The following is a 72,089-nucleotide window of genomic DNA, read 5'->3' on the forward strand; positions in this document are numbered from 1 at the left end:
TTAAGTCTTGAATAAAAAATGGTACTCGCAAACGCATCATGCTCATCTCGCAAACATCAAGAGAATCAACTTAATTACAGCATTTGGAATAGGGATGAATTTAGGAAAATAAAATTCTCGCAAACATATCAGTTAGCAACCTGGACAACCGATTCTTTAGAAATGCTTAGTCGCGCTGAAAGTCGATCGATACATGTTAAAATCAGCATAATTCAGAGATACACCTTTTTGCTATGAAATTAATTTTCTCGGTCAAATATAAAGCAATATTTTTTTTTTTCTTCAGTAATGTCAGTTAAAAACTTGGTGCTTGGATATACATTTTTTTACAAATCCTGGTGTTAAAATTAAGCATCAAATTGTGTCTTTTAGTGTGATTTTATAGGCCTTCAGTTCGCCCGCGAGCTTTTTACGGAATTCATTTTTAGCGTCTCAAACTAATATAGTTTGCTAAAGAAAGATATTTCCCACCTCTGTAAAGCACATCGTGTGGGTCTATATATTATAGTTTTGTTAGAATTTCCGTTTTTATTTTACCCTTTTTCCCTTTATGCTCCGAAAATGTCTAACTCAGTACTTTTATCTCGAGAGCAACCAGCAGAAATAGTCGATATTTCCTTTGTTGTTTATCCAGGTCAATTTTCCATTGAAAGCAAATTGCCCGACCAGCGATTTGGTAGCCCAAATCCCCAATTGAGTGTTCTGGTTAAACATGATCAGTAGGAGCGCTATAGGCCTGGGAATTTCTTTGCTATATTGAAGTTCTAGCAACACTGTAGCCATGCCGGTATTCCTATTAAACCCAGGGATATCGATCCACAATGCTAGTATTAGCCTTAGATTTCACTCGTTGATTTTGAAAAATGGTCAGCCGGCAGTAAAAATGGTGAAATGAAAACGCAAATTCTGACAAAACTATGATATATCGCTCACGGTGATGTGCGTTAGAAAGTTGGGAAAAATCCTTCATTAGCGAACTATCTTACTTTGAAAAGCTAAAAGGTTGATCCAAAAAAAAGGCTCGCGGGCAGAGTTTAAGCCTATCAAAATCGAAAATCTTACACTAAATGACTAAATTTCACGCCTAAGTTTAACACTAGAATTAGAAAAAAAAATAGAGTATCAAGCACTACAATTTTTCCTGACATTTACTGAAAAAATGAAAATGATTGCTTTTCATTTGGCCGAGAAAATTAATTTTACATCGAAAAGGTGTAACTAAAAATTTAGCTCATTTCAACACCAAATTCGATCGTTTGAGCCTTGCCAAACAAAAGAATCGGTTGTCCAGGATGCTAACTGATATAGCTTTAGAAGAGTCGATTCTCTGTCTCAAAATCGATTCTCGTAACGACTCTTGTAAAATTATTCCGACTGTGCATGCCGTGTGTCATTGTTGAGATTGCCAAGAGTTCAGCTTATTGCATTTGGTTTACATGCATTAATAAAGGTATTTTCTTTTAATTTATTTTATGGTGATAATATAAAACTCGTGAAGGGAATTTGTGTGTATTTTAAGCGGTTTCATTTTACCTTGAATTCATTGTATCAGTGCATAATTCAATTATATCCACTAATCATGCGTTCAATATCTGATGCCTGTATTTTGCATAAAACATGCATTAGTATAGAGCCTAAGTATAAAGCAAATAAAATAGCGTTGTTCATAAATTATGCCCAGTAAATATTAACAATTTGTAATGATACGAAAAGTTCAGTTATGTCATAGAGCGTAAATGTGTGAGACATGACGAATTAGAGTTTTGGCATAACATGTGTACGTGCAGAATAACGGAAGATATTTCCGTCTCTTTAATTTAGAATAATATGTATAATAATAGCTGCATTGTAAGCTGCTTTTTAAAGTTAACAAGCCACGTAAGTGTATACCTATTTTACGTCCACCGGATATTCTTAGAAAGGTGATTGTTAAGAACTTGCAACAACAATTTGAAACAGACTTTTCTAATTTTGAGATATGAAACTTTGAAATTGGGTAAAGTTGTTTTGGGACCATACTGTATATAAAACTGCTCCCAGGAATTGCTCTTTCAAACTTTTTCGAATAAGCGACTCGGATAGCTACCGTCAACGACATGGGTGTAGAAATGTCTACACATGGGTGTAGAAATTCTGTGTGAGTCATACTTGGCCAAGCACGATCGTGCTTCGCTGATGTAATTTTGTAATGCCGTATTTCAATACAGATGTTGGAACATTTTATTACCATTATTTTATTTCTGTATTCAGTAATGATAATAATTTACTGCCAATTTAAAGTACAATGTCTGGATCCACAGTCATTCAATTTAATTACTCAATAAAGGAATTATTAAGTGATTCATAATCTCATGAATATACGCAATGCGTGCGATCAAATCATATTGTATTTTTTGTAAAAATCTCACAATTGACAATATTTTATATTATTATTTATATCAGGCTTTTGAGCGATACAATAAAACTGTATATTGTACACTATTTTCAAAATACCCGGATGCAATATAATATTTCTTGAATATTGTACGCGTATCGCGTACGCGTCGCGCGTTACCATGGTGACGGCACCAACACGCGTCATGATACAACACACAACAATACACTACAGACATCGTAACGGCTCACAGGAGATTTCGTACTGTATAAACAAGTAAAATCACAAACTTAATTCGCGGCAATTCTGGATGATGATAACCTTAGGAAATATAATCCACATCTACAAATAAACATATATATAATTATTCCGAAATTGTCTTTGGAGAGTAAAGAGCAGAAAACAAGAAGGTCAAAAGGTAAGCTTACATTACAATACACATTAGTTAAACTCGGTGGCTAGGTAAGCTTAAATTTTCATTTTACCGCATAGCAAAAGCCTGATATAAATAATAATAATAATATTGAATGGCTTATTTTCGTGTGATACAAGAATATATTGCACTCGATAGAAAAATATTCTTGTATCACACTCAAAGCCATTCAATATTATATAATACTTCTCATCATTACATTTAGAGATAAAAACAAACACAATATCTAAATTACTGACTCTAGGAAGGTATAAAGACGATCACACCTGTTATATCATGTATATGTCTACACAAAGTTAATGGGCTTACGAAAAGAAAAACGTTTCACTGAAAGTAATGATCAAAATTAATAATGTATTTCAATTTCACATGAAACGACAATTTGAAAAACACATTCACATTTCATAACAACATCACCTGGTATGTTGCGACGCAATGTTATTGGGGTTTACAAAAAGAAAGTTCGTCAACAAGTAAAATTCGCTGAAAGTAATAATCATGATCTTGTATATTTTCAATTTCACATGAAACGATAATATAAAAAACACATTTACAAATCATAACAATAATCACCTGGTATGTTGCGATACAAAAGTTACGGGGTTTACAAAAAGAAAGTTCGTGCAATTTCCGACCGATAGTTGAGCTGTTATGTGGGGGAATTATTTATTTCTTCGTGTTGCAAGCTGAAAACAAAGTATTTTACCATTGGGTCCTTACCTGTAAATGTTATTGATAATTGGGCTACAGGCCCTGTAAATAGTATATATAGACCTATTATATTACCAAGATTTATAAGTAATTTACCTTTGGACTCCTGATAGCGACTAAAGTGTACGCACTGCGCAGATACCACAGGAAAAATGCTCAAATAGCTATAGCATTTATAATATCAGAACATGTCAATGTCTTGTTTCATTCATTTTGGTGGGGCCCAAAGACCAAGTTAGCATGGGCCCTGTCAGCAAAAGCTGACTACCTGTCAGCTTAAATCCGCCACTGACGGATATGTACCATGTACCTCGTTTTTCAAACCGGTTTGTATCCAACGACCTCTTTCATTTTTTGTGTTACTGGTCTACCTATTACCAAATGACCCCTTGTCAACATGTTCAGGTACTCACTCACTCACTGGCCCCCTTTCTCCTATTTCCTGCTACCCAATAACCCCTTTTCTTATTCCACTTTTTCCTTGCCTTTTGCAGGTGGTATTTTGTGCTCTTCTCGAGATTTAATTTAATTCTCAAATCCCCGATAAAATCAACCATCCAGTTGGTTTCAATTTGCAACAGCATCATATAACTTGTGTTTTTGGGAATTTGTTTTTCTTTTAATTTTCATTTTGGCACTTATCTACGTATTTTTTACATTAATTACTCAATGAAGACGTAATATGTAGTATGAATACATACTTTTAACATGGCAGATGTACATTGCTGCCACTTCAGACACGGGAATGTCCTCTGCTGATCTGACGTTATTTATGATTTGCCCGGTGATGATGAATGTACTTGTTGAAAAACTTACGATAGTAATATAAAACAGTTCAGGCGAAATTATGTATCCCTGTGTCTTACCTACTGCATTCGGCACAAGGGGTATGTTTATATTATGGTACCATTTTTACTCGAACAGAGCTTCGAGAGATTGTGGACATATAGTATCCAATTTCACACAGCGCTGAAGATCATGTTGCCGAAGTCATGGTGCTTGTCAGATACATAAAATGTAAATAATAATGTTACACTTAAAAAACGGTTGGTTATAGTGACTATGTCAAGGCTTTAAAGTATTGTATGATGGTCTGGCTGGTGCTTTGCGCACCAGGGACACGTTAGCGAGTGATACCTTTCTAGATGCCTGGCCCTGGCCCTTTAGGTTTGGTCACACTCTGGTAAGATCATAATAGGCTGTACCAGTTGAAATTCATGCACATAAGACAAATGGTGACATCCATTTCAGTAGTTCCACTTGAACTATTCACTCCCTGGGTGGAAGATCAATGTCATGTCTTCCATAGATGGTGTTTGGAGTTCAATAACATAATACATAACCTATAGCTGAGATTGTTGGAACCAAGATTTTATACTGATATTGGACTTCTTAGTTACCAAAATATACTCAGACTCTGATCGCATAATAAAAACTAACCACGAAAGTACAGTGACCCCATCCCCGAAAAAAGGACTTTCGCAACTGGTCTTTCTTGCGCCATGTGAGATAGTGATAAAAGTCTTAGCTGAGTATTCTGTTAACTAACGAAAAAAAAAGATGTCTGGCTATACTAAATTTCATGTAATTTTGCTTCAATAGGTTGTATTACACTGTATAACATAACACGGGGTTTAGTACCTTTTATAGAACTGAATAAGTTGCATGTAGGTGTATGTAGGGTCATCATGATCACATGTTTGGTCACCCAAAGACACCTTATTTTTCCTTTCGATATGTCACCCAAAGACCCTTAGTTTTCCATTTGAACATCAACGAGTCATCTATCGGTAACTGTGTTACTTCTTTTCAAATAAAAAACCCATTTGACACCATTTAGAACTAGAAATTCATCTTGGGCTTCTTTTGGCTCTCACCAAGATCTCATCTAAAAAAGGTCCTATTCTCACCCAAAGCCACCCTAATTTAGATCCAAACGATCCGTTTCACCCAATATTTTGAACATTTTCCGAATGCCAAAAATCTCACCCAATGACCACATTGTTTTTGATACATTTGCTCTAACCGAATGTGAAAGTGCCAGCCCTACATATATCCATTTCATATTGAAGTGCCCTCCCCACCATAAACATTGGGTTTAACCGGTTGAGAGGAAAATCGAGGTTTGACCCGATGTCAAAACGCTTGTTACATAGTTATTTACTTAATACGTCATGAAGTTGACCTAGCAAAATGTATGTATTATACAGAAATGTTGAAAAACGCTGGCAGACTTGTTGCAACCAAGGAACATTATGATAATGTATATGTTATTAGTATGTGCATGCAATTGTACAATGGATGATGAATTACCGATATTGTCATGATTGTGCGTGCGATTCTGGCAACGAACTGAAAGTTAGTATCTATTAACATGCATAAAGTTACAAACATACTATTATATGCATAAAGTTGCAAACATACTGAGATTAATTGGCCAGAGTTTAATGGAGCATCCGCAAAAGAAGCAGAATTATAAAGGGTTACTTATTGATAACCCGGCAGGGTAAGGACTGGACCCAAACCCATAGTGCAATTACTAAAATGCCAGTAATTTTTAATAAAAGTAGAATTCACATTATCTTGTTCCAATCATGACGATAACTGCAAACAATTCACGCATGTGCTGTGCAATTATATGCAACCATTTATCCATTTCTATTTGCAAATCTCATCATTTTTAGTGTATACGCTGAAGGTGCAATTTTTAACTGCTAGTCACCCAATAAAAGTTGAAATTTGAATATATGCAAGGAAATAACACAATTATAAAGGGGAAAACACAATAATCCATATATTGCAAAAGTAGGGATTTAATGTTACATTGTAACATCCGGGAAGTTCAGACTATTACATGACACTATGTCAATATTTTGTATTGGATTCACACAATGAATTTCTGTGATTCACCAAGTTTATTAAAAATTAGCACATTATTATTAAATGTCTGAACTAAACTTGTATTGGAAATATATTAATTCATTAAACACATTGAACAGTCCCACGTCAGCTAACTTAATTGAATTATGTGTGTAACATTATGTCTTAAATAATATGATATTAAGTGGTGTAATATTAATATCCGTTGCTGACATTCATGACAATGTACTGTGTTGTGGACTGCAATAGTGGGAGTTGAGAGATTGCATTGGTATTGAAATGCATGTATTATTATTTGCTCTTTTTGGGTCACAACAGCAAGATGTGTATTTTATCAAAACAACACATTCCCACAAAAATAAAGATGAATGAATTAATCATCATCATCATCAGTCGGCTGCGGAGCAAGCTTTCTCCAACTAATGCGATATTGGGCAAGCGAAACAATTTTGTTTGGCTGCAGCATCCCTTCAGTATCTCCCAGGAGGTGCTGGACATACTGTAAGTACAGTGTGCGCGGCCGTCCCGGTTTCCTCGACCCATGTGGTGGAATATAAAGCGCATATTCTTTCACAGGCTCGTCATCTTCAAGACGCAGTATATGGCCGAGAAATTTGAGTTGATGAATCTTTACTCTGGCAACCAGTGGAGTGGTGTTGGTCAGGTTGTAGATGGTTTCATTTGGAATCCGATCCACACGTTTGATGTTTAACATGACTCTGTAGCAAGATGTTTCAAATGCATTGATCTTGTTTTTCATGTCCTTGGTAATTACCCATGACTCGCACCCGTACAGAAAGACAGTAACACACGTTGTCTGAAACAGCTTGATTTTTGTTTCGATTGGCAGGGACGGGCTTCTCCACAGGCGTTCCAGTTTCCAGAAAGCTGCCCAGGCTAGTGGTTTTCTTCTTTTTTGGTCTCCAACACTAGAGCCCATCTTGGAAACCAAATACTTGAAGTCTGTGACATGGTTGATGGTACTACCATAGACTTAAAGTGCTGGTTGGTCGTTACAGTTTGCAGTCATATATTCTGTCTTAGGTGCGCTGATGACAAGGCCTAGATCTGCTGCTGCAGTTGCAGTCCTAGTAAGCTGTGACTGGGCCCGGGCTATGGAAGATTCCAGCAGGGCAATATCATCAGCAAAATCCAGGTCATTCAGCATCTTGGCAGGATACCTGATTGACCGACGTGGGTAGGTAACAATTCCAGCGTCAATTCCAGAAGTTGATTTCATCAGAAGGTAGTCTACCAGGATAATGAACAGGAATGGTGCCAACACATCACCCTGAAGCACTCCAGTTGTTACTTGGAAAGGCTCTGAGATACTGCCATCTACCATAACGGCAATATTGGAGTCGTTGTAGAGCACCTGGATGGCATTGACCACAACCTTTGGTATTCTATAATGCTGCAGCACTGAAAACATGACAGACCTGTTGATGGAGTCAAAGGCTTTTTTGAAGTCCACAAAAGTGACTGTTAAGGGAAGTTAGTACTCCTTGAAGCCTTCCATGATCCTCCTCAAAATGTGTATTTGCTGACCACAGCTGCGACCCGATCTAAAGCCAGCCTGGTTGCTTCGCAGTAAAGGATCAATGTGAGGTCGGATCCTGTTCAGAAGGATCTTGTTGTACACTTTTGCGGCAATGGACATAAGCGAAATACCACGGTAGTTTGTCATGAGAGAGAGAGGTCACCTTTCTTTGGTAGAGGAATGATTACATTCGTAACCCATTGACGTGGCGGTGTCAGCGTTGAGAATACTTCCATACAGAATTCGAGAATCATATCAATCATGCTATCCCCTCCTCCCTGAAGTGCTTCTGCGGTTATAGCACAGTCCAATCCTGCTGCCCTGTTGGTCTTCATGGCTGCTATTGCTTCGACTACTTCTTCACAAGTTAGGGGCTCAGTGATAATAGGAAGATCTTCAACAGCTGGTGCAGGAAGTTCTGAAGCTGCTGTGCCACTGTCGTTGTTAAGGAGGGAGCTAAAATTTTCCTTCCATTCCTCAAGCAGTTCATGGTCACTAGTTGGAGCTGATCCATCTCTCTTTTTGACTTTCACCCCTTTCCTTGAGTTCGTCCCAGAAAGCGAGTGTATAATTTTCCAGGTGGTGGTATAATTCCCCATCTCGTCGGCCAGCTTCAAGTCTTCCATCTGCTTATTGAGGGTAGCAAGCTCATCATATTTATAAGAGTTGTTAAAGCGGGTGTTCAAGTTCCTCCATCTTTCTCTAGATTGACGAGACTTTGAAATGGAGTACCGCTTTTTGGCCTCATCCCTTTCAAGTTTAAGTCTGATGGTTGCATCTGATACCCAACTTGGTAGTCCGCATGGCTCCTGCTTTCCAATAACTTTCTCAGCAACTTCACGAACCGCTGTTTCGAAGGTCTCATACCTCAGATATGGGTGTGGTGTCATCCATGCTCAAGACCTGGAATCTGTTTGATAGCTCCAGCTGAAATTCCTCCTTTGTATCAGGATCTTGCAACTTCTTCCAGTTGAATTTTGGTATCTTGCAAGGTTTTCCTTTGCTAGTTCGCAGACTGGCAGCTAGACGGATGCTCACAATACGGAGTCCATTTCTACTGAGTTGTATGCTCGACAGTTGCGGAGAGAATTTACCCACTTGCTGTTTATTAGAATTTGATCTAACTGTGCATGGGTTCATCCAGCTGGATGGGTCCAAGTCCAGAGACGGTTCCTGGGTTGCGAGAATCTCATCTGCATGGGTTCATCCAGCTGGATGGGTCCAAGTCCAGAGACGGTTCCTGGGTTGCGAGAATCTCATCTGGGCCGGTATGAGATTGTACTCCTGGCAGGTGTTGACCAGACGCTCACCATTGTCATTGGTTGAATCAACCAATCAATTGAATTAATTCATCAATTTAAAAAGGGCATTTCGTGATCCACAGTATTATCCACCCACTTTTCTCAACAAAAGTTGAGTTTTTTATACCATTGCAACCTCTGGGTACATAATTTTTATGTAAAAAAAAATCTTGCAGATTAAGTCGTTTAGCAAACATATCGCAGTCTAATACACATAATCAAGCATAACTCGCAAGCACAAATTCAGAACCAACTGGAATTTTGGGAATAAGCTTTTTGTGTAGATATCTACTGTAAAATGTAATAATAAGAGGATGAGTTAGGATCATGAAATACACAATTAATTAATGAATTAATAATTCTTAAATTGTAAATTAGTAAATACATTCTGTATTACATGTACCTACAGCCATATTGTAACGTTTGCTGAGGACGCCATCAATGGGCTATTACAGAAATTAACGGCACCTACCCTAAAGAAGACATGGGAATCCCAAAAAAAGTGCCGTTAATTTCTGTAATAGTGATTATGATATTAGGTGTTGTATACTTGGCGATAGAGGCTATAGGTTCTGCCATGATCTAGTTTTGCTGTGTATGCATATTCCATAATACATGTAGGTATTGTACCATGCTTGTATTTAAACTTGTAAAATGCAAATATATTGACAATGTAACTCAATATTTAATATAACCATAATTATAGGTTTATGAATTATTATATGGTAATTAAGGTGGCCCCTACATGAGAAAGGTTGGTAAAGACAAAACTATTGATCTTCATAAATATGCAAATACAATGACACTAAACTATTCAGCGCATCAGGCCACCATATATCCTATCACCGTACCAAGTTAGAAGTTGATCGGTGACTTCGTTTAATGGTAATGTAGGCCAAATATGCCAATGAGCTCATAAATATTCATAAATATGCAAATAACATGACACAAAAGTATATACAGCATATGAGGCTACCATATACTATCACCGTACAAAGTTTGAAGTTAATCGGTGCATAGTGGAATAATGACAATGTAGGCCGATATGCTAAGAAGGTCATTAATATTCATATAATATATAACAAATAACATGGCACAAAAGCATACAACACATGAGGCCACCATATGTTATCACCGTACCAAGTTTGATATAAAATTGGACGGATTGAGTGTGATACCTGAATTTATCGGTCAAGCTTGAGTTTTCAGATATCACGCGAGACGAAGTCGAGCGTGATATTTGAAAACGCTAGCGAGATCGATAAATTCAGGTATCATGCGAAAGTATCCGTGCAATTTTATCATTATTATGCCTTCAGAATCTGTTTTTGTGTCCATATGGGTGTTATGGGCACGGTAGATGCCGTATGCTGTATTACAGCATACGTATGGAGATGCTGTATTACAGCATACGTATGGAGATGCTGTATTACAGCATACGTATGGGCACGGTGTACCCCGTTGTCAGAATACGTAGTACGTATTTTAAATTTGTAACAAAATTAATTAATAACCCTAACCCTAAAACTAACCCTAACCCTAACCCTTAACCCTAACCCTAATCCCTAACCCTAACTCTACGTTTTTTCTTTTCTTTTTACCCCATAGCGACGGGTTGTATTACACTGTATAACATATCACGGGGACTAGTACCTTCAATAGAACTGAATACGTTGCATAAAGGGCCGTTAAGACACCCCTTTTCAACATCGCCGTCATCCAAAGACCCCATTATTCTGTTATGAGAACATGTTCGGTCACCCAAAAACACCTAATTTTTTCGTTTCGACATGTAACCAAAAGTCCCTTATTTTTCCATTTACACATCAACGAGTCCTCTATCAGTGAATGTGTTACTTCTTTTTAAATAACAAAGCCATTTGACACCATTTAGAACTAGAAATTCATCTTGGGCTTCTTTTGGCACTCACCAAGATCTCATTTAAAAAAGGTCATATTCTTATCCAAAGCCACCCCAATTTAGATCCAAACGATCCGTTTCACCCAATATTTTGTACATTTTCCGAATGCCAAAAATCATGCTCTCTTATGAATCGTTACTTATTAATAACCCAGTAGGGTAAGGACTGGAACCATACCCATACTGCTTCTATATTAGCCAATGATATTCCTGCAGCGATGGAAACACGTCAGTGTGGTATACAGGCTAGAAAATCATCGGTCGACTATGTCACCGCATTACAGAGTGTTCTAGAATATTCCCACAAATTATATGTTTAATAAGAAAGAGCTACGTACGGGTCTGCATGTGCTGCGTTTATGACTAAATTTACAGATACCACCGACTACAAAATGATATTAATTGTTGTACATGTTATTGATACGTGGCGTAAACAAGACCAGAGGACCCGCCCATACGCCTGAATGGATCGCTAAACCATGGAACCAGAGCACATCAACTTTACAAAATAAAAGCGAGACGCACAAGTGTAGTTTTCACAATTGGGACGTTTCTTTCTCTCAAATTCTGAAATCACAACTTTAAATTTGAAGTTTGTTCTACAAACCCATCATGCGTGTGTTTGGATGTTTGCTGTTAGTTTGGCTTGCCATTGGGACCTATGGAGATGCATTGGGAAGATTAATATTACTCAATGTCTCGTTTATTTTTATTTGCTTCGTTTGATTTTATCACATTATAGATTTAGATATCCTATTCCGTCATTCCTCCTTTTTTCTATCTCCGACTAGTTATTTCATTGCTACATAAGCTTCCTGATTCTTATTTCAAAATGTAGTAAATCAAATCGGGGTATTTTCCGTTTACTAAACACTTATTGTTTTGTTGATAATAGTATTACATTTTCCATTTATATGGCAATAGCCAAAAATAACGTCTGCTTGTATGGCTTTTATTTTAACATTAAAATGCTGCGAATCTATATATTCAACTTCACTCTAAATCTCTCTGATTTTTTTGCAGCCAGAAAAGAACTGTTCAATATACATGATATAGTCTACTTCGTTACAAATACATTCATTACTTTTTTTCTTTAACTATTTTTATTAAGAAAGATATTTGTTGCATAAATGTTACAATTTAATGTTATTTAATACTTGAACATTTTTCCAAATTTGGCTGCAATTTAATTCCATGTTTTAAAGGTTTTGACATATTGGTTTACTCGATATCTTTGATATAGCTTTATTTCACTGATGCTACTTATTTCCGTACAATATACATCCATGTTAGTTGTTTGTTTATATTTACATGTCCACTAGACCATAATTATTTAGGGGTAATTTGTAATTATGTCCTCATTTTAAGCAATGGATGCATCTTGACGTAGAAATAAGATGAATAATTTGTTAGTAACCTTGTATATACTGAAAAAAAATGTGCATACAACTTATGGCCCAATTAATACGAATTGAACCAATAAGTGTTCACCTGATCGAAGTCAACAACCTATGGAAAAGGGTCAGTATGAGGGCTATTCTGAACATGTATCGGTGTTGTTGTGCAAAAGATACGATACGCAGTAAAACTGCACTTTCTGCAATAACAAGTCATTGAACACAAGTAACAATGCGGCCTCTGTGCTGTGTACATCTATAAGAACTTTTCATTTTACCATTAAAATTGTTCTGAAGAAGGTAACTTTGAATCTGTGAAGAAGTACATGCACGTTTAATCGTCTTTGAAAGAAACTTTAAATTTGCAACAGGCCGGTAGTTATTTAGTGTCTCCGGATCTAAATCAGGTTTCTTGATCAGAGGAACAATTTGGCATGTTTTAAATCATCTGGAAATTTTCTATTGTCAAGTGATAAATTCATACATTGATATAAGACATAATGTTGTGATTGCCGAACACTTCCTTAAAGTTTCTTATAATTTAACAAGTGTTTATCAATGTGATGGCAACTATCTTCAGTGAAAGCATGCATTGCTTTTTATGCACGTGGTATTTTACTGTAGAGCTAACAAAGCTCTGATCACATTTATATCAGTTGTATTGATTTTGTTTAAGTGTGTTATATGACCACTTAGTTAATTGAGCTGAGGACTCTGTTTTTTAGATGTTTATGATCATGTCATAGAGATCCCGATGATCACCTCCCGAAGATTTGCACAAAGTCCAGTGATGTAGCCAGGCCTTTCTCATAGGTTGGGGTGGTTTTGGGTTTGGGTGAGGAGGAATATTCAAGATAACTTTCAAGTAACTAGGAAATAGTATCGAAAATGTTCAAAAATGTGTTAAACAGTACACAAACAGCATAGGTTATGAAATATCATTGTGGCCAGCATCACACAGAAGAAGGGGACAAAACTGAGTGGGGTGTGCGGCCCTGATTTGGTAAAATGATCTAACTTGAAAATCGATGTATCGAGAAAAAGAGCTTTTAAGTTTGAATACTTGAAATGAAGCACGGTGGTGATTTGAGGATATCGCCAATGGAAAGAGCGCCCTCACATTACCCAAGATATTGATTTATCTCAAAATGTCAACATTTCAAGTTAGATCGTTTTACCAAATCAGGGCCGTGTGGTGTAGCTGCGCTCTTTGCACCATGGCATTACCACTGACATCCTCTCAGCTGTGTTTACTGCGCCATGTGGACCTTAGCATAAAAAGGGGACAAACCCCCACCAACATGGACAACGCTTCATAATAATGCTATCTCATAATTATTGTAAATTTCCAGTCTAAAGAACTATCTTTAAATTTCTAGCTTAACTTGAAAAGCATGCGGAAGTATTAAAATTGAGTGAACCTAGCTAAAGCACGATTGAAGTGAATCATTGCGCAGAAACCGGTTGTATGGGTGGTGGTGGGGAGTGGAACCGTCGTGTGGATGACATAGGAAAAAGAAAAACACTACTATTCAAAAACGCAATTGATGCAGTGCTTTCTCTCTGTCCTTCTTTTATGTTTTAGGATTTGTGATTTACTGTCTATAAGGTTTTGTCATGTTTAGTATTACCATGCCACCCTACTTATATTTTGATCAGTTTGGTGTTAGGGGTGGGCGCGTTTTGATGGCATCATAAATTTTCAGAGCTATCTTAATGTGGCTGATTATAAAAAAATATTAAGCTCAACAATTATTATTGAGATCATGTGAACAAAACATTATTTATTACAGCTGGTAGAGACTGAGCATGAACAGCTGGAAGAGACTGAGCGTGAATTGTTGTTAACACTTCTGGAGAACATGAAGATGGAGGAACGTCAAATACCACCACCACAACGTAAGTTTATATAGACATTTTGTGACCAAAACCGGATATGGTAGCACAACAACTAGATTACCATAACTACAAGAGGAAAAGCAAGTTATTGGGATGCGGACACTAGATCTATGCAACAACTACTTCATACAAAGTACACATTTAATCTATCATACATAAATGTATCAGATTAATTTCATCTTTTGAGTCAAATTCCAATACAAGTAATTCAAATACAAAAATATAATAAGTACCATTTCAATAACCCCAGTTATCCCAGTTGGGTTATATTTTAGTATGTGATAAGCTTATTTCCAAACCGTGTTAAGTCCACAACCCCATGTGTCTCATTTACTTGTGTGATACAATCACAATTACTTTGACAAGTTTAACATTAGCAACAAAGAGTTGTCAACAAGCTATTATTTACCATAACAGTGTGGCATAACAATATGCAGACTATTGTTCTCATCTGGGACACACAGCCCACCAGTATTGATACTGTGCGTTTGCTTTGTAATATTGCAGCCAACTAAAATTATAATACCCATTGCAATGTCGCACAGGAAAATCATATACATGGGTTTGTGGACTTAACATGGTTTGGAAATAAGCTCTTCTTATATATTTATGCCACAATAATATTCTACTTAAATTGAATTCAAAAAGCATCCACACAGATTCAGATTCGAATAAAACCATCAATACATTTCAGTAAACTCCCATTAAGTCCAAGTGTATGGTAAATCAAAAAGATTCCAAAAAATGTAATAATATGGCTTTAACTGCAAACACGTTTTCACAATGAAACTATGCTGTATAGGCTAATGTGGGCTATAATGTCGTTCTTTACACGTTATTAATTTCCCCTAGTTTGTGGCTATATAGACAACAACAAAGTAATGATTCCATTCCCACCGAGGAACCCTCCATCGACACTGCTTCCAGAAGGTAAGTATTATTACATGTAGAAATATGTGATGTATCGAACCCCGTAAGAGGTACATGCATTAAAATGTTGAGTATTTATATTGCATTACACGCATTTATATAGCGCATCTACATCAAGAACGATGCGCTTGGAAACACAAGGAAGAACAGGAACAGTGGGATAAAAAGACAATTAAATAACTGAGTCTTGAGCGTCTTCTTCAAATGGATATGGAATCACAGTTTCTGACAGACTTTGGGAGAGCATTCCATGTTTTTGGAGCAGTATATGAGAAAGTGCGATTTGAAGCAGTGTGGAGATGGCGTCTGGTATTTGGTACACCTAGTCGAATGGTATCTGATGCAGAACGAAGACATGATCGTGCAATTTGGTACAAATGCAGACAAGATAAGCAATAACCAGACACGAGTCCGTATAAACACTTAAAGATGTAAACCATAATCTTTCAGATCTTTAAGGTGGTGCGTTCACGAATCGGTAGCCAGTGAATTTCTTGAAGGTAAGGTGTGTCATGATCTCGCTTCTGTGCACGGTGGATAAGCTTGGCCGCCCAGTTCTGTTTGTGCTGGATACGTTGTAAATCTGAGCTGGTGGATCCAAATAAGAGTGCATTGCCGTAATCCAAGTGCACGAGCAGATCGCATGTTGTTGTGATGCGAGTAATGTTGCGCAGTTGCAGATTGAGACCAGTGCATAGAGAAATAATATGAGGTTTCAAACAACAACGACAACAACAACAACAACAAGCAGCTTTATATATACCGCCGTAACATGAGCAAACACGACCTCGGCGCTTTACAAAAATATCTTAAACTACATATCTTACATTACTGATTAACAAATAAACAAAGCAGCATGAAACATGGGAAAAGAATTAGTCCGGGAATAAATGAGTTTTTGTTTGGCTCTTGAAAGAAGCTACTGTGATAGAGTTTCTGATGACATTTGGTAAAGTGTTTCATAACATTGGGGCAGCATTTGTGAAAGCGCGATCCCTTTGAGCAGTGAAAGTTCTGTTGACAAAAAGGCGAGGTTGGTCGTGTCCGGAACGCATGTTGACAGACGGAATGAAAATGTGAAGGAGTTCAGTGAGGTAAATGGGGGCTTGATTGTGCAGGCACTTGTAAACAAGCAGGGCGGTCTTAAAGATGATTCGCTGTTTGACCGGCAACCAGTGCAACTCTTGAATCAGCGAAGTGTTCTCAAGTCTGCTTGCCCGGAAAATGAGATGTGCAGAGCGGTTCTGGGTCTTTTGAAGCTTTGTATGTCTTTGGCTGTGATGTTAATAAGCAGAGCAGAGCTTTTGTATGTCTTTGGCTGTGATGTTAATAAGCACATAGCTGAATCAAAAACAACACGAGCCTTGTCTGCATGAGGGATAAACCTATCACCAACACGAAGCCTTACTGGTGGCAAATGACATTGGAGATGCTCTGCATTGTCCTCATTGAACTTGAGAAAGTTTGTTGTCATCCAGACATCCAGAACCTAATTTCAGTGCGTGAGAGAGCAGATGTGACGGAAGGTTGGTCTCGTGGGTCGAACGCCGACAGCGTAAAAATGAGACAATATGCCATATGCTATGTTCTCAAGATCTTACCAATTGGTGTTCTGTAGAGGAGGAACTGCCATTATGGAACATCGTGATAGGCCGTATCTAAGTTCAAACTTGTCAGAACAGAATACGTCAACATAAACGCTGGAAATGCCTACACGTGCGCTCGGCAGTCTTAACAGGTGCGTGCTCATCAAGAATCCTGGTGATTGTGTGTTGGTACAAATCAACAAGCTGATCGGCAGCAGCACAACAGTGGTGTAGGTTTGTAATAATATTTGTACATAATTTCTGTCTTCCAAAATTATGTGAATAGAACATGTTCCACACTAAAGAGACTGCAGGCAACTACTATAATTATGCCATATCGAGAACTTCGTACTGCACAAGTTTCAGACTTCATTTGAGCAAAATGTTGCGCTTTAACATGATATTTTTAGGTGATGTACAATATTTATGTACCGGTTGTAAAACTCGGCAAGGGGCTATTTTTTGGCAGGTCAAAATGAGGCGGTGGGGTGATTTCTGGCACAAATTGTTAAATAAATCTCTCGCAGTACACTGACCACTGGGCACACAAATAATTTGGTATGTGCAGGGGGTGCAACGGTTTTTGGCAGTTCGAGGGATGCAAGCAATTTTTGACAGGACAATAGGGAGGGGCAAACAATGTTTGGCACACCGTTGAAAATTGTATTACCCCCTCGTAATTATTGCACATCCATTTATTTATAACAATTGACTATAATGATAGACAAAGATAAAAAGACTAGTTTGCGTCTGACGTCATCTGTCAATCAAACTCCGAGCACGGTTTGTTTACAAGTGTCGTGATGATATGAGTTGCTGAACACGGCGGTAAAACCGGGCGCCTTATTGTTAATTTGGCACCTTTTAACATACAAACCATCTCAAAAGTGAGGTCTTAATAGTAGGAAACTTTTTTTGGCGAAGGCACCATGTCCACAATGCCTAGAAAAGTTGCTTTTTGCCTTGTAAGAGTACGTATTTTTCGCCATTCACTGCTATTCCTTTTCTCCGATCGGCACCAGCCAGATGAATCGACCTTCCTTATACGCGCTATTAGCCAATCAAGGATCGTAGAGAATTTGATTGACGGTGACGTCAGACGCAAAATAGTCTTCTTATCTTTGTCTTTCATTAAACTGTAGACTACGTGTAAATAGCAGATGAAGATGAAACAGTAAAACGTGTTGAGGTTTTCGTCTAATTGCTGCTTTTAATTTGTTGCTTTATGATCAACAGGTTTTGTTCCTGAGGATCCAAGGGCAGTGCTTCAAGAAGTACTTAGTGAGTACACTACTACTTTTCCTATATTCAATTATTGGACATCCCCAGTGCATTAATTAAAATTAAGAATGCGTTCCGCAAGCGTATGACGTAAACTACAAACCTCTTGAAATTATTAAACCAGTAGTCAATTTACTCAGTGTTGTTGCTAAGCAACCAGTAACTAAGATCCAAGCTTCTGTAAATTACGAACACGTTTAAACACATGTCTCTTTACCCCAACACGCCCATGTACTACAACATACTACTTGATATGCGTTGTTCGTGCGTGCATCCCACGTGGTGTGATGACGTAATCGCCGTAAGTGATATATAGGGACGGTTTCGATGGCCAGCGAACCCGTGTCGCCGACCTAGTGCTTGGCATGATATTGGTCTCGGGTTCGAAGACCACCCAGAGCAAACAAATTCGGTCTTTCCACTAGGAACAGCCAATGTCCAGAAATAGGTAGTTTTTGTCCAGGTCTGTCCAGGGTTGTCAAGGGTGGGGATTATCTGAGGAGGTTTTGTGTCCAGGAATGTACAGACAGCCAAAATCAAAGCAAATGTGTACAGGTTTGAGCAGGTTCGTCCAGGCTTGTCCAGAACATAGATCAAGGATAGTAACCTTGAGATACCATTTTCGTAACATGCATTACAGCCTATTGTCATAGGTGACTAACAAATGAATGGCATAGATTTAAGCATGTAATTGGAATTATTTACAGCCAACTGGTTACATACTACTTTAAACAGTCTCCATCTGAATTTCAATCTGTGGTTGCTGGGTAAACAACACTACTGTCTGTTCAATTCTAAATAATTATATTATCCAAATTAAATTGAGCAAATTTGTATGCATGTCTAAATGCTGATTAAGAACAACAAATATATACTGCGCCAATAAAGTATCCTTACACTTGGAAAAATAATCACAATTTCACAACTGAACAATATCGGGGTAAATTTGTTTTTTTAATAGATGCATTATCTAATCCTGCACATTATGACACCACATTGAATCCAATGTGACCTCAAGAAGTAAAGTTACAAGCAATTTAATAGACGAAAGTCCAGTTTTAACTGGACTTTTAAATAGACCATTCACACTAGGATACAGACCACAAATTTGTTCAAGCTCTAGTTAAAACTTCTGTAGGGAGTATTTGGAGGTATAGCATCCAGTCGAGGAAATAGGCATTAGTGTTTGACAATACATATGACAAACTCTGAGACAGGCCACCCCATGATAAGCACTTTGCTGGGCAAATCATCATAAGATCTGCATATTCAGATACAAAAACCTTAATAATCAGCATAGACAGTTTCTTTCACGTTCAGAGGGAACGTAATTACGTACATCACATTAATATGGGGAAACACCTTTCATTTACTTCACTTATACTAGGCCTAAGCATTTTTTTCACAATCTTTTCAGGTGATTATCGCCATGATTAGAGGTATGCCTGAGATTGAAACACGTCTTTTAAGAACTTTAAGTTTAAAAACTTGAAATTTTATGCAAAAACTCAATGTCAAGTTCAATCAATAGTACTCGTTGAGTAAGTTGAATGCTAAACAACAATTATAATAGCAGTAAAGCAGATATGGAACCTTTAAAATATGTTTAAATTTACTAACTTAGAAGTAAAAAAACACTATGTGTTTAATTTGGTCTCATTTACGTTATTTTATGGCAACACTCCGTTTTACTGATACCATCCCGAAGAATGTGTTTGTCACTTTTGGATTGGCATGGTCTGCTTTGTTAACAACGTTAATTGCACAATTCTGGGAGTCATGGCCAGTACTTTTTTGGCACCTCAAAGTTCAAAATTTGCACTTATTTTTTCAAAATGGTAAAACTTCCAGTGTTGCCAGGTCCTAAAAAGATATAAGAAAACATCACATGTAAAATTCAATTTTTGTACCTTATTGGGTAAATTTCAGAATTTTCAGCTTGAAATTAGCCAACATTGCCTAAAACACATTACAGGCCGTTACCATGGCAACGGATATCACAATGGGCGAGCAAAATGGATTTTTACAATCCAAACCCAAAGCCCTTCTAACCTATGAGATAATTTTTTTTGGTCTTTGCCAACAATATATGATTTTTAGATGGGGTGACTCTTTCTGTATTTTGCTCTGTTCATCATGTTTCCCTTTGTGGTCATATTCCTGTTGTTGCGCAGTGAGCGGCTCTGTCGGTTACTTGCGCGGTATAAATTTCCATATTATTATTATTATTATTAAAATGCTTTTTTTCATACAGATTATACGGTACAGAGATGCGGCAGAAACATATGCATTGACATTATCTGGTGTCCTCACAGATTTTGAAATCAAGATCATAGGGGACAAACAGGGTTGATTACTGTAAATCATTTTAAAATTCAATATTTGCGTAAAGTACTGTGATCATCAGATTAATAACAAACGTGATCTAGCATTTTAAGATTGTAATCAGACGGGCTTAACAAGAAGGAAAGGTCTCTTTTGGGTTCAAAAGGGGTACAATACTAAATTGTGTCCAATTTAAACGAAACTTAGTATGATGTGATCTTGATATTATTCCAAATATATTGGGGTCATTTCAAGGTCACCGGCCGCCGACCTAAGGGGTAAGGGAAGAGGGGTACATTCTAAAGTTTGTTCAATTTGAATAAGAATTAGGATATGTGATGTTGATATGATGCAAAACATAACGAAGTTCATTTGAAGGTCATCGGAGGTCAGCCAAATGTCAACTGTTTGTATAGCCGGGTCCTATGGGGTTCCTCGCAGATTTGGGGTCAAATGTCATTAATGGGGTATTTCCGGCACGCATGAATAATCTTGGCTAAAAATGTGATTTATACCCGAAATGCTTCTTCTCCTACAGATTACGTGGTACAGTAATGTTATTTGTACATCGACTTTGGCTATAACCGGGCCTATGAGGTCCTCACAGATTTGAGGTCAAAGGTCATTAAGGGTGGTTTTCTGGCACACAACTAAATATCTTCAAAATGCTTCTTTTCCTACATATTACACGGTACAGAGATGCGACTGACACATATGTATTGACATTAGCTTGTGTCTATGTGGTCCTCAAATATTTTGAACTCAAGGTTATACAGGGGACAAACAGGGTTAATTGACTACTGAGAATCACTTTAAAAATTAATTCAAAATGTTCTGCATATTAAGTGTTGTGATTATCATAATAATGCCAAAAGGGCTCTAAGCATAATGTTCATATATACGGATGTGAGACCGCAGCATATCTAGTTTTTTGTTTGTTAGTATGTATGTTTAAACATTTAAATCGGAATGATGAACACCAAATTTCGCTGTTTAATATGTCAAAAGTTACAACTATTGATTAGATTTCTTAAACCGTGAAGAAAGTTACAAATTTCAGCAAATAAACGGGTTACCGCGAAATGTAGTGGACAAGTTGCTTACGGCTGCATAAACTTGTTTAAGGATGTTGTATACGGGAAAATAAGAGTGAGGTCACCGAACATACAGGGTGTCTCAATAAAAATAGGCCCTGTGGATCGGGAGACATAACTTAAAATATCAGCAGTAAAATTAAAATTTTCTTGCATATTCAAAATCCATGAAGTGTCTTCTATAGATTGGTGCATAAATCATCAAGATCCGGTCACTTGTCACTGAGATAATTGAAAAACTACAAATATACTCATTTTTGGACCTTTCCAATGGGACAATACACATTAACAATGATGCGCTGCATTGTAGTTTAAAATTGAAGACATTAATGAAGTTAAGGGTTGACTAAGTATTGTTGGTCGAAACAGCCAAAAGATCGATTTTCATTATCTAAATCAATATATTATTCAAAAATAACACTGACATTGATATGTTTTGCAAAACTTCATACTTTGAAAACTTGCTTGATTTATTGTTGTTAATGAGTTATGTAAGTTTTACAAAAGTGATGTTGTTTCATCCCTCTTTACAACATAATTCGAGAACCACAGAATCTACAAAAGTATATCTGTAATATCAATGCAATTTTTGCCAAAGCTCACTACCATTCGCAATATGATATGAACTACCAAATCGCAATAAAAAAAAGCGCAGTGATTTATAGTGCGCTACGCACAGGCACAACGCCTAGACGTTGATCCACAAGCCTCAGCACACTTTACAGGTTGTCGCTGACCACTACGGCCCACATCATTCCATAAACCATTAAACAACAATTCAGGAACTTTGCTGCTTCAAGAGCGCACACCCTAGACATTCAACAAATAACCATCGCAACCAGGATCAGCTCCCCGAGTTTCGTACGGGTTACAACGAGACAAATTAGCAGTAAGTTCCTTGTGCAGGGGAATTTCAAGCTAACTCAATTTTTCCACGAGAGCGTACTAGGCACCACCAGGGTTCGAACCCGCAACCTTTCGCACCACAGTCGAACGCCTTATCGATTGAGCTAACTTGACAATAGTTTGGAGTGGTGTCAAACCTTAACTCCCAGTGTTGCTAGGTAGGAGATAACTTGCCTGATCAGCAACTATGCCTTTTTTCTGCCTTTCATCAATATTTGTGTTTATTTCACCATCAATACTATCACCTGTACATTTCATTTTAAGGGAAACAATGTCTTTTGAATCAATTTTCAGCCACTTCAATATAAAGTTCAGCCCTACTGTTTGTTGACAAATGTATGAGCAGCAACATTTTCACGTATTTTTTGTGGGGACCTGAGAGCACATCAGACATCGAACTGCATTTCAAAAACGATGAATGTCCTTCTGATATCAAATAATTGTTTTTTAAATTCGCGATATAATGCAATTTTATGGAAAATGATTACAAATTGATATTTTTGAAATTTAACAGTCCTCGAAGTAAATTGTATAAATTTAAAGATATGTACGTACTTAAAGTGCATGTAACTGAGACAAAAAGCCGTCTATCATATGATGAAAATTTTGACATTAAGATTTTCCCCCCACAAAACACAAGAAAATCGGGCCTTTTGGGGAATAAAATTCGATATCGTTAATATGAAAGGTTAACATTTTCAATTAACATATCATTAGATTTATGAAGTTTACTTCGAGGATGGTTAAATATAAAAAATACACAAAATATCAAACTTTAATAATTTGCATAAAAAGTGTGTCATATCGCGAATTTAAAAACTATTTGATATCAGAAGGACATTCCTCGTATTCAGAATGCAATTCGATATGTCTGATGTGCTCCCAGGTCCCACAAAAATACTGTGCAAACGTTGTCCGAGCCCTTAGCCCAGAAAGAAACTTGTGAGAAACATTTGCGTTATTTTATGGCAACACTCCGTTCTACTGATACCATCCCGAAGAATGTGTTTGTCAATTTTGGATTGGCATGGGCTGCTTTGTTTACAACGTTAATAACAAAATTCTGGGAGTCATGACCAGTACTTTTTTGGCACCTCAAAGGTCAAAATTTGCCAGGTCCTAACAAGATTTGGGGTCAAATGTAATTAATGGGGTATTTCCGGCACGCATGAATAATCTTGGCTAAAAATGTGATTTATACCCGAAATGCTTCTTCTCCTACAGATTACGTGGTACAGTAATGTTATTTGTACATCGACTTTGGCTATAGCCGGGCCTATGAGGTCCTCACAGATTTGAGGTCAAAGGTCATTAAGGGTGGTTTTCTGGCACACAACTAAATATCTTCAAAATGCTTCTTTTCCTACATATTACACGGTACAGAGATGCGACTGACACATATGTATTGACATTAGCTTGTGTCTATGTGGTCCTCAAATATTTTGAACTCAAGGTTATACAGGGGACAAACAGGGTTAATTGACTACTGAGAATCACTTTAAAAATTAATTCAAAATGTTCTGCATATTAAGTGTTGTGATTATCATAATAATGCCAAAAGGGCTCTAAGCATAATGTTCATATATACGGATGTGAGACCGCAGCATATCTAGTTTTTTGTTTGTTAGTATGTATGTTTAAACATTTAAATCGGAATGATGAACACCAAATTTCGCTGTTTAATATGTCAAAAGTTACAACTATTGATTAGATTTCTTAAACCGTGAAGAAAGTTACAAATTTCAGCAAATAAACGGGTTACCGCGAAATGTAGTGGACAAGTTGCTTACGGCTGCATAAACTTGTTTAAGGATGTTGTATACGGGAAAATACGAGTGAGGTCACCGAACATACAGGGTGTCTCAATAAAAATAGGCCCTGTGGATCGGGAGACATAACTTAAAATATCAGCAGTAAAATTAAAACTTTCTTGCATATTCAAAATCCATGAAGTGTCTTCTATAGATTGGTGCATAAATCATCAAGATCCGGTCACTCGTCACTGAGATAATTGAAAAACTACAAATAGACTCATTTTTGGACCTTTCCAATGGGACAATACACATTAACAATAATGCGCTGCATTGTAGTTTAAAATTGAAGAAATTAATGAAGTTAAGGGTTGACTAAGTATTGTTGGTCGAAACAGCCAAAAAGATCGATTTTCATTATCTAAATCAATATATTATTCAAAAATAACACTGACATTGATATGTTTTGCAAAACTTCATACTTTGAAAACTTGCTTGATTTATTGTTGTTAATGAGTTATGTAAGTTTTACAAAAGTGATGTTGTTTCATCCCTCTTTAAAACATAATTCGAGAAGCACAGAACCTACAAAAGTATATCTGTAATATCAATGCAATTTTTGCCAAAGCTCACTACCATTCGCAATATGATGTGAACTACCAAATCGCAATAGTTTGAAGTGGTGTCAAACCTTAACTCCCAGTGTTGCTAGGTAGGAGATAACTTGCCTGATCAGCAACTATGCCTTTTTTCTGCCTTTCATCAATTTGTGTTTATTTCACCATCAATACTATCACCTGTACATTTCATTTTAAGGGAAACAATATCTTTTGAATCAATTTTCAGCCACTTCAATATAAAGTTCAGCTCTACTGTTTGTTGACAAATGTATGAACAGCAACATGTTCACGTATATTTTGTGGGGACCTGAGAGCACATCAGACATCGAATTGCATTTCAATGAATGTCTTTCTGATATCAAATAATTGTTTTTTAAATTCGCGATATAATGCAATTTTATGGCAAATGATTAAAAATTGATATTTTTGAAATTTAACAGTCCTCGAAGTAAATTGTATAAATTTAAAGATATGTACGTACTTAAAGTGCATGTAACTGAGACAAAAAGCCGTCTATCATATGATGAAAATTTTGACATTAAGATTTTCCCCCCACAAAACACAAGAAAATTGGGCCTTTTGGGGAATAAAATTCGATATCGTTAATATGAAAGGTTAACATTTTCAATTAACATATCATTAGATTTATGAAGTTTACTTCGAGGATGGTTAAATATAAAAAATACAAAAAATATCAATCTTTAATAATTTGCATAAAAAGTGTGTCATATCGCGAATTTAAAAACTATTTGATATCAGAAGGACATTCCTCGTATTCAGAATGCAATTCGATATGTCTGATGTGCTCCCAGGTCCCACAACAAATACTGTGCAAACGTTGTCCGAGCCCTTAGCCCAGAAAGAAACTTGTGAGAAACATTCTTTGGGAGATTGATTGATTGATTTTGAACTCCACTCGGTAACACTTGGCATGGCGTTTCCTTTTATTTCTTTTATAATAAACTACACATTATTGTTAATGTGTATTACCCCATTTGAATGGTACAAAAATGTGTCTATTTGTACACATTTAATTATCTCAGTGACGCGTGAACGGATTTGGATCATTTTTGCACCATTGTTAAGCAGACACTTCATGGTTTTTGAATCTTTAAGAATTTGTTTATGTTACTGCCGATATTTTAAGTTATGCACCACTTTCCATAGGGCCTATTTTTATTGAGACACCCTGTAGTTACACAATTGCTCGGAAGGAGGATTCCAAACATTTTAAAGCATCTGCCCACGAATGACATCCCTTTCTTAGCCGCACATGCATGTCACTTTATTATAAACTACTACTACGAAACGTGAGTGCCCGATCGCAACGGTATAACAATTGAAATGCCAGACATGCTAGCTCTAAGTTCGAAGTGACAGAGGAGCAGGTCTCTAGTTCGATTCCACAACCATTCATACTTAAAAATAAATCTTCTCTAAAAAGTATATTGGTACATATTAACACCAACAACTCACATGTAAAATATGAGCGTGCACAGCGCCCTCGTTCAGCTGAACAAAATTCTTGAAGTTTCGGCCTCTCTTAGCCTAGTTTACAAATGACAAACTTTGGAGGGGCATAACATCTTGCGCCATTATCATCCCAACCTGCATTTTGCATTTTTTTAAAGTATAAATGGTCACATCACAAAAAACAAGAAAAAAAGTTGGGATCTTGATGGCGCATAAAAACAGCAAATCCAATGTTTTGATGAAAAGCATCATAACGCGCCATCGAGATCCCTAGTCCGAACAAGTTTGAAATTAAAAATCTCCATGGTAAGTTTTATTTTCCAGCAAAAACTTTTTGGGATTTGATGGCGCACAGAGTTAATAGAGATTAAAGGTCAAAGGTACCTATTTTAGTGCATTTTTACGTGCCTGTATTTCTGCGCGCCAACGTCACCTGACTCTCAGAATAGCAACTAATCAAAGACAACATCATTCTCTGTAAATTAATGAAAAAATAGCTTGGGATCACTTGATCTTCATATGTGACCGTACACCACGAATGAGCCGTAAATGTCCTCAATTGTATGCTGAGTTACAGTGTAAAATGGGCATGAAGGTCATATTCATAGGTATTTCAATTTGGTGCTACGTGTATCTCATTAAATGAGGTACACGTAGCACCAAATCGAGGTACCTATGAATACGACCTTCATGCCCATTTTACACTGTAACTCAGAATACAATTGAGGACATTTACGGCTCATTCGTGGTGTACGGTCACATATTTTAATGATTTTTTGAAAATTGACAAATTGTGGAGGTCAATTTGATGTAAAATTCCCTTGACAATGACGCGCAGCAAAATGTGGGCCTAATACTGCATTACAAAAATATGCGCCAACAAGATCCCAATTTAATTTTTCATCATCTAGCTTCTTTGATGACTAGTAGACAAAAACAAGCAAGAGCTACTTGGGATCTTGTGGGCGCACTGAAATAATAGAGGTCAAAGTTCATACTTTGTGCCGAATTGGCATTATATTGCCTATGTGCTACACAAAAGTGGAAATTTGACCGGTAATAGAAATGTGCGCCATCAAGATCCTATGTTACTTTTTGGATGATTGGTTAGAGGGGCTTATGTATAACTGATAGCAAGTAAAAAAGAAGTGGGATCATGTAGGCGCACTCATTCGATAGAGGTCAAAGTTTATAATTTGTGCCGAATTGGCATTATTTTGCCTCGTACAGCAGAAAGTGGAAGTTTGACCCGCAATAAAAATGTGCTCCAACAAGATCCCATCGTGTATTTTGGAAGATTGGCTAAAGGGCTTATTTAAAACTGATAGCAAATGAAAAAAGTGGGATCATGTGGGCGCACTAATTCAATAGAGGTCAAAGTTCATTATTTGTACCAAATTCATATTTTGCCCTGTGCAGCACAAACGTGGAACTTTGACCATCAAAAAAATTGTGCGCCAACAAGATCCCATCTTGTATTTTGGAAGATTGGCTCAAGGGCTTATGTATAACTGATAGCAGGTGAAAAAGAAGTGGGATCATGTGGGCACACTAATTCAATAGAGGTCAAAGTTCATACTTTGTGCAAAATTCATGTTTCGCCTATGTGCAGCACAAAAATGCCTACTTGACCAGCAATAAAATAATGTGAGTGGACGCGGCGAATCAGCCGTAAACTCGGCAAATTGTATTCTGAGTTAAAGTGTAAAATGTATGTGGAGGTCGTATTCATAGGTGTATCAATTCGTTGCGACAAGTATCTTATCAAACGCTGTTTAAATCAATCAATAATACTACTGCTGAAGAGGATAATAAACTTCTACCTATTTCTATAGAATAGTTCTTGTCTTTGTTTGCTTTGGCTAAATCCTGTTCAAGTGGTAGATAACAAAGCATTGTATTTTTTCTAGGTATGTATAATCAACAATGAACAATGAGAGGATATTTCTGAACCTCGTTGACTTGGGGATGATTTGAAATGACCGCCAATTATGACTTTGGATATTTATTACCAGAAATGTAGAAAAGAGACACATGTAGAACCGATAAAAATACAATTTTGTCGAAGGAACAGAGTTCAACAAATCATAACCCCGCTTTTGGATATCGTTTGAAGTCAAATGATATACCATTTTAAAGCTTATGGTATATATTTTCTAAACACAAAATAAAACAAAATTGACCGGGGCCGACTTTACGGCTGATTCGGCGCGTCCAGTCACATATGCGACAACAAGATCCTATCTTACTTTTTGGATAATAAGTTAGAGGGGTTTATGTATAACTATAGCAAGTAAAATAAAAATTGGAATCATGTGGGTGCACTTATCCAATAGGTTCCACTTTTGTATAAACTGCATATGGGCAAAATAATGCCAATTTGGCACAAAGTGTGAACTTTTACCTCTATTGGATTAGTGCGCCCACATGATCCCACTTTTTATCAGTTACACATCCATCGTTTAGCCACTCATTCTAAATATAAGATGGGATTTTGTTGGCGTGCGCACAATTTTATTGCGAGTCAAAGTTCTACTGATAGATGTATTGCACGTAGGCCAAATAATGTCAAATTTCAAGATTTTTTTCAGTCGAACGAGGGCGCTGTGCACGCTCAAATTGTACATGTGAGTTGTTGGTGTTAATATGTACCATAATGATTTTTTGTGTCACAACCCCTCTTATTTGGGTACATAATAAGGAAGACTAACTCTTAATAGAATATATAGTAGCTATAAGTTAATAGAAACAGGTGTCCCTTAACGTCATAATGTACGATTTCGGTCAAATTTTAGATTTTAATTTTGAAATTGATAATGGAAGTTGTGAAACCCCCCCCCCTCAAGTTTGGGATTTTAAAGATTTTAATGAACCGAATGTGCTCTGTGATGCGGTCAGCCAGGCGGCGCTGGATCACCTATATAAATAAACACATCAAAAGAAATAAGCCCCCCTCTCAAAATTACGTCATAATTATATGACTGTTTAGTAAACAGTCATGTAATTATTTCAAAGTTAGTTTTATTGGTTCAAAACGAAACCTTACAATGCTATGCAATGACGAAATATTGAGAGGGGGCTTAATTTTGTTGATGTGTTTAAGATCGTATCTCTTACAAATAATAGCATAAACGAATGTTCTAATACAAATAAAGTGATCATGCACAGCGTATGAACCTTTCGGTCCCAGTAATACACAAACACCAAATGGATTATATTGAAAACTATTGCATTTCATGTTGTTTGTATATTTTTTAGGTAAATGATTAATCCCGTTTTTATGGCTCAAATGTATTTGCACAAGAGCGAATGAAAGTTTCGATATAATGCAATAGCTATGTACACTACGCAAAAAAAGTTTCTTTATGGTCAGGATATTTACCCACTATTAAAATCTAGCGACTAATTTTGTACGTGTGCTAAATAAGCGCATGCGGATGATCGTCCTGCGCATTTTGACACCTCAATCACTACTCTACGACACTCCTGAGAAAAGATATGAATGTTTAAGTAACACGAGGTCGAAAAATGAAAATTGCAAAAAGCCTATTCAAGTTTTCAGCATCAAAGAACACAAAAACAACAAACATGCAGATAACATGTTTTGTTTAATTGCTGAGCACATTTCAGGCATCATACTGCCACTTCCAACTTCACTTGAGATTAATCTCTTTCTTTACCAGTCTTCCAATACTTTGTGTGTCCACCGTTGCCTTTCATTACAGCAGCCACGCGGCGTCTCATGCTCCTAATGAGGCGTCGAATGTTACCTTGCTCAATCCCGTTCCACTCGTTGATAACGATGCGACGCAATCCCACCAGAGTTGTATCTGCCTTTATCTTCTTGTTGACTCGTCTCTTGTGCTGATCCCAAAGGTTCTCCAAGGGGTTAAGATCAGGGCTTCTGGAGGGCCACTCAAGTGTCTCAATTCCTTCTGCTTCCAGGAATGCACCTGTAATCATGACCTGATTTTGAATCCCATTTCCAAATCTATCTCTCAAAACGTAAATGTCTTAGTACCCACTCACCTTTGTCTTTGATCATTTCATCTGCACAATAAGCAAAGGATTATCCAACATGCATCAATTAAAATGCTTTAAATTAAAATTGAAAAGGCGGGAATAATGAAACCGTCTTGGATCAGTGAATCAGCTCTAAAACCATTGAATAGGCTTGTTTGCAATTTTTCATTTTTCGACCTCGTGTCTCAGAAGTGTCGCAGGGCAGTGATTGAGGTGTCAAAATGCGCAGGACAATCTCCCGCATGCGATTATTTAGGAATAAAATTGGTCGCTAAATTTTAATAGTGGGTAAATTTCCTAACCATCAAGAAACTTTTTTTTGCGTAGTTTATATATTAATTAATGAGTGACAGACCCATGGTTTAAGAGTTTCAGCCCTGCTATAGTCCTTCAAGAATATGACTCTCTGCTGAGGTTAAACATAACATAGGGATGCCTCATGCCACCCCACAGCCGATGTCCATTCGAAGGACTGCCTAGCTACAATGTGTTGGAACACCAACTGTAATTCCCATGTTCGTCTTAGTATAGTACACACGCTAAATGAGTCACTGGAAACTAAGGATTATAGTAGTGTTGTCTCAATGTTCAACTTAAGCATATACCCCTCTACTTTCCCCACCAAACAATGTTGGGAGAAGCTATGGTGAAAATGGGCATATTGGGCATGCCAACATGGGTAGAAGGGCTAGGGGAATCATTTAAAATAATGCCTTAAAAGTGTTCGAACAAGTATTTCTACGATTGTAGTCTATTTTGTTTATGTAACATGTATGATTAGACTATTTTCATTTGCTTTTTATTCACAGAAATGTATTTGCAATTGTTTAAACTAGAGGACATACGCCACATATTGATCCCGATATTGACAAATCTTAAAGGTGGGTAACCTGATTGACAACCTCACCCCACCAATTTACCCGCATCAAAATGCAGAATGTGGTATAGATTTATCATTTTTGGACTTATGGTCTTCTTGCGCTCGGATAGAAACAAAAGTTTATACCTCAAATTAAATGCAGATGTTGGAAATATTGGTAACATATGTGCAAAGCGAGCAATTTGACACCTTGTTTGTTGAATTTGAAGGTTGTTTTAAAATTTGATCTCGGTTGACCTTTAACTGGATGTGACCCTCTAACTCATTAACCGAGCTCAAAACCTGCGAGAGCGAGCATGGAATCGGGATAAACCAAGTGCACATGAGTCCTTGGGCCGCGCCGGGGCTTGAACCCGGGACCTCAGTGGTGCAAGGCGAGGGAATAACCGCTGCGCCAACTCGCCCTCCCTCCTTCACGGCCTGGTTGAAATTACTTATCCCCCACCCAAGCCTGCTGAAACATCCTTGCACCCAAATTTGGAAACCTTAAATTGTGTAGATATATAATGCAAGCGTAGCTGTCAGGACATTTTTCATATATATTAGAACGTATTGTTTTTACAGTTCCTGCAGAACTGACACCTTCTCCTACAGGTTTGACGATCACGTGACAATTCGAATCATCATATCGAAATATCACGTGGGTAAAAATATCAATATCGATATCAATACTATTCGTCAATTCAGCCCCAAACCAATTCGCCCACATGCTAATTCGAACCCTGTATATTGATGTACAAAAAAAGTTGGCAAACTATTTCGTGATTTTCTCCATAACCGTTGTTTTTAAACCAAATCTGTATATATTTAGATGCCTTGATGTCTTGCATTTGGTCACAAACCAATTCGTTGTACTGTGTGCACTTAACCCTCTTTTAAACCAAATATCCTAAAGAGTCGTGTGATATGTCGAACTTTTCCTCTGGTCATAAAGAACAAAAAAAGTCAGCGTTCGCGTATCTGTACGTAGCCGCAGTTTGGCTATCCTATCTTATATGGCCAAGTCAACGAAGTGGACGAATTGGTTTGGGCCGAATCGACCTGCTTCCATGCTGATACCAGGAAATTGCGAAAAATTACGTACTTTTACAAGGCAAAAAGCAACTTTTCTAGGCATTGTTGACATGGTGTCTTAGCTAAAGAAAGTTTCCTACTATAAAGACCTAACTTTTGAGATGGTTTGTACGGTTTGAAGGTGCAAAATTAACAATAAGCTTAAAATAGGCGCCCGGTTTTTAGCAAGTCATCATCAACGACTTTGACAGATGACGTCAGACGCAATCTCTGTCTTGATAATATCGACATGGACTAATATAGAGCACGTAGCACTGCAAACTTGACACATCGATCGGAGGACAGCTTTCAAACATAAGTCTTGATAGTAATACGCTGTTTTACTTAGCCTATATCTGGTGGCAGCAGCATTTTTCTACAGTCACGTGATAATGGCACCGGCGGATAATACACGGGGGAAGCCGACGGTGTCCACATCTTTTTTTTTTTTTTTTTTTTTTTCCTTTTTCAGCTTGTTGTATTTTATCTGTACTTGGAGCTGGTGGGGGAGAGAAAGCATAAAATACATTCAGGAAAAAATACAACTCGAACCGAAGATCAAGGCTCCATTTCAAATTTAACCCTAAAAAATCACTCATTTTTTGAAACCCGACGTTGTTCGAATTCGCGCCAAAACTTTACCTCTGAAATAAAATATTGGGATTTTTTCTCAGATTCCTTCATGTAGACACTTGCCAGAAGCAAATGAGCTGAAAACGGGCGAATTTTGACAATATCTTTAGAAAATAAAGCCGCAAAAAGCTCAAATAGGCGGTGGACTATTTTAACCGGCGTTCACTGGTACATAAATCGTGGAGTGATTTGGTGGTGCGCCCTCTGAAAAGATTTGAAGAATAGAAGGCTGACGTTGCGCCAAAACATGTGGGTCTATTTAATGATATATGAACTACCACTAAATGTTCTTGTCAATGCTACAGTGCAAAACTTCTCTTTAACATTACATTCAAATAATAATTACATTGTAAATTGGAATTGACACCAATTTTTTCAGGAATTCTTGTTTATAAACTTTTTAGAGCGTTTGCAGTGGTTTGCTCAATAAATATAGGTCAAACGATTAACCGTGTTGAGTTTTTCGTCATAAAACTATAACTGGTATGAATTTTGACAGATGATGATCCTAGCTACGTGCTTGACGATATACTTGACTATTTACTAGGTGAGTACACTACTACTTTTCCTATATTTAATGTGTATATCTTAGACACGACCAGTCACTCTAAACTAAGCATGGCTCGAATATACAACCAGTAACGCTACGCAGTATTGTTATTAAGCTGCCGGTTGCTAAGTTCCGAACTTCTGCACATTACGAACACGCATTGATACGTAGATAACAACTTGTGATGTAAACTATACTACTTTTCTTAAATCACCCCTAAACACTGAACTAAGGTGGTGACACTAAATTCGCGGTTGTTTTATGAAGCACGCTAACCGAATGACAAATTCCGCTGAATTGCTAGCTAGAAAATGTCGCCAGTCATCGGTCAGTTATGACTAATTCATATTCGATCCCTTGATTATGTTAATTAAGGTTGACATAACGACGCCGTTAATTTTGCGAACTTTGCCTGATCAATGCGAGTAGCATCTGAGAGCAATCCGGATTTTTTTTACAATAATGGGATGACTTTTCGCAATAGTAATTTCGAAATTACGAATTTGTGTCAATAATACGACGCGACGGTAGTGTATCACATGAATTTAAAACGATATTCAGCCAGTGATTTAGTGATTAAAAATCTTTGACCTCTGACCTGGCATACAGCACGTGAAACGCCATATTCGTTTGTTTTTATGTCCTCGTGTGATAATAAATAAAATTCAATCTATAGTTGTCGGGCGTAAATGTAGTTTATTACTGGCCAAAGGAGTTTGTTTTTAAAAACAAGTAAATAATCATTACTCACCATTCTATTTGATCTTGTTGATTTCCTAAAATACGTAATAAATTGAAACGGCATCTCTAAGAGCTGAGAGCACTAAAGATAATCACCTCAGCCTTTCAATTTTGATTTATACACCACCGCCTGGGAGCCAAGCGGTTTATTTATTTATTTATTTATTTATTTATTCATTTGTTTGTTTGTTTGTTTGTTTGTTTGTGTGTTTGTTTATTTATTTATTTATTAAGGCCTTTTCAAGTAACTCACCTCTCTCTAACATTTCAAGCACTCACTTGCACCGGCTCAACAAATCAATCAATCACTTAATTTATCAATCAATCAATCAATCAATCAATCAATCAAATTATCAATCAATCAATCAATTTATCAATCAATCAATCAATCAATCGATCAATCAATCAATCCATCCGTCAATCAATCAATGAATCAATCAATGAATGAATCAATCAATCAATCAATATAAATAATTATATAATATTCAATTTCGATCAATAGAGGTATCAAACCATCAAACAATGAATCAATGAACTGATCGACCAAGAGCCCTTTTTGCTCAGAGTGTGTGAGTGATTAAATAAATAATTATTTAAATAAAAAATAATAAAGAAAAAATTGAACAAATTCGTAGCTAGCAATACAATCACAGAAATGAACTTTGCTGACAGAAGGACTCGAACCAACAACCACGGCATTACTAGTCGCCATGCTCTACCACTGAGCTATGACAGCATATAGTGATGAGAATCGAATTTTTAGCCAATACAGTGTTCGTCTGTGACAATGCCGCCTTGAAAAATAAATAAATAAATAAATGTAAAAATAAATGTTGGTATTTATACAGCGCCTTTCACATGTGAACATGTACCAAAGCGCTTTACATTTATTCCGCCGTCATTAGAATATGTCAGCTGCCATACAATGCCCAAGGCATGCTCATACCTTTGGGCGGCGCTCAATGGACAGTATTCATAACAGCTCCCCATTTCACACCTGGGTGGAGAGGAGTAATCGAGATAAAGTGCCTTACTCAAGGGCACAACACGATGGCGTCGCCGGGGCTCGAACCCGCAACCTTCCGATTATGAGTCCGTTCCGCTCGGCCACCGTGCTCAAATAAACAAATAAATAAATAAATAATAAAAAAAAAAAAAAAAAAATAAATAAATAAATAAATAAATAAATAAATAAATAAATAAATAAATAAATAAATAAATAACAGACAAATCGTTATAATATCAATCTTTATCTAAAATTTCTTTAACTTAAATATTTTCTTTAGAGCAAGGACAAATATTTCCACTTTCTCGAGTATCTCCAATTTGAGCCCTACTTCGTAAATTACTGATTTAATTCCACGATTTATTCCATTAAGCAATACCTGTGATTAATGTTACACGTCTCACAACAGATATATAGTTGGCTTAGTGGTCTTAAGATCGGTTCATAGTGTATATTCGAAGGCGAATGTTCGTTGCCGAATACCTTTTATGACGTCAACATATATACAGCAACGAATAAAATACAGTAAGCCAAACAATTAAGGTACCAGTTGTGTTCACCCCTGTATATCCTAAGACAAGTATGTTAAAATTAAAACAAGCAGCCAATACCTGTACTCTTTAGCTGGTTGAGAATTAAAGAAACGGTGATCTAAAACATAATGAAGAAACGAAATCAAAAGTTGCACTTTTGTGTTCTAATCAATGAAAGCACGACGCTAGTTCTTACGTGCTAATCAATGGAAGCACGGCGTTAGTTCTCTTGTTCGCGAATCTTTTGTGTGCAAATCAATAGGGCTTGTAATATGGTAAACTGCAACTTTTAAATGGGCATCTTCCTTGGGTATTTGGATCGTCGTGGTTTTATTTCTAGAACAATTTCAACAAATGAGGTCTTAAATTCGAGCTAAAAGATACAGCTGTTGGCTGCGGATTATCTGCTATTGCCTGCAGGTTAACTTTCATTGGGGGTTTTTGAAATCATCGTTCGTCGAACAATATTCAGGTGACCTCGAGCCTTTCATATAAATCAATAGTATCTCGCTATCAGGTGCGCGATATTTAATCCGATTCAACTCGGCGTGTCATCAGACAGTAAAGCGCTCCACAGACTCCGAGTATTGTACGTACAATATTGTATGTAACATATACGTTATTTAATCTATTGCCATTCTATTTCCAGTAATGTTTAAGTTCTAACGAATGTTTGATGACGAAAAATCGATAATATGTTACATACAATATCTAGCAGAAATATATTATCGATTTTTCGTCATCAAACATTCGTTAGAACTTAAACATTACTGGAAATAGGATGGCAATAGATTAAATAACGTATATGGTCAATTCCAGCGAAAGCGGCCTTTACTAGCAAGTCGTACCAGGGGACAAGTTATGATAGCTTAAATGAATTGGCGTTACCCACGAATTCAAAGATAAAGCACCATATATGTCATTGAATGTCCTTCAATCAAAATGAAATTATTACCGTTAGAAAGACGTTTGCATGATCTCTCATCATATGTAAAACAATTGAATTCCACCAAAGTTTGTGGAGTCTAGAGGCCATTAAGTCAATTTGGCTAATAATTTTGTTACCCGCGTATCAAAAATAAAATGATCGTTCTGAAAAATGTTAAGTGAATATGCCATAAATGACTATATCATGAAACGAAGTTTCGTTCTATAATTCTGAGGTCCAAGTGATTATTTTATGCAAATACGTTTTACCCATAAAATCCCATAAAATCAAATTTGACGTTACCCACGTATCAACTGTTACCCACGAGTCCAGCAAATATAATTGCCATAACTTAAATTAACATTTAATGACTTTGGACACTGAATTTAGTTTGACAAGCGCTTAAAATTGTAAATCGTAAAAACACGTTCACCGCTTTGAAAAAGAATCTACGACGGTTTAAACTTTTGTTACCCACGAATCCCGAATAGATGCTAACCTTGAAAAATAAGGAGATTGTTTATTTTAAGTTTAAATCAGCAAATATTCAAGCCATGGGTATGCTATAATTTTGACAGTACTTACAGTTTATACACCTAAGAAACGCAAACCCCAAACGGTACTATAGTACGTATAGCTTTACCCACGAATTCGGCGTTACCCACGAATCCAAGGATTTACTCGTAAATTATATGTTTCTTATGCATCTTAACATTTTGAAAACATGCGAAATAGGTTCCAAAACAGTCCTGTTTAATAGCGTCCTCTTGAAGGTATACTGAAGCTGCATCATGAAGTTTTGATTGATTATCCTAAATTACCATTGTTTGGGTAAGTGCAATTGGTTAGAGAAACGGGAATCATTGAAACACAATGAACAGAGATGATTTTCATTTTGGACTTTACTAAGTCCAGATATATTTTAAACTTGAAATTAAATTCACTTTGTGTAACAAGTATGATTTTGAATGTCCAATTTATTATCCATTCCAAAAGGAGCACCCCCTTCCAAGGCTATATGATTAGGATTTGGACTAAGGTTAGGAATTGATATAGGATTAGGGTTTGCCTGTTAAGGGTATGTTAGGGTTAAGGTTGGGATTAGGGTTAGGTTAGGGTTAGGATTAGGGTTAGGATTAGGGTTAGGATTAGAATTACGGTTAGTGTTATGGCCCATGTTTAGGGTTTAGGGTTATAGGGTACCTTATGTAGGAGGGGTCTGCAATTACCTTGGATAAAATACAGTTGTTTGTGTGGGTGTGTGTACATCTGTACAGGTACATGTATGGCTATGTGAATATAGGCCTGTGATTCATATGAAGAATGTGCATGGTCTTTTTATAGTACAAGGACAAATTGGCCAATGCCAGAGGCTATATGCATACCAATGTGTGTACATCTACAAATGAGAAATTTTTGGTGGTTTGCTTTTCATTGCAAATTGCAGTCATTTTAAATTATCGCAGTTTTTTTTTTTTTTTTTCCTACACACAAAATGGCGTTTAATTTACTCGCAACATTACGCGTCTGGTAAAGCCGTGAAATTGTGCCTATTTAGAGGATATCTCATCATTTGTATAATGTACATCATCACTATACTTGTCCATGTTATCAAAGATATGGCTATATGCAGCTGTGAATTTCCAGCCCCCCCCCTTATGGCCAGGGTACCACGGGGATGGGTGGCTGGGACTTATACCAGGGCTAAATTTCAAAGATGTTAAAACTCCCGGCCAAGTCCCGGACCGACGGGAAACAACACATGGCCGGCCCTACAGGGACAAATTTTGTGTCAATGCCCGTCTGTTATAATAAACTGCCCGGCTATTTTTTCCGGGTACTCTGCACTGCAGCCAGGGGTTGGAGTGGGTCAGGGACTCAGGGTTTCAATTGACAAGTGCATTATCAACAGCCTTGCATTTTCACGTGCATGAAATCTATAAGCTTAAATACTGAATATACAGGCCTATGTCCCCCCCCCAGCACACACACACAATCATAATTACTCACATCACTAGTATCACAGGGTCAGGCTTTCAATTGACAAGTGCATTATCAACAGCCTTGCATTTTCACGTGCATGAAATCTATAAGCTTAAATACTGAACATACAGGTCTATGTATCCCCCCTCAACAATCATAATTACTCACATCACTAGTAATCACAGGGTCAGGCTTTCAATTGACAAGTGCATTATCAACAGCCTTGCATTTTCACGTGCATGAAATCTATAAGCTTAAATACTGAATATACAGGCCTATGTACCCCCCTCAGCACACACACACAATCATAATTACTCACATCACTAGTATCACAGGGTCAGGCTTTCAATTGACAAGTGCATTATCAAAAGCCTTGCATTTTCACGTGCATGAAATCTATAAGCTTAAATACTGAATATACAGGCCTATGTACCCCCCCAGCACACACACACACATCATAATTACTCACATCACTAGTATCACAGGGTCAGGCTTTCAATTGACAAGTGCATTATCAAAAGCCTTGCATTTTCACGTGCATGAAATCTATAAGCTTAAATACTGAATATACAGGCCTATGTACCCCCCCAGCACACACACACAATCATAATTACTCACATCACTAGTATCACAGGGTCAGGGTTTCTATTGACAAGTGCATTATCAACAGCATTGCATTTTCACGTGCATGAAATCTATAAGCTTAACATACAGGTCTATACCCCCCCACAAACACACAATCATAATTACTCACATCACTAGTATCACAGACATTCAAATTCCATCATGAAATCTATTCGGCTTTCACAGTACACTGATTTTCAAGTTCAAACGCTAGCTCTTCAAAGGTGCTGAATTCGACCATCGTGCAAATCGCCAGATATCGTATGAGGACATTTACATAAGGGCGCACATCACTGAAAATGATGCCAGTTTTTCTCTATAAAAATGCTAATTAAAATCATTTAAACAATTTTTGATATCTGCCATCTGTGATACACTTGTAGGATTTATCATTACCAATCCAAATTTAGCCAAAATTATGCAAATTTCTGCTCATTTTAATGCTTACTTTTAGAATCTATGTTTTTTTCTTAGAATAAAAATAAATTAAGATTTGTTCCAAGTCTACCATGTTACAATACTGATAATTCAATTAAAAAAAACTTTTTAGACTGCAACAAGTCTGTCCTAAAACATTGTATTTATTTGGATAATGAATTGGAAATTCAAAATCATACTTGCTACACAAAGTAAAATTATTTGAAGTTTGAAATATATAGTGGACAAAATAAAGTCCAATTTGAAAGAATTTAATGTTAATGGAGGAATAACCGCATGGTGGTTTCCAACCTTCTGTAATATTTTCTATTTTGCCGCTTACCAATACATACCTTCAAATATTTGTTACCCACGAACATTATGGTTACCCACGAATCCCTACTTAAATTATAGTTAACAATGTATTGATAGTGTTTTAGTTCATAGGAACTGTCAAACACGAGTTAATAGAATATTGCTGCATGAAAATATGGAATGATTTTACTAAAATAATAATATAAAACTGTTTGCTCTGTCTATTTGAATTTGGCAACTTTATTATTCTCAAAATTTTTATACCCAAAATGCCATAATGATCCATTCTAAATATTCCATGTAGTCTGTATTTTGATTAAAATTCATTTTAGTGCCATTGCAGCCTGAATTATTGACATACGGAAAAGTATTTTTATTTTTATTAAAAAAAATAATAGGAATTGCTATTTTCCAGACGCTGTTACCCACGAATCCATCCGAGATCCTCATCCTGCGACGAGATACAAAATCTAACTTTATATTTATATGAAGCATTTATTCTAATCTTTCGAAATAATACAGTAATGTTAAATGATAGCCACTTTGGAAAGAGTTCGAAGAATTGACACAATCTTAACTGTACACCTGGTTCTTTCTTAAAATTTGTAATAACCAAAATATTTCTGTATAGATATATGTAATAAAATTCTATTTTACGTTCAAAGTCTTCACCGATTTCTAGTGTATATGAGTCACACATAAAATATTGAAAGATATTAAAGAAAGTGAAATTTTATGGCGTACAACAGGTAAAAAATGCTTGAATTCGTGGGTAACATGCATATGCGCATTTAACACTTTATTTGGTCTAGCAAGAAAAGTTATTTTTCAATCCGATGGCACTTCCACCTGATGATTCACTAGACATGATCGTCTCATTTGATAAGTCTAGAATTGAAAAGGAAAACATTTTCAAAATGGCCCCAGAGAGAATTTTGGCCCGCTTTGGCTGGAATTGACCATATATGTTACATACAATATTGTACGTACAATAAAAAAGTCTGAATACTGCTTTAGCCAAAAAATTAATGTACCAGTTATGTTCACCCCCTTTATATCCTAAACAAAGACAGATGTGTCATTATTGGAACCAGCAGCCAATAGCTGTATCTTTTAGCTCGAATTTAAGACCTCATTTGTTGAAATTGTTCTAGAAATAAAACTTAGCTCTGTTTAAACCGACTGATGCAGAACAAAACCCTCCAAATTCAGATTTATGCCTCTACCCCGGTTTGTTGGACATAAATAATGTTTGGCCCCAGATCCAGGCCCCCATATGCATCTGCCCCTTGCAGGGGATGTGTGAGGGTCGGGGAGGGGGAGGGGTGTAAATCATTGGTTATTGATAATAAATATACGTTTGCCAGGGAGTTTCACCCATTTTTGTCATCTTTTCCGCAATAGCGGAATTCTTGACGTTTTTGGCACCTATAAATGATGTTATTTTGGGCGGAATAAAGATGTAGGCCTAAAGCGTTGTTATCAGTCATATTCATAATTATAATTAAGGATGCAAAATAAGTAACATGTAGGAATGGATATATAGCGTTTTTCAATGAATCTCTTAATGAATTATGCAGAACATCCAAAACCACGAACGTTGGTACCCTGTAATTGTGAGTTCTTAAATTGTGAATTAAAACACACTTATAACAATGTACACAAGTTGGGAACGAGACTCCTTATCTTTTGGTGGTAAAAATATAACAACATTCGCGTGTTCCGGTCGAATATCAAAATTGATTGTTCAATGAATCATAAAACTACTTTGATGATACCGATCTCAGCCAATGAAAAAAGTATTCGCCGGAAATATATATGCGAGACTTCAGTTTGTTGAACTCGACAAATATATATTTGGCTGGTGGTCTCATATAACATTTGTGAGGACTGTTATAGTTGTCGTCGCTCAATCATGACTTATGTTATGTTATTTATTTTTTATTGATTTATTGATTTATTGATGTATTCAATTAATTATTTATGTATTTGGCCATGCGTCTTGAGTTGGGCCGGTAATGTGTAACATGTTTCGCGAGATGAAAATTGCATATTTTTTTCCATTTGAATGTCCATATCTTTTACATACTATACCCACTATATACAAGTATACATTTTCTTGTAGCAAATAGCCCAAGAAATCCCAAAGTGCACTTTAAAATGACACAGGGTGTAACAATAAGGAGTTATGAAACTGAAAATACCGAATATTTTAGGGGAAAATGGAAAATTTGATTTTTTTAAAGTTAGGTGTACCCCACATATTTAAAAGTTACATATTTTAATTCCTCTCAGTCAGAGTTGTATACATATTTAACACCATAGGGTTCAATAAAATGAAAATAGTTTTGCGTTAGCCTCTTTTAAGGCATTCTTTCCCATTGACTTCAATGTGTAACCCGAACAGAAAATAAAATATGTCTGAGCATTTACCCAAGAAAGACATTCCTCTCTTAGTCGCGAATGCGTGTCACTTTATTATAAACTACTATACAGGCGTAACGGGATACCAAAGTTTCAACCATATGTTTTTTACCTAGCTGGGGAGGGGGGGGTTACACTCCAGCTAAGGTATTCTTTTCGAATGCTCGGTTTTGTTCTTCTTCCTCCTCTTCCCACTTTTTCCTGTCAACATTGCTGTAGATCAGGCATGCTTTGACCGAAATGGACCAAACTTGGTCACAACAGTTATTGACCATGGCAGGTACATGGCACATGACCTTGAGGGGGTGCGGGTCACGGAGGGGTCACGGAGGTCTTTTGATGTGTCTTTTGCGGGAAATGCTTCTTCTCCTGCAAGTAATGTTATAGGGTGTTGCCACTTGTACATGAGACTCGGCTATATCACGTGCTTCATATAGGTACCTCACAGAATTGTGGTCGAAGGACAATATGGGTTTTTTTCCTGTATATAACCAAATACCTTCAACATGCTTCCTCTGCTACATATTACATAGCACAATGACGTCAATTGCACATATGCATCGGCTTCACCTAGTGCCTATAACCTGTTCACATAATTGAGTCAAAGGTCATTGAGGGGATAAAATCTTACAATTGAGCTAGGTATTTGTAGTATGCAACAAACCCCTTTCCCAGTATGAGTATTGTTCTAAATATAGTACTTTACCATGGCAACGGACACTGTACCCTGGTTAATACTGCATTTAATCAAGGTGAATGGCAGTATAGCCGTGAAGTTGTGCCTTTTGTATGAATGTGTTCGTTTCGTTACCTATTCTTCTTTACCTATCTGGGGGCGGGGTTACACCACCCAGCTAAGGTACTGTTTTTCTATCCGATTCTGCTTCTAAACTAGCAGGTGGGGTTTACACCCCAGCTAAGGTATTGTCGAGTTCTCTGGTAGAGAAATGACTAGTAAAATAATAAGAGTCTCACACACAATCTGTATACTTGTTATTATTGTGCATAGAAGGTCATAGATGTTAGCTTGTCACAAGCCAAGCTCTGAATGAATCTCAACTCTGGTCCACTGCTCCTTTTATAGCTTTTCAGGCTCTGCTGGGGGCCCACTAAAATGAGTCATCCCGCAAAATGGTGGGATGAATCTGCCCACTAAATGGTGGAAGCCCGCAAAACGGTGGCCCGCAAAACAGCGGCCCGTAAAATGGTGGCCCGCAAAATGATGGGATTGTGCCATCCCGCCAAAGAGTTGGGTTTGTACAAGAGATAGACTTTTGATAAATAACAACAATGTAGGATAATTTTGATAAACAAAATGTGGGATTTCATCAGTATTATTATGATATCCGATTCTTCTTTACAACCCCCGAGCTAGGTCCTGTTTTTCTATCCGATTCTTTACCTAGCGGGGGGTTTACAACCCCCGAGCTAGGTCACGTGTTTCTATCCGATTCTTCTTTCTTTCTTTCTTTCTTTCTTTCTTTCTTTCTTTCTTTCTTTCTTTCTTTCTTTCTTTCTTTCTTTCTTTCTTTCTTTCTTTCTTTCTTTCTTTTCTTTCTTTCTTTTCTTTCTTTCTTTCTTTCTTTCTTTAAAATGCTTCTCCTCCTACATGCTTATCTGAACTCCACCATCAGATTGCCGAGGTCCTGTTTTTCTATCCGATTCTTTACCTAGCGGGGGGTTTACAACCCCCGAGCTAGGTCACGTGTTTCTATCCGATTCTTCTTTCTTTCTTTCTTTTTCTTTCTTTCTTTCTTTCTTTCTTTCTTTCTTTCTTTCTTTCTTTCTTTCTTTCTTTCTTTCTTTCTTTCTTTTCTTTCTTTCTTTTTTTTCTTTCTTTCTTTCTTTCTTTCTTTCTTTCTTTCTTTCTTTCTTTCTTTCTTTAAAATGCTTCTCCTCCTACATGCTTATCTGAACTCCACCATCAGATTGCCGAGGTCCTTTTTGAAGGACTACCTACCTAGTATATAATCGCTGTTTGTTTCAGATACGATTAAACTACTTTAATTTCTTTTGATTCACAGATGTCATTTTCGACTCGCCTACTAAAGAGTCTGCGTTTGGCAAATTGGGACAACTTATTATAGATCATATACATTTTGGTGAGTATCTACCAGAATGGTATTTCACAAAGGCAAAAATAAACAATCACGACCATGGTCTTCACCGTTATCGCCATGATAAATCTAATGCTCCATCTTCTTATGGGATGTGCAATAGTTTCCTGTCCCCCGTGAGTGGGCTAATTTCAAAATGACAGCTGGTTAGTAGTAATCAAGCTAGCTCAATCGATAAGGCGTTCGACCCCCGGTGCGAGAGGTTGCGGGTTCGAACCCTACATGTGGTAAAGTACGCTCTCGTGGAAAATTGAGTTAACTTGAATTTCCCCTGGACAAGGAACTTACTGGTAATTGTCTCGTTGTAAAATCAGCCGCTTCTTTTTTTTTTATATATTAGTAAATTGTGATATTACAATTCATATGTATATCCATATCATGAGAAATATTAGGCCTAAAAATAAATAAATAATTTGAGCTTAGATTTTCATCTGAGAGTAGCATATAAACCCCGTTAAGTCCACAAACATGTAGTTATTATAGTTGCAGTTGGATGAAATATTACAAAGCAAACGCATAGTAACAATACTGGGTACGTGCGCTTTGTTTTCGAAATGAGAACAATAGTCTGCATATTGTTATGCAGCATTGTTATGGTAAATGATAGTACAACACATTGTTGCTTACAATGATATATGGCAATAATGCTATAGTGTCCGCTTCATTTACCAAAAAGCGGGTGAACACGTACGATTCAAACGGGGAAGAACACGTACAAGGCTAAACACTACCCACACAATTAAGTGTAATGGGTTTGAGCACTCTATAATTCCTAAGTTAGTCACTTGTAAAGTAAACTTGTTACATTACGCCCCCACTATTTTTAGTGGTTGAGCACTCTCGACTACTTTTGGAGTATAGACTGTTCTGATTGGTTGGGTTTGTCATGTTTTCGACACTACAAAATGTATATACATGTATAAACATTTCTGTTAAGTTGAACTCATGACAAATTATCCGTCTGATGATCGGTATACCCAATGATCCCTAGTGAGTGTATTCCGTGAAACTATTAGTAACGGTTGCCTTGCCAGAGGTCTATACTTTAAATTTGTTTCTATAGCTATATTGCAGTTTGTTTCAAAGTGCTTATCACACGCAGTTAACTGCGAAAAACCCAAACTATAACCCATTTAACACGTTTTAAAACCGTTCTGTGTTTGGCAATACCTCATTTATCATTAACTATTTGAAAATGTACCGTATTTTTATGTTTGTTTCAGTGTCATTTTGTGACCCACCCAGACCAGTATGCCTCGATGAAGCTGAAAACCTTCTCGTGCTTCACATTGACAGTACCAATCATGCTTATAGAAGTGATCTTTTATACTGGCTTGGAATTGCGCTCGTAGACTGCCGAGAATAAGATATCAGATGAAATAAGCACACTACCAGCGCAACATAAAATTCCTTTGCTTCCCATCACAACGCATCCCCCGCGTGATGTCACTTCCGCCGCAGCGTCGCCAGGTCGCGTTACCGCCTGCACCGCTTGTGCGCCCATCCACGCACGCAACTCGCCGCGCAAATCACGTTCTCTTGGTCCACATTGCGATTATTCTTGTGCCATCATTCCCTGATCAAATCAAATGTAAGTCTTATCAAAACTACAGACTTGACATTTAATATGGAATATTTTTCGAAAAAAATTCCAAGACTGGTCTGGACGGAGTCTGCATAGACCGCACGGGCTAATTATTAATTGGGGTGTGTCGGAAGATGGTGTAAAATAAGTGTTTGATAGAAAATGTGCTTTCCATATGTTTACATTATGGTCTTACAATGTAGCGAATTTGCCTAAAATGGCGGATTTAGGGAGGCTGAATTTGAGCTTTGTGGGGGACACAATTTCGGACTTTATGCAACATTGTTCTTCATCTTCATCTTCATCTGATACAGTGCATCCCTCAGAAATGAGTATTGCTGCACCTTGAATAATAACATGGCGAGGCGAACAAAAGTGCTGTGAACGTGAAGAGAGTTTATTATATACAGTGCTTCGTGCGAGTAAAAATAGCATCAGCAATTATGGAAGCTGGATGCTAGCAAGTCCGTGCCGAAATGCTTCTACGGACGGTGCTGCAACGAGGATGGAGGAAGATCATTCCATAGCTTGATGGTATATGGAAAGAACGAGTACTGGAAAGCTAAAACTCTTGCACGCGGTTGGATGAACTTATGACTGTGGCCTCTCAGTGAGTCAATGTTCCTGCCACTTCTGATGGTAAGGTAGTCAGCAGCTGGAATATCCACAATGGATGCTACAATTTTGTAACACATCACCACCTGCGATCTCATCCTCCGTTGGTGTAGTGTATCCCACTGCAGTGACTGAAGCATGTCAGTGACGCTACTGGTACGGCGATAATCACTAGTGACAAATCGTGCTGCCCGTCTCTGTACAGCTTCTAGACTCTGGATATTACGTTGCGTGTGGGGTGCCCAGGCAGATGATGAATACTCGAGAATTGGGCGGACAAAGCTCTCGTAGCACTTGGTCTTAATATCAGGAGGACATTTGCTGACATTTCGCCGCAGGAAACCAAGTGTCTGGTTTGCCTTTTTGGTTATGGTGTTGATGTGAGCATTCCAGGATAAGTCAGAGCTGATGGTTACTCCCAGGTACTTGGAATTGGTTGTTAAGGCTAGATGTTGGCCATGTAGCGAATAAGTGGTGTGAATGGGAGATCGCTTGTTGGTAATACGCAGGACTTCGCATTTATCAGGATTGAATGACATCCCCCACTGCTTTTCCCATGTCTGGAGACAGTTTAGATCTTCTTGTAACAATCTGGCATCGTCGGGATTTTGATGACTCGGTAGAGCAGAGAGTCATCTGCAAATAGGCGCGTGGTTGATGTGACACACTCTGGCAAGTCGTTAATAAAAACCAGAAAAAGCAAGGGGCCCAGGACGGACCCCTGCGGGACTCCAGATGTTACAGATGTTACAGATGAGACTTGCCCTCAAGTAGAACACGCTGGGAGAAGTCCTCAATCCATGCCAAGGTGTTACCACCTATACCGTAATGAGATAACTTATGAAGGAGGCGCTTATGTGGCACAACATCGAAGGCTTTGGAAAAGTCTAATAATATTGCGTCAATTTGTTGTCTCTCATTCAATCCTTTTGCCAAATCATGAACAGTGCGTATCAGTTGAGCCTCACACGACCGTTTTTTCCTGAAGTCATACTGGGCATCTGACAAGATATGGTGATCTTCAAGGTGTGATATGATGGTACTATGCAAGATATGCTCCATTAATTTGCAACTGACAGATGTGAGAGTTATAGGACGGTAGTTTGATGCTTTGTGTCTGTCTCCCTTCTTGAAAATCGGTGCAACATGCCCAAACTTCCAGTCAGTTGGAATTTCACCTTGAGCAAGTGAAGCTTGAAAAATCAAAGTCAGGCATTATCAAATTTATAGGGGTTTGAGGTGATATTTCTTAAACTTCGTCAGTAACTGGCATTCATCACGGCTAAAATACACTTACAATGTACCAAGATTTTGAACAAGGGAGGGGCTTAAAATACAGCTCTAAAACGCTGTACGTACTCAGAAAGTTTGAATGTCCCCCTGAGGTCAAATGTTATAAACTTACGGTGCAAAAACAACTGTGCGGATTCCTAGTTGTCCAATGAACTCACACTGTTTCTTTGTATACAGTAGGTTTATAACATTTGGCCCCAGGGGCCCATTCAAACTTTTTGAGTACGTACCACTTTTAAGAGCCATATTTTTAAAGCTTCTCCCACTTTCAAAACTGGTAGATTACAAGTTCATTTCAGTTCTGACGAACACTTATGGGTATTTAGATTCAGTAAAATCGCCTCAAACCTCAATAAATTTGTTAATATCAGAATAATGTTGCTCAAATTCAGACATTTTACCCCCACAAAAATCAAATTCAGTGTCCTTAAACCCGCCATTTTAGGCTAATTCACTACATTATGAGCGCCATAATATTAACTAGTGGAAAGCACATTTTCTATCAAACAATTAATTTACACCATCTCTTAACACACCCAATTAATATTTAGCCCGTGCCGTTTATGCAGACCTCTACCAGACCAGTCTTGGAATTTTGCGAAAAATTATTCCATATTAAATGTCAAGTCTGTATATTCGTGTACGATTACTCCTTTACAAGTTGAGCACTTTCTTGAGGATCAACTTCTAAAATCGGATATATAGTGTGTATGTCTTACATATATACATCTTTATCTTGTTATGCAGTTAAACATTACATGTATTCAAAATGTTACTCAAAATAAAAAGCTTGCTTACAAAGGTATATGCGTGACAAGTGTTTACTGCTTTAACTGTGTAGTGTATTGAAACTGGAAAACGTCACAAGAAACACAAAACGTTTAAATTTTTGTCATATACATGGTGCATAAAGGCTATAAAATGTTTTAAGAACATTCCAATATGATGTTAATTAAGGGTAGGTGACCCGATTGACAGACTCATCCCAACTTTCCCCCGTCAAAATGCAGATTTCAGAATCAGGTAAAAGCTCTTTTCCTCATTAACATATTTAAATTAGGAGTTCTAAATCTCTTCATTTCCGAAGAAATCATAACAATAAATTGTAGAATTAGTATTAATTGCCTGTGGTATACCACATTCGAGACCAATTCGAACGTGTTTTACTATACCTTCGGAAATACACCGATTTGGAACTCTAAGATTCAATATGAAAATGATAAAAAAAGCTTTCATTTGATATCAATTTATTACATGATTAAAATTACTAAATTACTGTAGACTACCAATATCAACTTAATATAATAATTCCACAAGGAATTAGTGACATTAACAAGTAAAATCTACGTGTTCCTTTTGCCCCTTGGTACGGCCACATATCTCGCTCCTCTGGGTTAGCAAAGACAATCCTACAGGGTACAGTGAATGGTTCAAGAAAAAGAAAAAGACATGCAAACAGATGGGAAGACAACATAAATGCCAGAGCAGTGGAAGACAAGAACACATGGAGAGATATTTTTAAGATGTCATCAGAGGTGCCACTACGACCAAGCCGGTTAAGGGAGCAGTAAGTGATGTAAAATAATGAACTAAAATATTTTTAAAAAAACCTAATTTTTTACACGATTATGTAGACGAAATTACCAGATTATGAAGAACAAAATATGTAAACGTCATGTTTTGATTCCTTAGCTAAATCACAATGTCTTTTGGATAATTTAAGTCGTAAACGTTGTCCAAATGCATAAAATACCAAAACAAAAAACACTCTACACTTTCATATCCGAGAATATGTGACGTGTCATGTCAAAAGGAGACACTTTTGGGCAGGATCGTAAATGGAGAAATAGCCAAAAATCTGTCCGGTGGTGATTTTTCACAACTTGGGTTTGCTGCAAATTTGTGATGTTATTAATGTTTATAATATTGTCTGGTAGTTTCAGATCGGAATATAACTAGCATCTTGTATTTTTTGAGACATTTTTCAAGATAATTCCTACTCTCAACATTGTCAATAATATTTATAAAGGCCGGTATCTCAATTTCCAATTTTTTAATACCATATCTTACGGACTCAATATCTTCGCTTAGGAATGTCCGATTTCATTGGGGGAAAACAGCGTTGTGGAGCAAAATATCTCTATTATTTAAGATATGTAAAACCTCCAAATTGATAACCTGCCCAAAAGTGTCTCCTTTTGACATGACACGTCACATATATCGGGAGACGGTCATCGATGACGCTTTCAAGCACGAACGTAATTTTACGATGCGGACCTATCTGGTTAATATATGTTTTCTTCTTTATATAAGAATCTAATATATCACCATCAAGTTCAAATGTCTCCTTTCTGTATAACTATGTAAAGAAGATTGAACTTGAGGGCCATCGCTCGTAATATTATGTGATGCTGTAATTACTACGTGAATAAAATAAATGTACATTAGGCGAGAGATGTTTGTATTAATAACCCTGGAAGTTGGACAGATAAAAATACATAGACAGAAGAACACATCGTGGCATAGCATGGAACCAACTATGGACAACTTACTGCAAAGATGACTCGAACAAGGACCTCTGTATTACTAGTTTTCACTCCATAAATGTTGGAATGCCCGAAATTGATAAATTATTATGTTTTGATGAGTCCAAGTATGTGCAAATATTAGATCCAAAACACAATAATGATAAAATTTGATGCTTTATGCCCAATATTTATTTAAATATGGGCTCAATCGGTCCAATTTTATATTGCAATTGGATCAATTAAGCCCATTTTATTGGTCAAGTTAGCCTTGATTCAAGTGATTTAAGTGCATCTAGGATAGTGACATACACATGTACTGCTAATAGAGATCTTTGCCACGATGTCTGTTAAATAGTCACAGTTACAGTCCACTATTGTCAAATCAGTGTTAAAACATAGCCACAATTCAGCAACTTAGCCAACCACCACTACTACGATGACACATGTTCAGATGTATCAAGTGTCAATTATGTCATGTCTCTCCTTCCATAACTCTGTGGTCAAGCTAGCTATGAGTTTCAAAATATTGGACAAGACGCAGTCAAGTTCAACATTTTATAGCTCAACATTTTAATTTGTCCTCCCCTTATTCCTCTCAGAGTCGCGGGGAATTTGATGGGACGTCTGTCTTGGGCTGCATAAGTAGCATCTATCTTCTTCTTGGTCTTCCCACAGGCTTGGTACCGGACAGTTTACTGTTGTAGGCCCGCGGGGCTGGTTGATTTGTGGGCATGCGCATAAGATGACCAAACCATTTGATGCGATGACGTTCAATTTGGTCTAGAATAGGCCTGGTGCCAACCATGTCTCTGATGATTGTATTCCTGATTTTGTCCCGTCTTGTCTTGTTTATAGCTTTTCGTAGGCATTTCATTTCACAGGTAATGATCTTCCGTTCAGTCTTTATGTTCATAGCCCATGTTTGTCATGCTTGTGCCTGATAACAGAGAGTCGGACTATAGACTGCGTTGATGATTGTTCTTTTTGCATCCATTGGTACGGCTGGGTGGGGGAAAGTATAGGGCCAAGCATGAATGTTTGGCATCTGGTTTCGATTTCTCGGTCTATATTCCCGTCCTTCAGTAAAGATGCTGCCCAGGTACTTAAACTCCTTCGATTGCTGGATGGTGGTGTTGTCAATCTTGATGTCCAAGGTGTTTTGGGATCGGCTGATCAGCATGGTTTCTGCCTTTGAGATGCTTATGTTCATGCCATACTTCTGGCAGGTTGCGTGCAGTCTGTTAGTGTGATTTTGTAAGCTAGGGCTGTCGTGATGGATGAGACAATGAGAGCTTCTTCATCTAGATTTGCTTCTTAAGTGATCCTGTCCATAAAAATTAGGAACAGGAGAGGCGAAAGAACACATCTTTGTCGGACAACTGACTTCACAGGAAACCCCTTGGTGAGTCCTGTCCTTGTCCTGACAGAGCAGAGGCTGCCCCTCTAGGTAGGATGGATTCGACGGAGATGGCTGCCACTGAGGTGTAGGAATGCGTGAAATTGGACTCGTCTATAGAATTACGATACAGGTATTTATTTATGTTCTTTGACATATATGGTTCAATGCATAGGTACCGAGTGAACGTTGTAGTGCTGGGCGATATATATTCGAAATTGTATTCATCTATATGTAAATTAATCCGATTAATTACGTCACTTCTACGTAATGCTTCTAATTACACTTTGTATACATGTAGCAAAATGTCATCGTCCTAATTATCTTCATGTCAGAAATCCCCATGATGGTAGGTCGAATCAAATAGATCGTCAACAGCCACGCATGGTCATGGTTAGTTATGTTCCGTAAACGATTAACCCTATAATGTTGACAAATGAGGGGAAATCTGAATGTTTATCATTTTTTTTATTTCAAAACTCACGGTTGATGTTTAATACGCATACTTAAGATTCTTTCCACACATATATTCAAGTGCAAGCCTTATAATTGGTCTTTAAAGAAAGCAAAAATGGCTGGAGATATTCATTTTGTTCTACCCCGGTATCCAAAGATCTATCGTCTTAATATCAAATAGCAGATACACCACTCTACGCTAGTACACAACTCGGTAGCCCAATTCCCCTAGCCCACCTGGAAATGACAAGAGCGCGAATTCTATAGAACCAGTGAGAAACTGCTTATTTCAATATTTCCCCTCATCAATGTAGGATTTTATTCTGTTTGGTCGTTATTATTGACCGCAGCAGCAATTAGAAATATCAACTCTATTTTGAATGTTGTTATAGCATATATGCCTACACGTGTACTGATTTAGTTTCCATGCCTGTGCCATTATTTACACGGGCTTTTCGCGCGGGTAGTTGTCTTTATGCCTTTACACAGAAATAATGACAATGATGATGAATGTATATGATATTAATTATACGCATTCAGTTGTAGCATGGAGGATAAAAATGTTGATACGATTGTTTCCGAACTATTGATGGTAATGTCATTTTTTTTTTTAATTACACCGAACGTCATTTAGTCATGTAAATGATGTATTCAAATGCAGATGTTGTAATCTTATAATCACTAATGATAATTATTCATTGCGAATTTAAAGTACAGTGCCTGGTATCCGTTTTGATGATAATGTCCATAATGATAATAAATATGAGCCCCGACGGAGGGCAAAATTAGAATGGATATAGCAACAATTTTTGCCAAGCCGAAAGGAGGAAAGGGATTTTCACATCCATGGGGTATTTTTGAAATTAAACGCTTTAAGGTTATTACAAATTTTAAACTGTTGTGATTTGGTAGTTCACAGCATCTTACGAATGGTAGTGAGCTTTGGCAAAAACTGCAATGCTCAATTCATAGCGAGCGTGTAGAAGAATTAAAATATCACAGATACACTTTTATAGGTGCTGCGGTTCTTGAGTTACGTTGTAAAGAGGGCTGAAACAACAACACTTTTGTAAAATGAACATAACTCATTAACAACAATAAATTAAGCAAGTGTGCAAAGTATATGATTTGTAGAATGAACTTTTGCAAAACATCAAGGCGTTAATTTTCAATAATATATTGATATAGATAATGAAAATCGATTTTTAGGTTGCTTCTACCAACAATACCTCGTCTACCCTTAAAGGAAAAGGCTGACCAGGCTGATGAGCTGTATTAAAAGAAGGCGCCCGGATGTTGTGGATGCATATGTTTTTTAAACCTACTAATTGTGGTTAGGTTTTTGAGGCAGGTATATGCTCCAGACTTGACAATAAACTCCTCATATTATTCATCTACTTTCTTCCTCTTTATAATGACTTGATTTGATTTGTTCGGAATTTGGCAACCCTGGATAACCCAAGAAAGCCTCTTTTGAAGCTTATTTCCATCGGGGTCCATTTGAACACCGGTACGAGTTGGGAACAGTCAGGGGTTAACACCCTATTCTTTTTTTAATTTTCTGCGAGATACATGTACAGGTATGGCTCTCTGCACACGGGGCCGACAGCTTAACGTCCCCACCGAAGGACGGAGTACTTTCATGATTCATTTGCCCAATTCAAAATGAACCATGGGGAGAGCAGAAATCTGAATTTAAATCTACAGAGGCTGCCAATTAATTTCAGACATTTTTTGCAAATCACCACCACCGTGAATTAAATCCGGGACCTCATGCGCTAAATTCAAATACCCTAACCATTCGGCCACACTCTCCAATGACAGCTCGTTTGTAACAATCCCCTCTTTCACGTCATTCGTCTTGTGAATGTAGCTGGGTCTCAAACAGAATGTGCCAAAATGACTATTATTCTGTGCACTAAGTTACAATTCCATATTTTGCAGTCTGAGACCCAATGAATTCCTCCGATATGACACCGCTTACCCCACAGAGCCAGAGTTCAGAGGCGTTTCATGTGGCATTAGGAGCCGTACCGGTGCCTAGGCTCATCATGGCTGTCGGTAGACTGAAAGCGTCGGTGAAAAAAAGGGCTAAATTGTAAAATTTGTTAAACAAATAAACATTAACTAACGTCCATTATCTTTTTTTTTATTTCTGTTTTTATCATTTTTTGTTTTGCTCTTAACTTTTTTCAAACCTTTTAGTTAAGTTGTATCCACCTCGCTCAAAAATATCCTGGTAACGAAGTTACAATGGTTATAAACGACTACATCCCGAATATACGAGTAGAGAGAATTGAATGGCCTGTCATCAACACACGCCTCAGCCCGATTAAACACATGTGGACCACTCCGGTCAGTATCCAATGCGACCACATTGAGTGAATTGCGATGAATGAAACCCGGTTAAGGTGGTATTAGAGGCAATATGGAAGTGTTCTCAGCATGTTTTAAACATGCAAGCAAATCACACTTATCAATGTGCAACTCGAGCATACGGTTTTCATAATACATCAATTTATATTTTCTTTGTATTCTGTCAATAATCAATAAAGTTAATGGAATAAAATCGTAGAAACGCATTGATATGTAATTTTACCAATATATTGCTAAAAATCCATCCATTTTGTTCAGGGTACCATTATTTTGCATCCTTTTGCCTTAAAACATGTTCAAAATGTTTCTAATATGTTATGTTTGTGAAGATTATCAATTATCCAGGGAGTACACAATATAATATATATCTCTACTGCCACAGAAATCTATCTCTGGACGCTGAGTTCAGCAAAAGGATCGGCAAGGCGGCCTCTACTCTCTCCAGGTTATCTAAGAAAGTATGGGAGAACAAGCAGCTCACCAATACAACAAAGATGGCGATCTACAAGGCAAGTGTAATCAGCACGCTCCTCTATGGTAGTGAATCATGGACAACTTACTCTCCACAAGAACGGAAGCTGCAAGTATTTCACCTGAGATGTCTACGCCGCATTCTTGGAATCTCCTGGAAAGACAAGGTCACAAACAATGAAGTCATGTCTAAGGCGGGTATCCCATCAATGTATACGCTACTACGTCAACGTCGCCTTCGATGGCTAGGGCATGTCAGTCGAATGGAAGATGGTCGCATTCCCAATGATCTCCTCTACGGAGAGCTGTCTTCAGGACACAAAAGAAAGGGTCGACCGCTACTCCGCTTCAAGGATGTCTGTAAGCGTGACTTGAAAGCACTTGACATGGAATGGGTCACCTGGGAATCTGCTGCTAGTGACAGAAAAACTTGGAGGCAACATCACTCTGACGGCCTGAAAAGGGGGAGAAGACCTCATCCAGAAATCTGCTGATGATAAACGAGCAAGGCGCAAAGCCAGTCAGTGTGAAACATTCAAACCAACCCTACCAGATGCATCAGTCTTCAGATGCCAGGTCTGCAACAAAATCTGCAAGTCTCGCATTGGTCTATTCAGCCACACAAGACGATGCTTTTCAACCACCTCAGATGGCGCTACTCCATAGTCTGCCCTCTAATTTGCACATTTGGATACTTATTTAGCATTTATGCAATTTAGCTCATTATTTATTTTAGGGCGGCTTCATATGATACATATAATATATTAGAAACACTTTGACTAAGTTTCAAGGAAAGTCACTGATGCATCATAAAGTGGAGCCGCCTTCTAATTTGTCGCAAATAGTCAGTCAACAATTATGGGTAAGTTTTCTCAGGGAAATTTTCTCAGGGAAATTTTCTGTTTCAACAGAAACAATTTGATCAGTTTCATCGTAAGGGCATTCATATGGTTCATCTAAATGTAAGATCTCTGTTTAAATAGATTCCAGAGACAGATATCATTGCACACAAAACTAGAGCTGCAGTAATTGGTAATGTATCTCCGAGACGTGGCTTGACGATTCCAACACGGATACAGAAATTGCAATCAGTGGTTATAATGTGCTTCGGCTCGACAGGGATCGTAATGGGGGAGGAGTCTGCGTGTACATACGGAATGAGTTAGCTTTTAACCCCAGATAAGACTTACATGGCAATCGTATTGAAAACAATCTGGTTTGATTTATTGTTACCAATGTCCAAACCCATTATTATTGGTGTATGGTAGGTCACCTGAGGATGACATTGAATTCTGGGGTCACTTTGAAAGTGGTATCTCAAATATAAGTTGTGATTGTAAAATCATGATCCTAGGTGATATCAATGTCAACTTCTTTGAACAGAACTGTAGCTTATATTAAGAACTATAAAAGCATTCTTGACTTACTTAACTTCAAACAATTAATCAAAACTTCTACTCGTATAACTGATACCAGCAGTATCCTTATTGATTATGTCATTTGCGATAATGAAAATATATAGGATTTGTCAGTCAGGAACAGTGTGTGTTGGTTTGAGCGATCATCATCTTATATATTGTACACGTAAGGCGATAGAAACAAATTAGTTCGATCTTTCGATCGACCATCGGTCATGATCGGTGCTTGGGCGATCCCTATTATTTATGAAATCAATTAATTTACTATTGTTAATTGGGATATTGACCAATATAAATTTAGCGTTAATTCTGATTAATTAGTTGATAATTCAAAAATAACAAGCATCGAAGCAGCATCGACGGTCGATCCAAAGATCGAACAAATTTGTATCTGGTGCCTAAGGTATTGAAACGTCAAATTGTCATAATGTTATCAAAACCAGGTCTCTTAGGAACTACAGTGTTGGGAATCTGCTGGCAGCATTGTCATCTGCTGATTGGGGTAGCGTTTACTGCAGATATGTTAATCAAGCGTGGAGTACGTTTACAACAACCTTCCTACAGATTCTTGACACTGTGGCACCTATTAAGGAGATTAGACTAAAAATAGGACTGAACCATGGATAAACAATAATTAAATCCTTGAAAATATCAGGTACAGGGACCACTTATTGTATAAGTTCAAAAACGATACAACAAAAACTGACCTGTACAAGGAATATTGTCGGATGAGAAATAAGAATCAGAAGGATGCAAGATCTGCAAAAGCAGAGCACTATAGTACAAATGTAGTAAAATTGAAGAAAACAAACATGATTTTAAAAAACTTTAGCAACAGTTGAAAACACTTGAGTACAGTAACAAAACTAAAAGTGAGACCAATGTGGATATTAATATTGATGTTGAAACCTGTTTTAATTTAAATAAAAGTGGCAAACACATCGCTGACAAAGTGCATCGCTGCTCTCGGAGTACCAAGTGGAAAGAGACGTAACATCATGGATGTGGCTTTTAAAACCGCACTCACAACCAGCTATGTGATATGGTTATATGCCGTCAAAGCAAAGCATTCCGACAGATAGACCTGATTCAAAGCTGGAAACCGTCTCCATGTGAAGATAAAGAAGACGAACCAGCACAAGACACTTAGCCCTAAATATGCCAAGTGACACTTATAAATATTCCTCAACGACACTTTTCATAGCTATACACTAGTTCTGCCTGCTGCCTTACATCACCCCGGGTGGGCCGTTGCAACGGTGTGGCACTTGCTAGTGTAACAAGCTGTTTATGTTCAGTTGTTAGTTGTGATTTTTGTGATCACAAGGTGATTTTTCCAATTGTGTCATCTTCCAAAAGAGAACTACACCAGGAGTGTTCATCTTAAGAAGGGTGAAATTAGACTCCGAAGATGACCGCGGTGGTGATCAACCAATGAACTACCCCTCTAACTGAGAGTAAGACTAGGTTCCTGTGACCAGTCATTGTCCCTAATGACATTGCACATCTCAGTTTCAGCAGTGCAAGCTCTGACTATAGCTCAAGGGTCTGCTGGGGCATTGACTTATCACGCTGGTTAAAGCTGTTCCCAGCCTGAAAGTAGGATGGAGTGCCCAATCTCTGATGATGATTTATTTAAATCTATCTCTGAGGGAAGGGGTGGTCGGGGCCCCCTAAAACCGGTTTATCCCACCAGAGTCTGGTCCTAAGTCCAGAGACCTCAGAGAATTGATTGGTGCCTACCAAAGACAAGGAGATATGCAGTTCAAGAAATACTTCCCAAGACACCTTCAAAGAGGCATTATAATGGAGTGCCCATCTGTATAAGGGTGAAACAAGGCTCCGAAGGTGACGGCGCTGCTGCTCTACCAATGAATTACTTAACAAATTGCCTCCTGCCAAACATAAGTTTGGAACTGAATCTGACGTGTTCATAAACTACTACAAAAGTAAGAGTAAGACTCTCCAAATAGTTTTAAGCAACCACCTGTAACTATTGAGTTTGTGTACAAAGAGCTACTCAAGCAAAATTCTTTAAAGATGGTGCAGCAGTAATTAAAGATTACATTGCTTTTATCGTCAACTTATCTATCTCCAGTAACACCGTTTCAACTGATATGAAATTTGCTAGAGTAAGGCCTTTTATTCAAGAAGAATAGTAGATCTGATATAGGCAATTACAGACCGGTAAGCATTACCTTGTGTTTCAAAACTTTCGAAAAAGCTGTGTATAACCTACTTGAAATGTACTTGTCTGATAACAATTTGATTTATAACCTGCAATCTGGTTTCAGAGGCTCATATTCTACTGATACATACATACCGATTTTATTAGATCACAGATAATTTTCCCGAAAAAATTTACCCATTAATGTTGATTGATAATCTTAGATATACAGTGCGGTAAAAAATTAAACAAAAACAAAAACAAAAACAAAAAGGTTGATTTTTCAAAGTTGAAAAATCTGTTTGGAGTTTGATTTTGTGACGAGTTGTTGAACCAAATTCACACGAAGGCACAACAAAATTTCTGCTTTTGGAATATGGATAAATTTTGGAGAATAAAATTCTCGAAAACAAATAGTTCTAGAAGAGTCGATTCTCTGTCTCAGAATCGATTCTCGTAACGACTCGTCTAAAATGATTCCAACTGTGCATGTTGTGTGTCATTGTTGAAATTGCCAAGAGTTCAGTATTGCATTAGGTTTACTAGACAACCCCGTAGTCCACTTGCCCATTGTGCATACTCTGGATATTGTATTTTTAAAAGCTTAAAACTCTGATTTAATTAATGTGTGCACAATTGATAGATTTTCACATCTGATCAGTCACCCTACTCCCTCTGTTTGTTAGCTTCCCAAGTGGACTACTCACAATGCCTTGCGGTTAAGATTTTTAACACGTGACTCTATGGAGAGTTAGGCCAATTTCTGTCCTAACTAAAATTGGTCATGATGTAATGCATCTTTAAATGGATCTGCCTTGTGATTGGTCGCCCATATCTCGCTATGGTTTAAATCGTCTGGGCCCGCGCCATTACCATTAACTACACCGTAAACAACTGTCTGTGGTATTTGCGGCGCTTTTGTGTTGACGCGAAAGTTAATCTCTCATCAAACATCTAGCGCGTCCATGCTTAGTACTTTTGGTTAATGGACTGATAAACAAGTATGCTTGACAGTGTGTTTTTAGAGAGCAAAGTCCAGGGGGTAAAGTTCTGCTTACAATTCAAAGTTCATAGTCGAATTTTCGGGGTTCGCTATCAATAAACTGGTAGATTCCAAAATCAGAATTGTTCAGTATTAAAGTGAGCCATTATAATTATGCAAGATAATGTTCCATTTAATTACTTTTATTGTCACTAATTGTCTGATATTTTTAACTCTTTATGACCATTTTACTATTGAATACTTTAATTTTAATAAACATCAGTATAATTTTGAGTTCAACGAAATGGGTTTATCATGACTAATATTAACATATTTTAAATAAAATTCGACTATGGCATAGTCTATAGGTTTACATGCATAAATAAAAGTACCGGTATTTTCTTTTCATTTATTTTATGGTGTTATATAAAATTCGTAAAGGGAATTTGTGAGTATTTTAATCGGTTTCATTTTACCTTGAGTTCATCGTATATAAGTGCAAAATTCACTTATATTCACTAATAATGCGTTCATTATCTAATGCCTTGTATTTTGCATAAAACATGCATTATTATACAGTGTGGGCCAAAAACAACTTTACCCAATTTAAAAGGTTCATATCTCAAAATTGAAAAGTTTGCTTCAAATTGTTTTCACATATTCGTAAAGAACATCTTCTTAAAAGTATTTGGTGAAAAAACTATCCAAAAATGTATTAAATTAAAAACGTGACGCTAGTTTTAAATCAAAGGGTCAAAATTAACTTTGTCCACGCGAAGGCCTACTAGCTGTCGCGTCACATCACTTGCAATACCGAGTTCGATAGAGAATGATAACCACTCAGTATACACACAAATTTGTTCAGCAATTTTATATAACACAACCAAAAAAATCAAACATAAACTATTTAAATTTCAGGCTACGATATTTCGTCATGATATACAGCTTTCATGCTGCAAAGATATAAAAACAATTCTCTTCTCTTCAAATATGCGCAAAAGCAATTGTAACCTCAGACCTAATTTTTTGTCATTTTTTGTCAAATGTTATCTACAAGAAAGTTTGCTCTTTTTGCGTTCGTGGTATGTTCGGCCGGCAAATTGTTGCATCGACAACTGACTCTGGGGTATAGCTGCAAGTTCCCTTTGAACCGCTGCAATATTTGCAGCTGAACGATCAGTTCTTGGACGTCCGCTCCGTGCTTTGCATCTATTCATCACACTTCCGAGGTTGTGAAAGTTCTTCATGTGTTGAGTTAGGGTAGGTTTTGGCGGGACTCTTACGTTCGGGAAACGAATCCGAAATTGACGCTGCACTTCCAAAAAGCTTTCTCTTCTTAAGTATACCTCTGCCATAAAAGTCCTGTCTTGTGTTGTGAATTGCCTTATCTTGACACCTTGCAAACCTATTTAGAAATAAGCCACGCAGTCTCAAAATGCACGAAGACCTATTTAAAATTCAAAACTTGCGCCAGATGAAACCTTAGTAATTGTGTAATTTTTATGCTAATTGTTGGTCAATGACAGGAGTGAAGATCGAGTACATGACAAGTAAATGGGGATTCAAATCGATTGTATTTCTTTCATGCATATAAAACAATCATCACTTTTCAAAGACAAGCCAAACGTGTTTACTAATTGCATATATGCCTAACGCATATGTATGCCTTACTCTTAGCAATCGGACAAATCCCATTGAATTACGTGTGGACAAAGTGAGTTTTGACCCTCGGACGTAAAACTAGCACCATTTTGTTAATTTAGCTTCTTTTGCTTTCATTTCTTCATCACATACTTTAAGAAAGATATACATTTAGAATATGTAACAATATCATGAATAGCTCTTCTACAATTCGAGCAACCACCCTCTGAAATTGGGTAAAGTTGTTTTTGGCCCACACTGTAGAGCCTAAGTATAAAGCAAATACAAAAGCGTTGTTCATAAATTATGCCCAAAGCATAGAATGTTTTGTGAATATTACCAATTTGCAGTGATGCGACAAGTTCTGTCAGAGAGATTCATATGTCCGACACATTTTGGGTATAACATGTGTACGTGAATATTGCTTTCCCCAGAATGACGGAACAGAATTCCGTCTCTTTAATTTAGAACAATACATATGCTGCTAGCTACATTTTTAAGCTTTTAAGTTAACAAGCCACGTAAATAATACCTATTTCACGTCCTGTTACGGAATTCAATCTGAAATTACAACGTGCCTGTAGCAGCCATGTATAGGTTTACGTGTGGGCAAATTCAACTTTGAATTTTTGACTTAAATTTGTAATTTCTATTCTTTTTCTTTCATATTTTCACCGAATATTCTTCGAAAGGTGGTTGTTAAGAATTTGCAACAACAATTTGAAACTTTTCTAATTTTGAGATATGGAATTTTGAAATTGGGTAAAGTTGTTTTGGGACCACACTGTATATAAAATTGCTCCCACAAATTGCTGTTTCAAACTTGTTCGAATAAGTGGTTCGGCTTTGAAATAAATATATAGCTACCGGCGACGACGTAAGTGTAACAATTCTACGTGAATCATACTTTGCCAAGCGTGATCGTGCTTCGCTGAAGTAATTTTGTCATTTGGGTGATGATGTATTTTAGCACAGATGTTGGACCATTTTATTACCATATTTTATTCCTGTTTTCAGTAATGGTAGTTTAAAGTATAATGACTGGATCCACCGTCATTCAATTTTTAAACTCAGACTCTGATCGCACAATAATAACTAACCGAGAAAGTACGGTACAAGACCCCCCAACCACACCCCTTTCGCGACTGGTCATTCTTGCGCCATGTAATAAAAGTCTTAACTGAGTATTCTGGTAACTAAAGAAAAAAAAGTGCTACTCTTCGGACTATTTACATACATACGATGTTGTCAACAAACTGATGTCTGGCTATACTAAATTTCAACCAATTTTGCTTCAATAGGTTGCATTACACTGTATAACATAACACAACACGGGGTCCGGTACCTTTAATAGAACTGAATACGTTGCGTGTAGGTGTACCGGTATGTAGGGCCATTAAGACCCCATTTTTAGCATCACTGCCACCCCAAATTCTGTTATGATCATATTCTCGGTCACCCAAAGACCCCTTATTTTTCCTTTCGATATGTCACCCAAAGACCCTTATTTTTCCATTTGAACATCGAGTCATCTATCAGTGAATGTGTTACTTCTTTTCAAATAACCAAGCCATTTGACGCCATTTGGAACTAGACATTTATCTTGAGCTTCTTTTGGCACTCACCTGTAGATCTTATTTTGAAAAAGGTCATATTCTCACCCAAAGCCACCCTAATTTAGATCCAAACGATCCGTTTCACCCAATATTTTGTATCCATGATTCAGTCATGTCTACAGTAGAATTCATCTCAACCCCATTAAAAGCTATTAAACCAAGATAACACTCATTGAAACAGCTCAACTGATTAAATCGGATCTTCTCTGGTTGTGCACGAGTGTCTGTTTTCATGTGCGATAGCGCAATAAAGCTGGTATTCATAGCTTCAGTTGGGTAACCGATTATAAAGGAAACGAAAGGAAACAATGGTATGTGTGCCTTTGTTCACGAAACGAGACAATGGCGTGCTTTTTGTAAACCAGCATTCTTGAAAATGAGCAACATAATGATTGTTGACTTAACACGGTTTGGAAATAATTTCTTCATATTTTTGGTGTTATCTGTCGTTTACATGTCCTTCCTAAAACACAAAAGTACGACCCTCTCCAAACACCTAAATTTGCTAAAAATTTAGGACATGTTACAAAACTATATTGTCTAGAACTTTAGAAGAGTACTTTTAATATTGGCCGGTTATTTTTCACACAGCGACGTTAACTAGTCATATCCCCATACTTTTAACGTAGGGCTATTTGTAGAGGTCACGCGTCAATGGGAAAGAGCACTGTGTATTGTGTATAGGAAAACGGACAGTAACTGCAGTATGCTTTTCCAAATGCCAAATATCATGTTCTCTCCCAATAACCATATATTTTTTTGTTTTGATACATTTGCTCTAACCAATTGGGACAGCCCTACACATATCCATTTCATATTGAAGTGCCCCTCCCCATCATAAACATTGGGTTAAACTGGTTGAGAGGAAAATTGAGGTTTGACCCCATGTCAAAACGCTTGTTACAGAGTTATTTACTTATTAAATATGTCATGAAGTTGACTAGCAAAATGTATGTATTACACAGAAATGTTGAAAAACATTGGCCGATTTGTAGCAACCACGAACATTATGATAAATTATATGTTATTAATATGTGCACCAAAGTATACAATGGATGATGAATTACAAGACAAGACAAGAGGACCCGCCCACACGCCTGAATGGCTCACTAAACCTAAACGCAGAACCAGAGCACATCAGCTATACAAAATAAATACGAGACGCACAAGTATAGTTTACACAATTAGGACGTTTTTCTACACAAGTTCTGAAATCACAACTTTGAATTTGAAATATCACACCAGTTAACTAAGTTTTCTACAAACCTATCATGCGTGTGTTTGGATGTCTGCTGTTAGCCTGGCTTGCCATTGGGACCTATGGAGATGCATTGGTAAGATTAATATTACTCAATGTCTCATTTATTTCTATATGCTTCGTTTGATTTTATCACATTATAGATTTAGATATTCCGTTTAATCATACTTCCTTTGTTAACTTCATTTCCCCAGTTTTGCACTTGGTATTTGTCTTGAGTACTTTTTGTTGACAACCATACATTGGATAAATTAAAAATTAAATTAAAATATGGGCATCTCATTTTATTCTTAAAATGACAATGTAGCATTATGTATTCTTCTCATAGTTGCTTCCCCGTATTAAATATGATGCACACCGACACCGCCTGGCTAATAATTATTTGGTGCAGCAGAGACACTAAAATGAATACACGGGATCGATACACGTGAATTGCTATGCACGATTTTGATATCAGACGAAAATCTTCGGATACCGGGTTAGAAAATGATGAATATCTCCCGTAAATGAATTTTTCTCAAGAAACCAGATGTGGTCTCATACACTTGAAAATACGTGTTGAATAGATATGATGGTCGCTAGAATGCGCTTTGAAAATTGGCCGTGCGCTTTGAACTCAAAATCGGACCAAAACTCTAATTTTATATTGCGTTGGTCCTGTATGGACTACATCGTGTAGTACAGCTGCACTCACTACTAGGCAGTATAAAGTCGATGACCATGGACCTCAATGGGGTATACAAGCTTATTCACGCACAACCAAGATCAATTACCCGGCTATTGTGAGTAGCCTTAGTCATGTCCCTCGACTAATTATTCGTCTCAAAGAGCTTCAAAGGTCTGAACCAAATGGCCAATCGTTGCTGTGGATTCAACATACCATGGCGATTTCTGCCATGAAGATATAGGGTTGATGACACTGTGTGACGTCATATTCAAGTAATTTAAGTCTATCGATTGTCCAACTGTGAATGCATAGACTAAATATTTGGAACTACTAGAACTATATAATTGCAAACAATTAAGTTAATCAGAATGAAATAATATTTTTTATAAAATAATCGACTATGGAAAATGGTACTATCAGTTTTGACTGTGGTCTGGGGCCCAATACTGGGAGTGCAAGCTAATACTATCATTCGTTGATATCCTCAAGCAGGCAGCCCCTAACATTACCAACCTAAAACACAGACCTCTCTAATTTCATGTGAAAATAGCAACCCTAATTACTAACCTTTCTTCTGGCAAAAAAGACCATTTTCACTGACCACTTCAAGGGATCTGATAGTAACGTTTTACGCGTTTTAACAGTATTTTTTGTGTGGAGACTGAGAGTTCAAAAGACCTATTGAATTGCATTCTAAATACGAGGAATGTTCTTCTGATATCAAATAATGTCTAATTCGTGGTATAATACAAACTTTATCACAAGTTATAAAAATTTGAAATTTCTAAAAATTTTGATATTTAACAGTCTTTATAGTAACCTTTAAAAATCTAACGATGCGCACTTAAAGTGTATGTAGCTGGGATGAAAAGCCGACGATCAATTGAACATTTCGACCTTTCATATTGAAGATATACAATTTTTCCCAAAAAGACCTAATTTATTTTTTGTGTTTTGATGGAAAATCCATATCTTCAACACGAAATGTCAAAATTTTCAAATGATAGTCGGGTTTTCATCCCAGATACATTCACTTTAAGTACATATTATTACATTTGTTTTTATTTTATACAATTTTACTTCGAGGATTGTTAATATCAAAAATACAAATTTTTAGTCATTTGCCATAAAATTAGTATTACATCGCGAATTTAAAAAAAAATGATATCAGGAGGACATTCTTCATAATTATTGAGAATGCAATTCGATATGTCTGATGTGCTCTCATGTCCCACAAAAATACTGTGCAAATGTCCCTACATCAGCCCTTAATTGGATGACTTGTGTATTTTGTTGGTCTGAGTCAGGAAAAAATGTGACCGTCCACCCCACGAAACGCTCGTAAAGTCCACCCCGGTCAATTTTGTTTATTTCGTATTTATGAAAAGCTTTGAAATAATATATCATTTGCCATCAAATGATATCCAGATGCGGGGTTATGGTTTGTTGAACTTTGCTCCTTCAGCAAAAGGTACCTTATTTTGGTGCTACATTATATCTATTTCTCCATATTGCTTTTAATAAAATCAAACGATCATAATTGGCTGTCACTTCAAATCATCCCCAAGTTATCGAGGTTCAGAAATGTACTCTCATTGTTATCTGTTAATTAACCCACTACTTAAATATGATTTAGCCAAAGCAAAGAAAGACTGCAGCTATATACGAATCCTATACATAAGTAGAAGCTTATTATCCTATTGAACCATAGGACTGATGATTGGTTAAAAGGATTCGTTTGGCAATAGAAAAATGAGAATGTGCTCCTTTGATATAAACACAATTTTAGGCAAAACCTAAAGACGCCCTTCCGTAAAACCCACCAGTAAATAAAGACACGGAACATTAATTCTTGTTTATATTTTAGAGGAGGGAGCCCTCTATTTGCACATGAAATTTACCCCAAGGCAAGGGAGCCCAAGTGCGCCATTAGGCGAATCTTTACGGTATGTGATGCCGAATAATTTAATTTCCGCTTGGTTTACATTTTGCAGGATCTGCTTGAGGTTAGAAGCGGAGATCTACCAGGTAATTTTCACTTTTCATCTGTTTATTTTATATGTAATTGTTTATTTTTCAGTTACCTTTAACTGATTGGTAAAGTAAACTGGCATACAAAAAGTGACCAAGCTCCCTGGTCATACTACACTTGCTTGTCGCTAGCAACTGGACTGTAAATTAATTTAATCTTTCGTCATTGAGATATGACCGTTAATTATGTAAATCAAACGTGTTTAAGAAATCGGTATCCTGCTCTTGAGTATTTATATTAAGTTTATTGTGTTCATGATTGAATCATTTGGTTTTGTGACACTCCGTCGTAGACAAACTTTGGTAATGACAAATTGTATTTCAATTGGTTTTGCGACTGAACCACACATGTAAATATTCATTGTCAATCATTTTGTTTTCATTTAGAATACATTAAGAAATTAAAGCCTTAATGTACGATTTCCTTTATATTTCAAATTGTTATTCTATACTCAAAATGCTGGAATATTACTAGTAATAACTGTCGGGAAGGGTTTCTGTCCATTTTGATCTGAAATAACAAAATAAAATGAAAGAAACTCTGCTGGTTAGTTTGACCGTTTAACATGCAGTTCTATAGGACGACATAAAGTCATAATTCTATATTATGACTTAATGTCGAACTTTGCTCCGTTGACCTACAAGCATTACAAATATGCCAAAAAATCTGGTTTGAAGAAAAAAAGTCAATTTCACATTATTAGATCGTACATTATGGCTTTAATTTGAAATAAGAGTAGAAACTTTGATTTGCTATTTTTTTGCACATACATAAAATAATGCAGAGCCTGAAGTATATGAAATGAAAATACTGTCACTTTGGCAACTGGGTTTGTATTCCAAACTTAGAAGAAGAAAAAAACAAACAAAGGGAGATCACGCTATGTGAAAATAATAATATAGTTGCCAGTGATTTTTGTTCACGGAACATTTCCCCCACTTGAACCCATATCTCATATGCACAGTTTATCCCTTACATACACTGTGTCTTGAATAACTATTGTAGCCCATCAACCCTGTGGTTAAGAGGCAAGGAAATAATTCCTAATGTCTCATACACATGTTTGTATCCCTTTATCTAATCTTGCTCCACATGGCAAGGACTTTTTAGCACATATTATCTTGTATTGAGACAATGGCAGCCAGGACTATTTTTTGCCTTTTTTCTAAGCAAGTTTACTATTGGATTGAGCCATCACATGATTATAATAGGCTTTACCGATTGGTGGGTAAGGTCAACGCTATTGTTTATTTTGGGATAAGCCTGAGCATATTACTGCATATATGAAAAATACACTGCTATTTTGATACAGGCGACTTACTCAATTTAATACTTCCAACTGTCACAATTTAGTTCATGTTATCTACCCAGTAATGTTTGCTTATCTTAATTGGAACCTAAATAATTATTGGACCAAGGTTATTATCTACATGGTATATTAATTGAATTCCATGATATAGTGATAGGCCTATTGATTTGAAAGTTTGTATTTCTTGCTGGATGGAGAGTTATAAGCCAGAGTCAGAATGTAGGTATCATTACCTCAAATCACTAATTTATTGTAAGATCAGTGCAGAGTAGGTTAGATATGAAAAGGAAAGTTAGAACAAATTACTATACACCTGATCCGTGAACTGTGTCTTTTGAAAGACTCTTCTTGTTTGTATTGAGTGGAAATAACTTGCAAGTCAAGTCACAAGTCGCAGAAATAACTCTGGTAGTTGCACTCGCGAGAACTGTTCCGTGGCTTACATGCTATATCAAACTGATTGATACCCACCGTATCCCATGATTGCTTACAAGACTGACACATCAATATCAGAATATCCTAATTATTTTATACATTGACGTTATAAAAGGTATAAACTGTACATTTTGCCCATTTCAAGAGGATCCAAAGTTGCCAGTGGCGTAGATTTCTTTTAGACAGGGGGGGTGAAGTATAGTGAATCCGGCACCCTTTGGCGACAAATTAAGTTAATGATACAAATGCGAGCGAAGCGGGCGAGAAATGTGTCATATTAAAGGCAAACTAATGAAATATGGTACAAAAGTGGAATAAATGGCACTTTGGGCGGTTAAAATTAAAATGGCCAAATATTACCTTTAATTTGGTCAGAAACCCACATACAGGTGTAAACATTGGCAGGGGATGATTGTATGGACCACCCCGTAGCAAAATATTGGGAGTTATTTTTCAGAAAAATACCTCGGTTTTAAAGGGCAAAACGAATAGGTTGTTCACAATGTCCTCCAAACAACTGGTGCGCAGTTGAGGTGGGTTACATTGGTCATGTTTAGCAAGCCACTGCAACGTGTGTAGAGGCATGTGGGTTTGTCATAGCTTTCTATAAATCACCAAGGTTGCTCTATTTCATTTTGTTAACAGATATTCCATTTTGTAATTTGTATACCGTTGGTATGAAGCTACGGGATATCGTTAACGTTGTATGCGATGGTGAAGACCTACCAAACTGTGACTGGTAAGTATGTGACAAACATAATTGAACTTGGCTAATGAATTACCGAAAGGCAGTAATAGTGTGTGAATTTATTTTGCTGTTTTGCACTCCCTGGCAGGGGGGGGGGGGGCGCATAGGACCGTTACCACAAGTACAAATTACCCCCTTTCGCAGTCGACTTCAAGGACAAATCATGACATTTTACCCCTTTTTTACTTAAAAACAAGGAAAAAATGGTACTCTTAAACACCCCTATTTTTTAGATTCCGAGGACACATTTGCAATTTTGACCCTATTTCAACATTTCAAGGATGAGGCTTTTATGAATGTTTCTTTCAGTAATTTAGGGCATCACAGAATTCAAGTAGTACCCCTTGCATATAAATCAGAGATACATAGTGGTGGTTTTCCGAATAGGAAAACAAATTTATTCCTGTGATTTATGTATCTGCCAGCTATGCACGTGATCGGGAGATAATAATAAGAACCCCTTTTTAAATTTAATTTCGCGGACATTTGTGTGATAAAAACACCCCTATTTTTATTAATTTCACAGACAATTTTCTCCGCGGACAAGCTCTAAAAATGACCCATTTTCCGCGATTTTGGTAACGATCGTGCGGTCAGTATTGCAAGTTGAGTGACCCCACCGGGGTGGTAGGGGCACTTTGCTTGTGAACCTTCTGTGATAAGGACCCATTCCCAAGTTTCTTCGTCATCGATAGTGGGTATTTTTAAAAGTGTTTTAGAGATGTAATAATAGTCGTGTTTAGCGTATAGTGACTAAACTCAGATTATTTAGCATTGACGTTACGTAATGTTACTTACGGTAATGTCAACGGGATCACGCGCTTGGGTAATAAACCGCGATCGAAACAATCACCACATGGCGATTTTGTTCGAGATAGGCCGAGCGACGCAGGCTAAGCATACCATTAACACAATATGATATACCACAGAGTTTCTATACTACCCAGGTTTTGTTTTCAATACACTAACTGGAAATTCAATTCACTCATCGGCGATTGCTGTTGTCTTTATACGCATATATTTTACTGCATCTTCACCATAACGATTTTAAAATCGTACCTTAAAATGTGATATATTCAACTGTTTTATAATTATAATCGTATAAAGCTCAGATTCACGTGCTGTATAGAATATTAAATCACAAGTCTATAATACAATGCACTATATCGAGACACTATGCAACTTTCTTCGTCTGCGTCAATAATAGAATGTTGATTTAAATATAATTTAATACATTTCTACATTTTGAGTTGGTACTTCATCACTGAGCGACCTAGCGATCGATTTCTAGCCAATCAGATAGGACTTCTTTTCTTGCGTTCGGTGAAATACCAATCGCCCGTCGCTTCTCGATTTATTTTTTTATTCATGTGTCTTCATATGCTGTCCATCCACCTCGGATCTGTACACGATTATATCAGATTACTACCTCTCTTCGTTGTTATGGTTCTGCGAAAATAATCACAGAAAATTGCTGATTCCAACCAGTTTTTATGTCTTACTCACAACACTGTAAAGTTCTCAGTGTATTGTAGGCTCCTTCTAATTCTTTCTTGGCGAAAAAGAGCCCAGAATCCTCGAACCGAGGCTACGGAGTATTAAGTTGCAGGGAAAAATAAACTCAACCCAGAAAGTATCGAAACGATTATAGATGGTCAGATATATCGAGAACTGAAATATATAGCAAAAACTTATTTAATGTATATAAAGCGCAGCTTTCCACTGCGCATTTTGATACCTCTTTTGTTGCTCTACGATATCACTTGGTTGAGTTATGGGTGCTTGAGTGGCTTCAAGTCGGATTTTGAAAGTTGCACTTAGCTCCTATAAATGGATCGAAAACGTACCAAAGATTTCCAGCTCAACACTATGGTATAGTATAGTCGAGTGTGAGTCAAGCGCGCTAATCGATTATGCCACGGAGAGGCTTATGAAAATGATAACAGGCTGTTATGATAAACAAGCTCATTGCCGCTGTAATGTCGGAGGTATCGATGGCGAAAAACTCGTTTTTTGCAAAGTAGCTTCAATTTGGAGTAAAATTCAAATGGTAGAGTAAGCGACAGACAGTTGAGAAATACTGTAGGAAGTTAGATATCACAATTAACGATCAACAATCAAGATATCGATAATGTAACAAAACAGTATTTTGTGGCACACGATTCTCGAAAATTGCTCCCAAAAACGTGCTAATAATTTAATCGGTACTGCATATGGTTCTGTTAAATGGCAACATTATTTCTTTGGGCGATTTGTAGTACAATACAAAAAAGAAGAAAACAATCACTCGGCGTGGATTTATACGGGGCGCACATTAAAAAAACCCAGCATGAAACGCGTGTTTGATCTTTTGAACATGGTGCGTAAAAAGGATTTAAACGAAGGATTTTCAAAAAATGTGTATAAACATACAAAAATAAGGTTAAAGATACATCCATGCACCAACA

The 72,089-nt window shown here is 37.1% G+C and overlaps 2 protein-coding genes across 2 annotated transcripts in view; both read left to right on the forward strand.

Annotated features, from left to right (window-relative positions):
- Nucleotides 1–14,321: 14,321 nt before the first annotated feature.
- LOC140140740 (uncharacterized) lies at nucleotides 14,322–46,328 on the forward strand. Its single transcript, XM_072162485.1, has 7 exons — nucleotides 14,322–14,456; nucleotides 15,309–15,386; nucleotides 18,209–18,253; nucleotides 31,255–31,326; nucleotides 33,511–33,558; nucleotides 44,557–44,634; nucleotides 45,873–46,328. Exons 1-7 carry the CDS (start codon nucleotides 14,420–14,422, stop codon nucleotides 46,013–46,015), a joined length of 501 nt encoding a protein of 166 aa, XP_072018586.1. The 5' UTR covers nucleotides 14,322–14,419; the 3' UTR covers nucleotides 46,016–46,328.
- A 20,775-nt stretch (nucleotides 46,329–67,103) lies between these two features.
- LOC140141400 (uncharacterized) overlaps nucleotides 67,104–72,089 on the forward strand; it is an 18,594-nt gene continuing 13,608 nt past the window's right edge. The window contains exons 1-2 of the mRNA XM_072163255.1: nucleotides 67,104–67,146; nucleotides 69,540–69,633. Coding sequence (XP_072019356.1) covers nucleotides 69,572–69,633 — 62 coding nt within the window. The 5' untranslated portion in view covers nucleotides 67,104–67,146; nucleotides 69,540–69,571. The remainder of the gene's footprint in view (nucleotides 67,147–69,539; nucleotides 69,634–72,089) is intronic.

The sequence above is a fragment of the Amphiura filiformis genome, chromosome 19 (genome assembly GCF_039555335.1).
Source record: "Amphiura filiformis chromosome 19, Afil_fr2py, whole genome shotgun sequence".
Lineage (NCBI taxonomy): Eukaryota > Metazoa > Echinodermata > Ophiuroidea > Amphilepidida > Amphiuridae > Amphiura > Amphiura filiformis.

Coding starts and splice junctions, on each gene's coding strand:
- LOC140140740 (XM_072162485.1), top strand. CDS start 14,420: ATGAAGATGGAGGAACGTCAAATACCACCACCACAAC. Junction 15,387..18,208: donor ATCGACACTGCTTCCAGAAG/GTAAGTATTATT, acceptor TATGATCAACAG/GTTTTGTTCCTGAGGATCCA. Junction 31,327..33,510: donor GATATTGACAAATCTTAAAG/GTGGGTAACCTG, acceptor GAATTTTGACAG/ATGATGATCCTAGCTACGTG.